The sequence below is a fragment of the Coregonus lavaretus genome (genome assembly GCF_964263955.1).
Source record: "Coregonus lavaretus genome assembly, contig: HAP1_SCAFFOLD_767, whole genome shotgun sequence".
NCBI lineage: Eukaryota > Metazoa > Chordata > Actinopteri > Salmoniformes > Salmonidae > Coregonus > Coregonus lavaretus.
The window spans coordinates 187989-248947 of NW_028162741.1; the positions used below are offsets into that span (position 1 = coordinate 187989).

A 60959-nucleotide genomic window follows, 5' to 3' on the forward strand; every position below is an offset into this window, starting at 1 on the left:
AACACACAATCAAGTCTACATGAAAATAGTTCAAAAGCAAAAAAAAAGTATGTTTTGGAATGGCCTAGTCAAAGTCCAGACCTAATCCCAATTGAGATGTGGCAGGACTTGAAACAAGCAGCTCATGCTTGAAAACCCACAAATGTCGCTGAATTAAAGCAGTTCTGCATTCAAGAGTGGGCCAAAATTCCTCCACAGCGATGTGAGAGTGTCACGACTTCCTCCGAGGCTGCCTCCCCTCCTTGTTCGGGCAGGCTTCGGCGTTCGTCGTCACCGACCTTCTAGCCACTGCCGCTCCATATCTCATCATTCCGTTTGTCTTGTCTTGTCAATTACACAGCTCAGCACTACTAGCAACCCAAAGCCATACTAAATGCTAGCCTATTTCTCATGTCAAATCTGTGTATCAGTGCTGCTCGCCTATGTTTTACAAATTCACTGTGATAAAAATGGCACGTAACCTAGCCCTGCCTAAACCAATGGTTACTGTGATAGAAATGGCACGTAACCTAGCCCTGCCTACACCAATGGTTACTGGGATAGAAATGGTATAGGCCTATTGCACAGCTTAGCCCAATGGTTTATGGGATATTATAGATGACAAACAGCCTGTAAGCCCAATGGTTTATGGGATATTATAGATGACATAGACAGTAAGTGTTAGTAATGACAAACAGCCTGTAAGCCCAATGTTTGCATCTGTCAGTAAGGGACTATTAAACCCCCTACTTAAAGGCTGGTCAGGGCTTAGTGCTGTTACATCAATCCTCTGAGAGCACAGCCCACCCAACACACAGCCAGCCAGCCAGCCAGCCACCCAACAGACAGCCAGCCAGCCAGCCACCCAACAGACAGCCAGCCAGCCAGCCACCCAACAGACAGCCAGCCAGCCAACACACAACCAGCCAGCCAGCCACCCAACAGACAGCCAGCCAGCCACCCACCCGCCAGCCAGCCAGCCAGCCACCCAACAGACAGCCAGCCAGCCACCCAACAGACAGCCAGCCAGCCACCCAACAGACAGCCAGCCAGCCACCCAACAGACAGCCAGCCAGCCAGCCACCCAACAGACAGCCAGCCAGCCAGCCAACCAACACACAACCAGCCAGCCAGCCACCCAACACACAGCCAGCCAGCCACCCAACACACAGCCAGCCAGCCACCCAACAGACAGCCAGCCTGACAAGAGTGTAAAAACAGCACACACACTAACATTCAGGAGAGATTCTGCCACCCACTGCCATTCAGGAGACATCCTGCCCATTTGTAGGCCTACTACATTACAAAATACTCTGTTCCCAGATTTAGCCTAGGCCTAATTGATGTTTCTGTTTTGCAATCCCTGAGTCAATGTAAGCCTAAGCCTATGAAATTGCAATGTTCTTTGTCTATTTCCAACCTCCCAGTATATATCCATTAGCATTGCTGAAGAAGACCGACAGAAATCTCATACATTACTTAGTCTTTCTCATAACCTACATTCTGCATCATCTTCTATTCTGGCTAGGCTACATTCTCATTTATCTACGGGTTCCCCTGTATGAAGTCTGGTTCTCCTATAACATGTCCTATCCCTGGACACTGACATCTGAACTTCTATCATTAGGGTTTTGCCTTTGCTTTGAAGCCCATCAGTGATGCGGCTGCTGCCTCTCTGCACAGTGAGAGAGGACCCCTGGGCTTTGGCAAGGCCTTGGTCTGCGTCCCAAATTGCACCCTATTCCCTATGTAGTGTACTACTTTGACCAGGGCCCAGGCCCAGGCCTGCTTCTGAAACTCTACTCTTCATATTGTGTGGTTCAAAGGCAGGACTTGTGTTGACTCTTGACTGACTGCTTTACGTATTTCTCTCACGTGTGACAGTGTTTTCCTTGCGTGGTCAACATCTTTTCCTTTTTAACGTTCCGATACAGGGACACCATGGTTAAAACGTGAACAAACACGGCATGGCAGACCGATTACATTTTTTCTCTCTCCAACAATTGTTTTACTATTTTCCATAAACCATGACCACTGAGTTTGTGTTCAACACTGACAATGTTTGTCAGGTTTAGCTTAGTTAGTGACGCACAGGATAGAATAACAGAGTATAACAGGGTAGAATCTAGAATGTTGACTGGATAGAATTTAGAATGCTGACTGGGTAGGATCTAGAATGCTGACTGGGTAGAATCTAGAATGCTGACTGGGTAGAATCTAGAATGCTGACTGGATAGAATCTAGAATGTTGACTGGATAGAATCTAGAATGTTGACTGGATAGAATCTAGAATGTTGACTGGATAGAATCTAGAATGTTGACTGGATAGAATTTAGAATGTTGACTGGATAGAATCTAGAATGTTGACTGGATTGAATCTAGAATGTTGACTGGATTGAATCTAGAATGTTGACTGGCTCCAGAAGAGGAATTGTGCAGTTTACTGAGTGAGTGAGGGTATGTAAACACCTCTCTAGTATGTGTGCCACTGAGGTTTCCAAATCACAGGAGTAGGTTTTGTCTATCTTCCTGTCAGAGTGTGACGGTATGATTTGACTTGACTGGTCTGTCCGGTCTGTGTGACCAATTAAATCTCTCATGAGGACATACATCATAAAATCCATCTAAATAGCCTAAAGTTAACTCATATCTGATGTCTCATCATTCCAGTATGCAAGAAAGCATGCAAGAATTTGGAGAAGTTTTTACACATCGATGAACTGAGGCTCCCTGATGTATCAGCACACTTTTCCACATCTGCTTGCCATACAGCTGTTTCCACAGCACAACAGCATACTTTTTTGCCACCTTCAAGACATTACATTTACATTTAAGTCATTTAGCTGACGCTCTTATCCAGAGCGACTTACAAATTGGTGCATTTTTACATAATATAAGATATATAGCTCTAAAAACACGTGTTAATAAATCACAGTGAATACAACATCTAAATCACTTTTCCACTATACTCACTTCAGCTCAATCTAAACAGTAGGATCAACTCTGTTTCCTCAGTCAAAAACCACATACATTTGGCTCAATCTTGAGGAAGTAGCTAATGTTGTATTCCGTTTGTACACCATCAAGCCTGCTGAAAATAACTGCATAGCTCTGCCAAGCAGAAGTGACGCATGGAATTCTCCCCGCTTAAATTATTATCTGACAGAGGATGATATTTAGCTTCATTTTAAGACGACCTGACCCACACATTACATTATTATAGTCCAATGCAAAAATCTATTTGTGACACTAAAATGTGCACTATATAACCATTCAGTCAATCCTTATGTCCCTGCATAGGGTCATAGTCGGTCATTGACCGCTTGCTTGCCTTCACAACATGTTGCGCCGCGCCAGAGAACCTGAGGTGCCACAGGTGGGCTTCTATAAACGGCTCCCATAATGTGATTCCATGCTCTGGAGCACGGATACGGAATATGAAGCTAACTATATTCATTATGTACACAGTTTTCCACCGCCTTGACAGCCTGACAGCAACCTTTGGCATATCATATGCATTCGCATGAAGGTATTAAAGAAGCTGACTAGCTACTATATCAATGACAAGGCAGCATTAAAGCCGGACACAGACGCTGGTACAACAAGCAAACGCTCCACACGGGCTGGTACTGTCTGTCTGGACAGGTATCCGGTCAATTCACTGCATGAATTCTGCTCAAATTCACATATGGGTGCCCCACTAAACTGATAGTGACAGCCTGGAATAAAACTCAGTTCGCCCTAGCTAGCCTGGCTACGGCTGGTTACACGACATTAGCTAGCTAACTCGTAGCTAAGAAGCCCTTATTAACTCATCACGAAATAACGGTTTAACTAGCATCATACTTACTCCGCTAGCAAATGCGATATCCCTCCTCGTCCAACTTCGGCAGGATTTCTTCAAAAACACACTGGCATTATAAAACGGTCAATATTTTTAATCGGCCGCTGATATCTCGAAATAGACAACAATATTTCTATCGTGCTGTCTTCATAGCGCCGACCCGGCTCTCTGTTCCGCCATTTTGGTTGTGATGGGAAATCCGTCGCTCACCGCATTTTAACACGCACAGAGGTTTGTTTGGCTGCTGTCGGGTCACACTATGCAATTTTGGAAAGCACCAAAATAACATTTCATTGTGTTATAGCCGTGTAACTACACTATATATAAACTAATAATTATCTTTTTACAAACTAAGTTATAATACTTTGATTGTAAAATTCGGACTTGCAAGCCTACACAAGTATTGGTTAAATACATAAAAATGCATAGGGTATATATAAAATGCCTATAATACAATTTATACATAATTTTAAGTATACCTTAATGTGGAGTGTTATTGAAAATGTTAATTCCCCAGACAAAAACAAAACATAAACGCAACATAAAACAATTTCATTTATGTTATTTAATAAAATGAAACAATTTCAAAGATTTTACTGAGTTACAGTTCATACATGGATTTCACATGACTGGGAATACAGATATGCATATGCTCTGTTGGTCACAGATAAAAGGTAGGGGTGGATCAGAAAACCAGTCAGTATCTGGTCTGACCACCATTTGCTCCATGCAGGGCGACACATCTCCTTCGCATAGAGTTGATCAGGCTGTTGATTGTGGCCTGTGGAATGTTGTCCCAATCCTCTTCAATGGCTGTGCGAAGTTGCTGGATATATTGGCGGAAACTGGAACACGCTGTCGTACACGTCGATCCAGAGCATCCCAAACATGCTCAATGGGTGACATGTCTGGTGAGTATGCAGGCCATGGAAGAACTGGAAGATTTTCAGCTTCCAGGAATTGTGTACAGATCCTTGCGACATGGGGCCGTGCATTATCATGATGAAACATGATGTGATGGCGGCGGATGAATGGCACGACAATGGGCCTCAGGATCTCGTCACAGGATCTCTGTGCATTACAATTGCCATCGTGTCCGTAACTTATGCCTGCCCATACCATAAGCCCACCTTGCAGCACTCTGTTCACAACGTTGACATCAGCAAACCGCTCTCACACGTCTGCCATTTGCCCGGTACAGTTGGGATTCAATCAGCGAAGAGCACATTTCTCCAGCATGCCAGTGGCCATCGAAGGTGAGCATTTGCCCACTGAAGTCAGTTATGACGCCAAATTGCAGTCAGGTCAAGACCCTGGTGAGGACAATGAGCACGCAGATCAGCTTCCCTGAGACGGTTTCTGACAGTTTGTGAAGAAATTATTTGGTTGTGCAAACCCACAGTTTCATCAGCTGTCCGGGTGGCTGGTCTCAGACGATCCCGCAGGTGAAGAAGCTGGATGTGGAGGTCCTGGGCTGGCGTGGTTACACGTGGTCTGCAGTTGGGAGGCCAGTGGGACGTACTGCCAAATTCTCTAAAACGACGTTGCGGAAGTGCCTTATGGTAGAGAAATTAACATTCAATTATCTGGCAACAGCTCTGGTGGACATTCCTGCAGTCAGTATTCCAATTGCACACACCCTCAAAACTTGAGGCAGCTGTGGGTGGCATTGTGTTGTGTGACAAAATTGCACATTTTAGAGTGGTCTTTATTGTCCCCAGCACAAGGTGCACCTGTGTAATGATCATGCTGTTTAATCAGCTTCTTGATATGCCACACCTGTCAGGTAGATGGATTATCTTGGCAAAGGAGAAATGCTCACTAACAGGGATGTATCTTTATTACCTTTTTAAAAACAAGCACATAGATTTTTTTTTGTGAAGAAGTATTTAACTTCATGTTTGAAAGAACGTCATTCGTAGTCTGTTAATCTGCTGTATTTTAAAGAAATTAAGTTCATGAAGTGAGCTAAACAATAGAGTGCACAACATTCGAGAGGAATAAGCTTTTTGTGCGTATGGAACATTTCTGGGATCTGTTATATCAGCTCATGAAACATGGGACCAATATTTTACATGTTGCGTTTATATTTTTGTTCTAGCTTAGCCCTAGATCCTCTCATAATTATAATTCCCCCGCTGAGGTTAGTATTAGAAAGGTAGCCTTATCAGGACTATTCTGCCACCTAGTGGCAAATCTCATCATTCTTAAAATCCAATATTTGCTTGTATCATGGGTTTTTTATGTGGAGGTATACACTGAGTGTACAAAACATTAGGAACACCGTCCTAATATTGAGTTGCACCCCCTTTTTTGCCCTCAGAATAGCCTCAGTTCGTCTGGCCATGGACTCTACAAGGTGTCGAAAGCGTTCCACAAGGATGCTGGCAGATGTTGACTCCAATGCTTCCCACAGTTGTGTCAAATTGGCTGGATGTTCTTTGGGTGGTGGACCATTCTTGATTCAAGTTGGCTGGATGTCCTTTGGGTGGTAGATCATTGATGATACACAAGGGAAACTGTTGAGCATAAAAAACCCAGCAGCGTTGCAGTTCTTGACACACTCAAACCGGTGCGCCTAGAACCTACTCCCATACCCTGTTTAAAGGCACTTAAATATTTTGTCTTGCTCATTCACCCTCTGAATGGCACGCACACAATCAATTTCTCAATTGTCTCAAGGCTTAAAAATGCTTATTTAACCTGTCTTCTCCCCTTCATCTACACTGATTGAAGTGGATTTTACAGTTCACATCAGTGAGGGTTCATAGCTTTCACCTGGATTTACCTGGTCAGTCATGGAAGGAGCAGGCGTTCCTAATGTTTTGTACACGTAGTGTATTTTGAAGGGCTTTCTGATGGCACCTCCCGTCAGAACATGCCTTCTCTGTGGATCTGCGCCGTATCTGGGACGTGTTAGCGAGAAAAAAAAAACATAGGTTCTACCGAGATTTGAACTCGGATCGCAGGATTCAGAGTCCTGAGTGCTAACCATTACACCATAGAACCCTGTGGTCTAAGAAGTTACATGTTATGTATTTAATAGAGTACCAATGCTCTGTAGCGGTTATTTTCTGTGGTGGAGTACTATTTCACTGGTGTCTTTTTATTTGAAGTGTCTGCAATCCATATCGCAGCAAGGAATATTGGCCTTTGGTTTGCTTTTTTGGGGGGGCTTGTTCCCCCTCCCTTAGCTAGTAAACGTCACAACAAAATCCCGGAAGTGTCAGTCTGAAAACAGACCCCGTCGCCGTTAGCTAGCTGAGTGTTTCAAAATCTATTTGCTAGATCGTCGCATTTTAAACAGCTTATACAAACGAAATACTCCTAATTATCTTTTAGAAAATGGGAACCAGAGACGATGAATACGATTATCTGTTTAAAGGTAACATTACAACATGATTCTCGCTATCGCTAACAAAGCTAGCTAAGGTTTGCTAGCCAGCTGTTTAGCTAGTGTCAATCCTTTTAATTTGTGTCTGTGAAGTATGATATAGCAGGCGTGTGAATAGCTCTGGATTGACACAGTATTTGTTTTATAAACGAAAAATACATATTGATAAATTATAAACACAAATTGTAAAGCAGTTGGATTGCAACGTTAGCTAGCCAAACGCCCAACGTTAGTACGTTCGCTAGTTAGCTAGCTAGCTAGCTAACGTTAGCTGCAGCTGTTTCTAAACAAAGCTGACTTTTGTATGATTAAGTGAGGTCGGGGTGTTTCCCGAGATAGCTAGATGGCTAGTTTAGCTAGCCAGCTGCTTAGCTTGGCTACATGCATCGAACATTGGTTATTATCTAGCTACATTCATCCGTAGATAAATAATGTGAAGTTATTATCATCCTTTCCTGGTTTTTTTTTCTGTGCTGTTTAGTCTAAATTTCACAGATGTCATGTGTTGTGGCTATCTGTTTTGTTGTTGTCTATTTCAAACTGATTGAACATAAAAAGCATAGACTAAGAATTAGCTACACACCACTGTTGATTTTTGACTGTGTCACTGCAAAAGTGAATGGTGGTGGTCAGATATTTTATGTGATGGAATCTTGTCTATGTAGCTACACGTGATGTAACTATGTCATATCCCCATGCAATTGCTACACGTTGACCTTTTGGCAGGGCCTGATTAATGCAGGGGCTTACAGGGGCTGAAGCCCTGGGGGCCAAACCCGTAGGCAGAGAAAAATGGAAGTGTGTGTGTAATCCGGCCCTGACCTTTGGGGTCAATAAAATATTTTATTGAATTGAATCTAATCCATCAGTGATTCCTTTCGTGTTCCAGTGGTTCTGATAGGAGACTCGGGTGTGGGCAAGAGCAACCTGCTCTCTCGTTTCACCCGGAATGAGTTTAACCTGGAGAGTAAGAGCACCATCGGAGTGGAGTTTGCCACCCGCAGTATCCAGGTGGATGGGAAAACTGTGAAGGCTCAGATCTGGGACACGGCAGGACAGGAGCGCTACCGGGCTATCACCTCAGCGTAAGTATGCTGTAGGGTAAAGTTGCCCCCAGATGCTGATCTGGGGTCAGTTTAGCATTTCCCCCACTAATGGTTATGACTGGGGAGGGGGAAGCTGATCCTAGATATGTACCAGGGTTTTTGCGCTGGACAAGTGACCGGGAAGATTTCAATTTATCGAACCTTTGAGAAATCTACCAGTCATCCATATGTAATATATTCCATTTAGCAGACGCCACTTACAGTCATATAATATGTAATATATTCCATTTAGCAGACACCACTTAGTCATGTAATAGATTCCATTTAGCAGACACCACTTAGTCATGTCATATTCCATTTAGCAGACACCACTTAGTCATGTAATATTCCATTTAGCAGACGCCACTTAGTCATGTAATATATTCCATTTAGCAGACACCACTTAGTCATGTAATATATTCCATTTAGCAGACACCACTTAGTCATGTAATATTCCATTTAACAGACACCACTTAGTCATGTAATATATTCCATTTAGCAGACACCACTTAGTCATCTAATATATTCCATTTAGCAGACACCACTTAGTCATGTAATATATTCAATTTAGCAGACACCACTTGGTCATGCACGCATTCATTTTACGTATGGGTGGTCCTGGGAATCGAACCCACGACCCTGGCCTTGCAAGCACCTGACCTACAAAGGGCCATATGGATTGGGTGCGTAACCCATTAGGCTTTCCACCAACGCAGCCAGCGCCATCAATAAACGAGGGATATTGGCCAAATGAGCCAATGTCCTTAAAAACAGCCTATAACTAATTACAAAAACACAATTCCTTGTGTTTTGATCTGTAGCATATGCAAAACTTTATAGCCTATTGTTTTATTGGTTTTTACTTTCCTAAAACAATAATTGTCCACCTCACTGTTCAATTGTCTGAGATTTGAGCACTAAATGCATCAGGGCATTGCATTAGGGCATTGCCACCACAATCTGATGCTGGCACTAAGACCGCACTCAACGAGCTGTATAGAGCCATATGCATATAGGGTGGCAGGTAGCTTAGTGGTTAAGAGCGTTGTGCCAGTAACCGAAAGGTCGCTGGTTCTAATCCCCGAGCCAACTAGGTGAAAAATCTGTCGATGTGCCCTTGAGCAAGGCACTTAACCCTAATTGCTCCTGTAAGTCGCTCTGGATAAGTGACTAAAATGACTAAAATGTAAATGCTAACAAGAAAATGCTCATCCAGAGGCGGCGCTCCTAGTGGCCGGTGATGTAAATGCAGGAAAACTTAAATCCATTTGACCTAATTTCTGCCGTCACCTGTGCAACTAGAGGGTAAAACCTCTACATTGCCTTCAGAAAGTATTCACACCCCTTTACTTTTTCCACATTTTGTTGTGTTACAGCCTGAATTTAAAATGGATTAAATTGAGATGATGTGTCACTGGCCTACACACAATACCCCATAATGTGGAATAATTGTTATGGCAAGCCTAAGTTCAGGAGTAAAAATTTGCTTAACAAGTCACATAAGTTGCATGGACTCAGTCTGTACAATAATAGAGTTTAACATGATTTTTGAATCACTACCTCATCTCAATACCCCACATATACAATTATCTGTAAGGTGGTTCAGCCAAAGACTCAGTACTAACATTACATTTACATTTGCATCATTTAGCAGACGCTGTTATCCAGAGCGACTTACAAATTGGTGCATTCAACTTATGATAGCAAGTGGGACAACCACTTTTTTTCTTCTTTTCTTTTATGGGGGGGTGGAGGAGGGGGGGGTAGAATGATTGCTTTATACTATCACAGGTATTCCTTAAAGAGGTGGGGTTTCAAGTGTCTCCGGAAGGTGGTCAGTGACTCCGCTGTCCTGGCGTCGTGGGGGAGCTTGTTCCACCATTGGGGTGCCAGAGCAGCAAATAGCTTTGACTGGGCTGAGAGGGAACTGTGCTTCTGTAGAGGTAGGGGAGCTAGCAGGCCAGAGGTGGATGAACGTAGTGCCCTCGTTTGGGTGTAGGGTCTGATCAGAGCCTGAAGGTAAGGAGGTGCCGTTCCCCTCACAGCTCCGTAGGCAAGCACCATGGTCTTGTAGTAGATGCGAGCCTCAACTGGAAGCCAGTGGAGTGTGCGGAGGAGCGGGGTGACATGAGAGAACTTGGGAAGGTCGAACACCAGACGGGCTGTGGCGTTCTGGATAAGTTGTAGGGGTTTAATGGCACAGGCAGGGAGCCCAGCCAACAGCGAGTTGCAGTAATCCAGACGGGAGATGACAAGTGCCTGGATTAGGACCTGTGCCACTTTCTGTGTGGATAGGGGTTCAGCCAAAGACTCAGTACTAACATGTCCTAGTGGATAGGGGTTCAGCCAAAGACTCAGTACTAACATGTCCTAGTGGATAGGAGGCCAGCCAAAGACTCAGTACTAACATGTCCTAGTGGATAGGAGGCCAGCCAAAGACTCAGTACTAACATGTCCTAGTGGATAGGAGGCCAGCCAAAGACTCAGTACTAACATATCCTAGTGGATAGGGGTTCAGCCAAAGACTCAGTACTAACATGTCCTAGTGGATAGGAGGCCAGCCAAAGACTCAGTACTAAGATGTCCTAGTGGATAGGAGGCCAGCCAAAGACTCAGTACTAACATGTCCTAGTGGATAGGAGGCCAGCCAAAGACTCAGTACTAACATGTCCTAGTGGATAGGGGTTCAGCCAAAGACTCAGTACTAACATGTCCTAGTGGATAGGAGGCCAGCCAAAGACTCAGTACTAAGATGTCCTAGTGGATAGGAGGCCAGCCAAAGACTCAGTACTAACATGTCCTAGTGGATAGGGGTTCAGCCACTGTGCTGTGTGCTGTTGCTTGCTCTTTGAGGGTCTAGACCTGGGTACTGTAAAGCTCTGAGGGTCTAGACCTGGGTACTGTAAAGCTCTGAGGGTCTAGACCTGGGTACTGTAAAGCTCTCTGAGGGTCTAGACCTGGGTACTGTAAAGCTCTGAGGGTCTAGACCTGGGTACTGTAAAGCTCTGAGGGTCTAGACCTGGGTACTGTAAAGCTCTGAGGGTCTAGACCTGGGTACTGTAAAGCTCTGAGGGTCTAGACCTGGGTACTGTAAAGCTCTGAGGGTCTAGACCTGGGTACTGTAAAGCTCTTTGAGGGTCTAGACCTGGGTACTGTAAAGCTCTGAGGGTCTAGACCTGGGTACTGTAAAGCTCTGAGGGTCTAGACCTGGGTACTGTAAAGCTCTGAGGGTCTAGACCTGGGTACTGTAAAGCTCTCTGAGGGTCTAGACCTGGGTACTGTAAAGCTCTGAGGGTCTAGACCTGGGTACTGTAAAGCTCTCTGAGGGTCTAGACCTGGGTACTGTAAAGCTCTGAGGGTCTAGACCTGGGTACTATAAAGCTCTGAGAGTCTAGACCTGGGGACTGTAAAGCTCTCTGAGGGTCTAGACCTGGGTACTGTAAAGCTCTGAGGGTCTAGACCTGGGTACTGTAAAGCTCTGAGGGTCTAGACCTGGGTACTGTAAAGCTCTTTGAGGGTCTAGACCTGGGTACTGTAAAGCTCTCTGAGGGTCTAGACCTGGGTACTGTAAAGCTCTGAGGGTCTAGACCTGGGTACTGTAAAGCTCTCTGAGGGTCTATACCTGGGTACTGTAAAGCTCTGAGGGTCTAGACCTGGGTACTGTAAAGCTCTGAGGGTCTAGACCTGGGTACTGTAAAGCTCTGAGGGTCTAGACCTGGGTACTATAAAGCTCTGAGAGTCTAGACCTGGGGACTGTAAAGCTCTCTGAGGGTCTAGACCTGGGTACTGTAAAGCTCTGAGGGTCTAGACCTGGGTACTGTAAAGCTCTGAGGGTCTAGACCTGGGTACTGTAAAGCTCTTTGAGGGTCTAGACCTGGGTACTGTAAAGCTCTGAGGGTCTAGACCTGGGTACTGTAAAGCTCTGAGGGTCTAGACCTGGGTACTGTAAAGCTCTGAGGGTCTAGACCTGGGTACTGTAAAGCTCTCTGAGGGTCTAGACCTGGGTACTGTAAAGCTCTGAGGGTCTAGACCTGGGTACTGTAAAGCTCTCTGAGGGTCTAGACCTGGGTACTGTAAAGCTCTGAGGGTCTAGACCTGGGTACTGTAAAGCTCTGAGGGTCTAGACCTGGGTACTGTAAAGCTCTGAGGGTCTAGACCTGGGTACTGTAAAGCTCTGAGTGTCTAGACCTGGGGACTGTAAAGCTCTCTGAGGGTCTAGACCTGGGTACTGTAAAGCTCTGAGGGTCTAGACATGGGTACTGTAAAGCTCTGAGGGTCTAGACCTGGGTACTGTAAAGCTCTTTGAGGGTCTAGACCTGGGTACTGTAAAGCTCTGAGGGTCTAGACCTGGGTACTGTAAAGCTCTGAGGGTCTAGACCTGGGTACTGTAAAGCTCTGAGGGTCTAGACCTGGGTACTGTAAAGCTCTGAGGGTCTAGACCTGGGTACTGTAAAGCTCTGAGGGTCTAGACCTGGGTACTGTAAAGCTCTGAGGGTCTAGACCTGGGTACTGTAAAGCTCTGAGAGTCTAGACCTGGGGACTGTAAAGCTCTCTGAGGGTCTAGACCTGGGTACTGTAAAGCTCTGAGGGTCTAGACCTGGGTACTGTAAAGCTCTGAGGGTCTAGACCTGGGTACTGTAAAGCTCTTTGAGGGTCTAGACCTGGGTACTGTAAAGCTCTGAGGGTCTAGACCTGGGTACTGTAAAGCTCTGAGGGTCTAGACCTGGGTACTGTAAAGCTCTGAGGGTCTAGACCTGGGTACTGTAAAGCTCTCTGAGGGTCTAGACCTGGGTACTGTAAAGCTCTGAGGGTCTAGACCTGGGTACTGTAAAGCTCTCTGAGGGTCTAGACCTGGGTACTGTAAAGCTCTGAGGGTCTAGACCTGGGTACTGTAAAGCTCTGAGGGTCTAGACCTGGGTACTGTAAAGCTCTGAGGGTCTAGACCTGGGTACTATAAAGCTCTGAGGGTCTAGACCTGGGGACTGTAAAGCTCTCTGAGGGTCTAGACCTGGGTACTGTAAAGCTCTGAGGGTCTAGACCTGGGTACTGTAAAGCTCTGAGGGTCTAGACCTGGGTACTATAAAGCTCTGAGAGTCTAGACCTGGGGACTGTAAAGCTCTCTGAGGGTCTAGACCTGGGTACTGTAAAGCTCTGAGGGTCTAGACCTGGGTACTGTAAAGCTCTGAGGGTCTAGACCTGGGTACTGTAAAGCTCTCTGAGGGTCTAGACCTGGGTACTGTAAAGCTCTGAGGGTCTAGACCTGGGTACTGTAAAGCTCTGAGGGTCTAGACCTGGGTACTGTAAAGCTCTGAGGGTCTAGACCTGGGTACTGTAAAGCTCTTTGAGGGTCTAGACCTGGGTACTGTAAAGCTCTTTGAGGGTCTAGACCTGGGTACTGTAAAGCTCTTTGAGGGTCTAGACCTGGGTACTGTAAAGCTCTGAGGGTCTAGACCTGGGTACTGTAAAGCTCTGAGGGTCTAGACCTGGGTACTGTAAAGCTCTGAGGGTCTAGACCTGGGTACTATAAAGCTCTGAGAGTCTAGACCTGGGGACTGTAAAGCTCTGAGGGTCTAGACCTGGGTACTGTAAAGCTCTGAGGGTCTAGACCTGGGTACTGTAAAGCTCTCTGAGGGTCTAGACCTGGGTACTGTAAAGCTCTGAGGGTCTAGACCTGGGTACTGTAAAGCTCTGAGGGTCTAGACCTGGGTACTGTAAAGCTCTGAGGGTCTAGACCTGGGTACTGTAAAGCTCTGAGGGTCTAGACCTGGGTACTGTAAAGCTCTCTGAGGGTCTAGACCTGGGTACGCTAAAGCTCTGAGGGTATAGACCTGGGTACTGTAAAGCTCTCTGAGGGTCTAGACCTGGGTACTGTAAAGCTCTGAGGGTCTAGACCTGGGTACTGTAAAGCTCTGAGGGTCTAGATCTGGGTACGCTAAAGCTCTGAGGGTCTAGACCTGGGTACTGTAAAGCTCTGAGGGTCTAGACCTGGGTACTGTAAAGCTCTTTGAGGGTCTAGACCTGGGTACTGTAAAGCTCTTTGAGGGTCTAGACCTGGGTACTGTAAAGCCCTTTGAGGGTCTAGACCTGGGTACTGTAAAGCTCTGAGGGTCTAGACCTGGGTACTGTAAAGCTCTGAGGGTCTAGACCTGGGTACTGTAAAGCTCTGAGGGTCTAGACCTGGGTACTATAAAGCTCTGAGAGTCTAGACCTGGGGACTGTAAAGCTCTGAGGGTCTAGACCTGGGTACTGTAAAGCTCTGAGGGTCTAGACCTGGGTACTGTAAAGCTCTCTGAGGGTCTAGACCTGGGTACTGTAAAGCTCTGAGGGTCTAGACCTGGGTACTGTAAAGCTCTGAGGGTCTAGACCTGGGTACTGTAAAGCTCTGAGGGTCTAGACCTGGGTACTGTAAAGCTCTGAGGGTCTAGACCTGGGTACTGTAAAGCTCTCTGAGGGTCTAGACCTGGGTACGCTAAAGCTCTGAGGGTATAGACCTGGGTACTGTAAAGCTCTCTGAGGGTCTAGACCTGGGTACTGTAAAGCTCTGAGGGTCTAGACCTGGGTACTGTAAAGCTCTGAGGGTCTAGATCTGGGTACGCTAAAGCTCTGAGGGTCTAGACCTGGGTACTGTAAAGCTCTCTGAGGGTCTAGACCTGGGTACTGTAAAGCTCTGAGGGTCTAGACCTGGGTACTGTAAAGCTCTGAGGGTCTAGACCTGGGTACTGTAAAGCTCTGAGGGTCTAGACCTGGGTACTGTAAAGCTCTGAGGGTCTAGACCTGGGTACTGTAAAGCTCTCTGAGGGTCTAGACCTGGGTACTGTAAAGCTCTGAGGGTCTAGACCTGGGTACTGTAAAGCTCTTTGTGCACTGTTGTTAAAGGGCTATATAGGTACGCTGACTTTTATGGATCAAATTGACCATGCCTCTTTGTCCCCTGTTGATGATGTCATGGTGCAGGTACTACCGAGGAGCGGTGGGGGCCCTGCTGGTCTATGACATCGCCAAGCACCTGACCTATGAAAATGTGGAGCGGTGGTTGAAGGAGCTGAGAGACCATGCAGACACCAACATCGTCATCATGCTAGTGGGCAACAAGAGTGACCTGCGCCACCTCAGGGCAGTGCCCACCGACGAGGCACGAGCATTTGCAGGTTAGAGATGCTGCGCCATTCTGAAGGAGTGTCAGGCACAGAAGAAGCTGTATACATTTCTGTTTTATACTTTCCTTAATTTATGATGCTGCTGACTCACAAAAATGTATGTTTAATAGCACTTTTTATGCTTGCATTCATTCCTGTGGAATGTTCCATAACTGGTACAGTCTCTAATATTCCGTAACTGGTACAGCCTGGTACAGTCTGTAATGTTCCATAACTGGTACAGCCTGGTACAGTCTCTAATATTCCGTAACTGGTACAGCCTGGTACAGTCTGTAATGTTCCATAACTGGTACAGCCTGGTACAGTCTCTAATATTCCGTAACTGGTACAGCCTGGTACAGTCTGTAATGTTCCATAACTGGTACAGTCTCTAAGTTATTTTCTTACGTTGTTTTTTTTCCCCTCAGAGAAAAACGGTTTGTCTTTCCTTGAGACGTCAGCCCTGGATTCCACCAATGTTGAAACTGCTTTCCAGACCATTCTGACAGGTGTGTGTGTGTGAATGTCATTTTTTTAATGTCACATCTGTTGATTTGATCTGCTATCTTGGCAAGACAGACTGGATATGACCTAATCTTCTCTCTCCCTCCTTCCCTCTCTCTCTCTCTCTCTCTCCCTCCCTCTCTTCTCTTTCTTCCTCCCTCTCCCTCCCCTCCCCTCTCTTCCTCTCTCCCTCTCCTCCCCTCTCTTCCCCCCTCTCTTCCTCCCTCTCTCCTCCATCAGAAATCTATCGTATTGTCTCTCAGAAGCAGATGTCAGAACGTCAGGAGAGCGACATGTCTCCTAGCAACAATGTGGTCAACATCCAGGTGCAGCCCACTGAGAACAAACCAAAGATGCAGTGCTGTCAGAACATCTAGCCCTGCCCACGTTACCACCGTACCACTACACCTCTACCCCCTCATATACCCTGTACCCCCACCTCTACCCCCTCATATACCCTTTACCCCCACCTCTACCCCCTCATATACCCTTTACCCCCACCTCTACCCCCTCATATACCCTTTACCCCCACCTCTACCCCCTCATATACCCTGTACCCCCACCTCTACCCCCTCATATACCCTTTACCCCCACCTCTACCCCCTCATATACCCTTTACCCCCACCTCTATCCCCTCATATACCCTGTACACCCACCTTGTTTTAGCTTGCCTGGTGCCCCGTTTGGGTGGAGATTTCACTTTAGAACCAATGAAATGGTCTCTCAAATGTGCACATTTTAGGTGAGGTAAACTGGCTGCACCCACTAACTTACTCAGTTTCATAGGAGTAGTCCCCTCCTCCATTCTCCCCCCCCCCCTCCCCTCCATTCCCTCCTCTCCCCCTCTCCCTCCCTCCTCCTCTCCCCCTCTCCCTCCCTCCTCCTCTCCCTTACTGATCATGATCTGAGAAGCCTAGTCAGTGTCTGTAGTAGTGTGTTCCCCAGCTGAGCCTTTTTCAGACAGGAAGGCATTTCTATCTATCACTTAGATGTAATACTGTTGATGCGCTGACATGTCTTACACAGAAATGTCTTAATATATGATTGTGATTTTTTTTTTTCATTTTCTTCAATTTATGACTTCTTCCATTTTGTGTGTTCCTTGATTTTTACCCATCTTTTTTTTAAACGTTTTTTTTTTTTTTTCCAAATATTGTATCATATTTACTACTAATGTGTATGTATTTAAAGCACACTGAGAATGCTCTGATGTGTCTCTGTCTACGACCCCCCTCCCACCAGTTAGCCTAGCTCCCTCCCCCTCTCTCTAGTACAACGTAATGGGAGGTTTTCAACCACGTGGATGTATTAAGCAGTGTACTAGATAGAACGTGTGCTCCCTGGTCCCTTGTTATACGTGGAGTTGGACGATTTATCTGATTGCTGTAAATAGCTAAGTAAAGACTTGTGCATTAGATCTGTTTGCTGATGGCTTCAAACCATGCCATGGACAGACAGGGGGGCAGGCATCAAACTACCCGACATGTAGAGGAACAACAGCTTTGTAAAATACTTTAACCGTGATCCCAAATGGAACCTTATTCCCTACAGTATATAGTGCACTACTTTTTGTACCAGGGCCCATAGGGAATATGGTCAAATGTAGTGCACTATGTAAGGAATAGAGTACCATTTGGAACACAGATTGTTTGTCACTTTGTTTACAGTCAGTCTGTGGCAGGTCAGCTTTGCATGTTATGATGATGACATCACTTCATGTTTTTATCTTGGTTTAAAAGATGACTGAGTTATCATAACTCTCTGACTGAATTTATGACTGAGTTATCATAACTCTCTGACTGAATTTATGACTGAGTTATCATAACTCTCTGACTGAATTTATGACTGAGTTATCATAACTCTCTGACTGAATTTATGACTGAGTTATCATAACTCTCTGACTGAATTTATGACTGAGTTATCATAACTCTCTGACTGAATTTATGACTGAGTTATCATAACTCTCTGACTGAATTTATGACTGAGTTATCATAACTCTCTGACTGAGTTATCATAACTCTCTGACTGAGTTATCATAACTCTCTGACTGAGTTATCATAACTCTGACTGAATTTATGACTGAGTTATCATAACTCTCTGACTGAATTTATGACTGAGTTATCATAACTCTCTGACTGAATTTATGACTGAGTTATCATAACTCTCTGACTGAATTTATGACTGAGTTATCATAACTCTCTGACTGAATTTATGACTGAGTTATCATAACTCTCTGACTGAATTTATGACTGAGTTATCATAACTCTGACTGAATTTATGACTGAGTTATCATAACTCTCTGAATGTGGAACACTGCCATTGCCCAGAGCATTCATTAGGCTAGACGGTGACCGTGGTAAAATAATATAGAAGTTTGTCCATTTAACATTTCTGAACTCTCTTGGATACATTGAGAGTACATAGTTAGAGATGTCTTTCAAAATATAGTTTGAGATTTCTGTAGCAGGGAGAAAGTGACTAGCGTTATAGTCAGTCAGGGTTTGGGGTCAATTCCATTTCAATTCCAGTCAACTCAGAAAGTAAACCTCATCCCAATTGCACATGTTCCTAATTGAAAAGCGTTAAGAGAGAATAGGTATTTCTGTTTTACTTTGTGAATTGACTGGAATTGAAATAGCATTAGTCAGTCAAATTACAAATGAGGTTCCTATTTTCAACATGATCAAACGACAGAATAATGATCTGTAGTGTTCTGGCCCACCGACTAACCAACACGTTCTAGGTATTTCTCTTCAAGTAATAACTTCTCTTGAATATGCATGTATAACATCTAGTGTAAATGTGATGCTATAGTATATTCTATGCAGCGACAGTCAGACACCAGAGAATATTAGTCGAAATAATTTTATTTGACGAAATATCAAACTGTGAAAAAGATATGTCATGAAATGAATTGCTGACAGACACTATTCAATAGGAATCCTTGTATTGCTGGTCTAGTTATAATGAGATGTGTTCATAATCAGAATGTCTATCAGTTTGCACTCATGTCGAGAAGCATCTGTTAGTAAAACATTGTCTTTTAAATCCATAGATTGGATCTTTGTCCCCATTGGCACCCTATTCCCTATTAGTTCACTACTTTTGACCAGGGCTCATAGGGCTTTTGTGAAAAGTAGTGCACTATATAGGGAATAGGGTGCCAAATCCATATACTGGGTCACGTTATTTAGGTTAGCTGCTCTTCACTCTCAGTGCCTCCCTCTACCACTCATTATAATCCAATAACTCTACCAACCACCGCTACACCCATAGAACGTACCCACTGGCCAGTTAACCACCGCTACGCCCGTCTACCATAGAACGTACCCACTGGCCAATTAACCACCGCTACGCCCATCTACCATAGAACGTACCCACTGGCCAATTAACCACCGCTACGCCCATCTACCATAGCACGTACCCACTGGCCAATTAACCACCGCTACACCCATAGAACGTACCCACTGGCCAATTAACCACCGCTACGCCCATCTACCATAAAACGTACCCACTGGCCAGTTAACCACCGCTACGCCCGTCTACCATAGAACGTACCCACTGGCCAATTAACCACCGCTACGCCCATCTACCATAAAACGTACCCACTGGCCAATTAACCACCGCTACGGCCATCTACCATAGAACGTACCCACTGGCCAATTAACCACCGCTACGCCCATCTACCATAGAACGTACCCACTGGCCAATTAACCACCGCTACGCCCATCTACCATAGAACGTACCCACTGGCCAATTAACCACCGCTACGCCCATCTACCATAGAACGTACCCACTGGCCAATTAACCACCGCTACGCCCATCTACCATAGAACGTACCTACTTACCGGCCAACCACCCTCTATATAGCTCCAGCTATCACCAGACAGACCTGGGTCAAATACTTCTAAATACTTGAGCTGATTCGGGTTTGCCTTGTACAATGGGACCAACAGAATAGTCCCAAAAGTGCAAACCAACCAAGACTAAATCATGCGCACCTCAAAATACTTTGAAATACTTAAAAAAAAAAAAAAAAAACTTTTCTCAAAATATGAAGTATTTAAAAGTATTTTAGACACAGAGATGTACTTTTCCCAGGTCTGGTCTGGCTCTTATCACGTTGTCCAGTGTTGTCACAGTCCGTCACATTAAAGCCTGTACACACCAAGCTGCCTCTTACTTCAACACAATGCATGGCTTACTACTTCATTTAATATAGTCCCAACCAAAATGATTACTATGCCTTACGTATGTAGCTACGTCGTCATTATCAGTAGTAGTATATGTCTGTTCTGCTGAGGTCTGCTTGTTCCATATTAACCCCTTCGTGTATATCCTCTGTCTCTATGAGATACACCACCTGCTTTAGGCAGAGGAACAGTGATGTGTGTAAATGTTGAGGCTAACAAAGGCTAGAACCGTTAGATGTCAGGGTTGGGGTCCATTCCATTTCGGTCCAGTCAATCCAGGAAGTAAACAGAAATGTATTTCCTGGATTTATTGACTGCATTAAAAATGGAATTGAAACCCAACCATGGGAGGTGTAATGTAACCCGACAATCCCCACGTGGATGCTGCAGCTAGATGCCATGCTTAACAAGTCCATAATATTACTATAGCCTGGTCCCAGATCTGCCTCTTATGGAGTAATATTACTATAGCCTGGTCCCAGATCTGCCTCTTATGGAGTAATATTACTAAAGCCTGGTCCCAGATCTGCCTCTTATGGAGTAATATTACTAAAGCCTGGTCCCAGATCTGCCTCTTATGGAGTAATATTACTAAAGCCTGGTCCCAGATCTGCCTCTTATGGAGTAATATTACTAAAGCCTGGTCCCAGATCTGCCTCTTATGGAGTAATATTACTAAAGCCTGGTCCCAGATCTGCCTCTTATGGAGTAATATTACTATAGCCTGGTCCCAGATCTGCCTCTTATGGAGTAATATTACTATAGCCTGGTCCCAGATCTGTTTTTGTTTTTGCCTACTCCATTGTCAAGCCAAACCCTGTTTTGCATGACAGTTCCATATGGAGTTGTGAAGAGTGTAGAAACAGACTGGCTCCCAGGCTAATATTACTACCAGCAGAAATATAACTAAAATCACATTTCTGAATTCAAATGACGTTCCTGGTGGCCCTAATGTCCCTACATAGCCTCTCTCCTCTATATGGGTGGGATGTTTACCTACAAAACCGATGCCCGTGCCAGGGTTGGGGTCAATTCCAGTCAATTCAGGAAGTTCGTTGAAATTCCATCTCCGATTCCAATTCTCTTTCGATGCTTTTCAATGAGAACATTTTGTGAATTGTGTTTTATTTTCTGAATTGAAATGGAATTGACGCCAACCCTGGCGAGCGCATCCGAGAGGCAGGAAACTGACAGGGTTGGCTTACAATCATAGGATTATTGACAACATCTAAACTCTATTTAGTCTCCAAATGTTTATTGAAAACATAAAATCGATTTGCATCATTGTTGTAACATTGTCAGACAACCCGTCTATAGTTCCTCTGATCTATCACCCGATCTAGGATGGAGGTTCCTGCTAAATCAAATTACTAACATTTCAAGAGTTAACCCGGTTAAGTGCTGCGCTCACCATTTTTTGAAACAACTGTGAAATGTAGCTAAATCAGTTGGGATTCCAGGCTAATTCAGTGTGTTCTGTTGAACTCCTAGGCTGTAGCTGTATCTGATGGTGGTATTGTAACAATGGAAATATAGCGTTTAAGCTCAGTGTTTGTGTGTGTGTGTGTGTTTGTGTGTGTGTGTGTGTGTGTGTGTGTAGAAGCAAAGGTAGGTAGGTAGGTAGCTATGGAGTGTGCGAGTCTGTCCCACAGTACCAATGGCGTTATCTAACAGACGGTACTGTCAGCCTGTCAACACACAACTAGGGCACCATATTCCCTATATATAGTGCACTACTTTTGACCAGGATCCATAGGGATCTGGTCAAAAGTAGTGCACTAGATAGGGTATAGGATACCATTTCGGACTATCAGTCTACGGAAGTGTTGAGAAGTTATTGTTTTTGTCCTTGTTTGAAAAATTAGCTCAAGCCTTCTCATATACCTCCATTGTTTTACTGTAGTTTTTTTTATTTTTATGAACTGTGTTTTTGGTTCATGATTGTTTTTGAACTATAATGAAATGCTGTCACTATAACTGATTGTAATTCCATTGTAAAACGTCTGAAAGTCAAACTATGTAATTTCAATGCATTTGGAGGATTATGTGTGGGGGGTGGGGGGGTTAGGGGGGACAGACGGTTTTCTGTTTTGTACAGATTGATAAATTGTACAATTGTGTTTATATCTTAAGTTATCAATTCATCTTAATAAAGCGCACCAGTCATAAACCTTTCAACTCTCTTAGTTGGTATTTGCATAGAAATACAGAAGAACATTTAATTTGGGAACAATTATCTGACCTTTAATTTGGTAACAATTATCTGACATTTAATTATCTGACAGCATTTTCTGACAAGGAATACATGGTGAGCAGAAGGGTTGGGGTCAATTCCATTTAAATTCGAGATTATTCAGGAAGCGCACTGAAAACCCAACTATCTTCAATGCTTTTCAATGAGGAAAATTTGGAATTGGAAAAATAGCTGCGAGCAGCAATGAACGGGGTTCACAGGATGACAGAAAGAACACAAGATCAGTTGGATAACAAAGCAAGCGGTCTATCATGTAGGAACTATCTTCCTTTATGTGCAATCAGTGAAATCATTACCCTGTTTATCGCTCAATACCACAAGGATGACACAATTGAAGTTTAGTCTAGTCTAGTGCTGTAGGTTATTTTGAATGCAGCAGGTAATCATTCTTAAAGCCATTACTACATGTATTGAGTTTATATATATATATATATATATATATATATATATATATATATATATATATATATATATATATGACATCTATAGTGCCACCAACTGGTCTGGTGAAGTCATCTAAGGTTGCAGTGACTTTATATTCACACAGCTTCTAAGGACATACACATAAGGTTTACATACATTTACATTTACATTTACGTCATTTAGCAGACGCTCTTATCCAGAGCGACTTACAAATTGGTGCATTCACCCTATACATACCAAATATCATGGCCCCATGTCCATTGGTCCAATTATTATACAGTGAGGGAAATAAGTATTTGATCCCCTGCTGATTTTGTACGTTTGCCCACTGACAAAGAAATGATCAGTCTATAATTCTAATGGTAGGTTTATTTGAACAGTGAGAGACAGAATAACAACAACAAAAATCCAGAAAAACGCATGTCAAAAATGATATAAATTGATTTGCATTTTAATGAGGGAAATAAGTATTTGACCCCCTCTCAATCAGAAAGATTTATGCCTCCCAGGTGTCTTTTATACAGGTAACGAGCTGAGATTAGGAGCACACTCTTAAAGGGAGTGCTCCTAATCTCAGCTTGTTACCTGTATAAAAGACACCTGTCCACAGAAGCAATCAATCAATCAGATTCCAAACTCTCCACCATGGCCAAGACCAAAGAGCTCTCCAAGGATGTCAGGGACAAGATTGTAGACCTACACAAGGCTGGAATGGGCTACAAGACCATCGCCAAGCAGCTTGGTGAGAAGGTGACAACAGTTGGTGCGATTATTCGCAAATGGAAGAAACACAAAAGAACTGTCAATCTCCCTCGGCCTGGGGCTCCATGCAAGATCTCACCTCATAGAGTTGCAATGATCATGAGAACGGTGAGAAATCAGCCCAGAACTACACGGGAGGATCTGGTCAATGATCTCAAGGCAGCTGGGACCATAGTCACCAAGAAAACAATTGGTAACACTACGCCGTGAAGGACTGAAGTCCTGCAGCGCCCGCAAGGTCCCCCTGCTCAAAAAAGCACATATACATGCCCGTTTGAAGTTTGCCAATGAACATCTGAATGATTCAGAGGAGAACTGGGTGAAAGTGTTGTGGTCAGATGAGACCAAAATCGAGCTCTTTGGCATCAACTCAACTCGCCGTGTTTGGAGGAGGAGGAATGCTGCCTATGACCCCAAGAACACCATCCTCACCATCAAACATGGAGGTGGAAACATTATGCTTTGGGGGTGTTTTCCTGCTAAGGGGACAGGACAACTTCACCGCATCAAAGGGACGATGGACGGGGCCATGTACCGTCAGATCTTGGGTGAGAACCTCCTTCCCTCAGCCAGGGCATTGAAAATGGGTAGTGGATGGGTATTCCAGCATGACAATAACCCAAAACACACGGCCAAGGCAACAAAGGAGTGGCTCAAGAAGAAGCACATTAAGGTCCTGGAGTGGCCTAACCAGTCTCCAGACCTTAATCCCATAGAAAATCTGTGGAGGGAGCTGAAGGTTTGAGTTGCCAAACGTCAGCCTCGAAACCTTAATGACTTGGAGAAGATCTGCAAAGAGGAGTGGGACAAAATCCCTCCTGAGATGTGTGCAAACCTGGTGGCCAACTACAAGAAACGTCTGACCTCTGTGATTGCCAACAAGGGTTTTGCCACCAAGTACTAAGTCATGTTTTGCAGAGGGGTCAAATACTTATTTCCCTCATTAAAATGCAAATCAATTTATAACTTTTTTGACATGCGTTTTTTCTGGATTTTTTTGTTGTTATTCTGTCTCTCACTGTTCCAATAAACCTACCATTAAAATTATAGACTGATCATGTCTTTGTCAGTGGGCAAACGTACAAAATCAGCAGGGGATCAAATACTTTTTTCCCTCACTGTACATACAAAGTTTTAACATTTACATCATTTAGCAGACGCTCTCATCCAGAGCGACTTAGACATTTGTGCATCTCTAGGTTAAACGGGGCGACGCATATGAGGGTTTAAGTGAGACTGCTTATAACAGTGCCACCTATAGGCCAGTCGGTGCCATTCTTTTTGACCAAGTTACTCATGGGCTCTAGTGTCTGTGTGCCAAATTAGAAGGAAAAAAAAGTTGCCGATCTATGCTTGAGTTATTTGGACATGTCAAGACAAAAGAATACAGAGAAGAACAATAGGTTTCACAGCCAACCCCTATTTTGGTTGACCCCAACCCTGGTGAGCAGTAAGTCACGGTAGAGACAACATTTTTATCCAGAGCAACTAGGGTTATGTGCCCTGCTCAACATTTTTCACCTAACCGGCTCGGGATTCGAACCAGCCACCTTTCGGTTACTGGTCCAACAATCTTAACTGCTATGCTACCTGCCTCCCCCAGACAAGACAACACTCCCCCCTAGCCCTGAGCTATGGCATCTTTATTGAAGTTAACACTTTAACAGAGAAACAGTCAAGCAGCTTTGGATACTACTAGGTTACAACAGACTATGGGAATTCTAGACTGTATCCCAAATGGCACCCTTGTCCTTCTATAGTGCACCACTTTTGACCAGGGCTCTGGTTGCACTATAAAGGGAATAGGGTGCAAGTTGGGACGTACCCGTCTCCTTATGAGGAGAAATATCAACTAACAAATCCATGAGGAAAAAAAAAAAACGAGTCATTACTGTCTGTGTATGATTGTCCTGTTGCTCATGTTGGGCCCGATTCAGACTTGAGATAAGTAGACTTAACATGGACACGTTGACTTATCTCAAGACTGAATCGGGCCTGTTATGAACATGTCATGTTATTGCTATTGGCTGAGGTGGCGAAATATCCATGTAGAGATAGAGATCAATGTAATAGTTCTGTCGTTATCATGTTGGATTGTGTACAGGGTGTGAGTATGTATCTAGTTATTACAGGGTTATTATAACTTAAAACGGTGATGTGCATCGTTCACAAATATTAACCGGTTTCTCTACAATGGTTCTACATTTGGAAATGGAATGTCATAATTTCCAGTATATTTTCCACGTACCATCATTTTGGCAGCATCAATACTTCTAAACAGTTCTCTTTTCCTTAATGTCATTGCATATTCTTGTAAAGACAGTTCAACTAGGATTCATTCCCATGTTCAAAGAGGGCAGTGGGTAAATATGGGTAAAGTCTATGAAATAACAGTTAGTTTGTACCAAATGGTTCAACAATGACATTAGGCAATTCTCTGTAAACTACTATACTTAGAGTCATCATTTGGCATGCACATTTACTAGCTTTACACAACATAAAGTCACTACCACTACCGTCACTACCACTCCTTAACTTTATACACAATAAATACAAAAAGATAACTTTTCCGAGAGAAAATATGGACCCGTTAAGGATCTTAAAAATGTAAACATGAAAATAAGCAAAGATGTGTAAAAATACCACACATATACACGTACAGTGAGTTGTAGAAGTTAAGCGTAGTTTTTTTTTTTTTTTTTTTTTTTTTTTTTTTTACAGTATATAACCATGGGTCGTGTTCATTAGTGCACACCGTAGCAAAACGTTTTTGCAACGGAAAAACGGAAAGGTAGTCCCTCCCTGTTTCAACCCGTTGTCTTCTTTCAAAGACTTTGGTGCCTAATTTAATACAATCCTGGTTTGTCTAGGAACTCTCGTTGTCTCCTCTCCTTCATCTGCAGTTATATGAGTGGTAGCTGTGTTGCTGGCCGATATCAATATACAATAGAATAGTGAATCCAATCCCAGTCAGTCCCCATTCAGGTCCCATAATGACTGTCTCTTATTCCTTCTCCAGTCCACTGCCTGATAGATAGGCAGATCTAATGCCCTTTTGGTGATGCTCCAAGCTGGTCTCATCTGAGACAGTTGTTGGTTTGTCCTCCTCTATGGGCAGCCTGGTTGCTTCCTGGTGGTTTGTCCTCCTTTATGGGCAGCCTGGTTGCTTCCTGGTGGTTTGTCCTCCTCTATGGGGCAGCCTGGTTGCGTCCTGGTGGTTTGTCCTCTTCTACGGGCAGCCTGGTTGCTTCCTGGTGGTTTGTCCTCCTCTATGGGCAGCCTGGTTGCTTCCTGGTGGTTTGTCCTCCTCTATGGGCAGCCTGGTTGCTTCCTGGTGGTTTGTCCTCCTTTATGGGCAGTCTGGTTGCTTCTCTGGTCACCCAGTCATGGAATACCAGCATGGAATCCCAGCATGGAATAGAATCATTGAGCCAGAAATGACTATATAGATGTCCATGATCTTTTGTGTTCATGACTCCACTGGTCTGTTTCATAGGGTGTGTGTGTGTGTGTGTGTGTGTGTGTGTGTGTGTGTGTGTGTGTGTGTGTGTGTGTGTGTGTGTCCTCCACTGAGCCAGAGTGTAAACAGAGAGGGTGCCACACCTCTCCAGTAGTTATTAGACTCCCCATTGTCTTCCTCAGACAGTTCAAACGGCTGTAATATATTACAGTATGCATTATCCAGTATCACACAGCAGTGAGTCCACACAGAGGTTCTGTTGGTATATCTTCTAGTATGTCCACAACACTGATGTTGCACTGCTACTTTGTCTCTATAGTCACAATACAGTCTTTATCCGCAACCCCAGGTGGAGCAGCCCATGACCCATAAGTAAGTCATAGGTCAAAGGTCGTGGCCCAGCGTTAGGGAGTGGTCAGTCTATAGCAGGGAGCTGGTGGGGCTGCCGGGCAGGGGTGGGCTGTGGTGGCTGTGGCCCTGGTTGTGTGTGGGGCTGTAGCTCTGGCTGTGTCTCAGGGGCAGCAGGTCGTAGTGGCTGGGGATGTGGCTGTTCCTGGGGAGGTCGTAAGGGTTCTGAGGGTACGTGGGAACCACCACACCTTTAGAATCCTGGAGAACGCTCACCATGGGTTCTAAAGGGAGGATGGAGAGATAGGGGAATGGAGGGAAAGAGATAGGGGAATGGAGAGATAGAGATAGGGGAATGGAGAGATAGAGATAGGGGAATGGAGAGATAGAGATAGGGGAATGGAGAGATAGAGATAGGGGAATGGAGAGATAGAGATAGGGGAATGGAGGGATAGAGATAGAGGAATGGAGGGATAGAGATAGGGGAATGGAGAGATAGAGATAGGGGAATGGAGGGATAGAGATAGGGGAACGGAGGGATAGAGATAGGGGAACGGAGGGATAGAGATAGGGGAACGGGGGGATAGAGATAGGGGAATGGAGAGATAGAGATAGGGGAATGGAGAGATAGAGATAGGGGAATGGAGAGATAGAGATAGGGGAATGGAGAGATAGAGATAGGGGAATGGAGAGATAGAGATAGGGGAATGGAGGGATAGAGATAGAGGAATGGAGGGATAGAGATAGGGGAATGGAGAGATAGAGATAGGGGAATGGAGGGATAGAGATAGGGGAACGGAGGGATAGAGATAGGGGAACGGAGGGATAGAGATAGGGGAACGGGGGGATAGAGATAGGGGAATGGAGAGATAGAGATAGGGGAATGGAGAGATAGAGATAGGGGAATGGAGAGATAGAGATAGGGGAATGGAGAGATAGAGATAGGGGAATGGAGGGATAGTGATAGGGGAATGGAGAGATAGAGATAGGGGAATGGAGAGATAGAGATAGGGGAATGGAGAGATAGAGATAGGGGAATGGAGAGATAGAGATAGGGGAATGGAGGGATAGAGATAGGGGAATGGAGGGATAGAGATAGGGGAACGGAGGGATAGAGAGGTTTTAACTTTTCTGACAAATCCAAAAGTGATCATTCAAACACTTCATACAAGTGCCCTCCACAATAACCCCCTCAGACAGAGAGACAGAGACAGAGACAACAGACAGAGACAACAGACCGAGACAACAGACAGATAGCCAGTCAGTTAAACAAGAAAAACAAATTCATCTTCCTCATGATCTCAACTCGTCCAGAGCTAAGGGGACGTCGATGACCCTACATCCCCCTATAACTCACCCACGTCATAGACGTTCTTACTGGCGGTGTGTGTGGCGGTGGTGACTACAGCAGAGGAGCAGTAGGACGTCTCCCGGTGGGCAGGACTCTTCATCTCTACATAGCTGCTCTCTGAGTGTTTACAGGCCACGGCCAGTGGGTCATTAATGGTGGAGTAGGGGTTCTCGCTGTTCAGAGAGCAGGTGCTGGACAGCGAACCCTTCATGTAGTCTGACAAAGGAGAAAGAACAAACAGAGAAGCAGGAAGAAAGAACACTTACAAAGGGGTTTGTTATTCTGTTATCTGTTAGTTAAGGATTCTGACATCAGCGATGACACTGTCAGCCTTTCAATGCATTCATCATATCAACATTGGGAGACGAATACAACATCACATTACCATTCTAGCCCAGGAGGTAAGACAAGTAAAAACTATTATCCACTGACAACCTGTGTAAAATACATATTTGAAAACCCACAGAGTACAGGATAAATGACACAGGACACATCATTCACAGTATTAGTAGCATTTCACTGTATAAAGCATTTCAATACAAAATAAGTGGGTTTACTTATGAGGTTGTGTGTTAATTAGAGACTGGAGGAGAGGAGGAGAGAGGAGAGGAGGAGAGAGGAGAGAGGAGAGGAGGAGAGGAGGAGAGGAGAGAGGAGGAGAGGAGAGAGGAGGAGAGGAGGAGAGAGGAGAGGAGGAGAGGAGGAGAGAGGAGAGGAGGAGAAGAGGAGAGAGGAGAGGAGGAGAGGAGGAGAGGAGGAGAGAGGAGAGGAGGAGAAGAGGAGAGAGGCATGTGTTAGTTAGAGACTTGAAGAGAGGAGGAGAGAGGAGTGTGTTAGTTAGAGACTAGAGGAGAGGAGGAGAGAGGAGAGAGGAGAGGAGGAGAGAGGAGAGAGGAGAGGAGGAGAGAGGAGAGGAGGAGAGGAGGAGAGGAGGAGAGGAGGAGAAGAGGAGAGGAGGAGAAGAGGAGAGAGGCATGTGTTAGTTAGAGACTTGAAGAGAGGAGGAGAGAGGAGAGGAGGAGAGGAGGAGAGAGGAGAGGAGGAGAGGAGGAGAGGAGGAGAGGAGGAGAAGAGGAGAGAGGCATGTGTTAGTTAGAGACTTGAAGAGAGGAGGAGAGAGGAGAGGAGGAGAGGAGGAGAGAGGAGAGGAGGAGAAGAGGAGAGAGGAGAGGAGGAGAGGAGGAGAGGAGGAGAGAGGAGAGGAGGAGAGAGGAGAGGAGGAGAGGAGGAGAGGAGGAGAGAGGAGAGGAGGAGAAGAGGAGAGGAGGAGAGAGGAGAGGAGGAGTGTGTTAGTTAGAGACTAGAGGAGAGGAGGAGAGAGGAGAGAGGAGAGGAGGAGAGAGGAGAGGAGGAGAGGAGGAGAGGAGGAGAGAGGAGTGTGTTAGTTAGAGACTAGAGGAGAGGAGGAGGAGGAGGAGAGAGGAGAGTGTGTTAGTTAGAGACTAGAGGAGAGGAGGAGAGAGGAGAGAGGAGAGGAGGAGAGAGGAGAGGAGGAGAGGAGGAGAGGAGGAGAGAGGAGTGTGTTAGTTAGAGACTAGAGGAGAGAGGAGGAGAGAGGAGTGTGTTAGTTAGAGACTTGAAGAGAGGAGGAGAGAGGAGTGTGTTAGTTAGAGACTTGAAGAGAGGAGGAGAGAGGAGTGTGTTAGTTAGAGACTGGAGGAGAGAGGAGAGGAGGAGAGGAGGAGAGGAGGAGAGGAGGAGAGGAGGAGAGGAGAGAGGAGGAGAGGAGGAGAGAGGAGAGGAGGAGAGGAGGAGAGAGGAGAGGAGGAGAGGAGGAGAGGAGAGAGGAGGAGAGGAGGAGAGAGGAGAGGAGGAGAGAGGAGAGGAGGAGAGGAGGAGAGGAGAGAGGAGGAGAGGAGGAGAGAGGAGAGGAGGAGAGGAGGAGAGGAGAGAGGAGGAGAGGAGGAGAGAGGAGAGGAGGAGAGGAGGAGAGAGGAGTGTGTTAGTTAGAGACTTGAAGAGAGGAGGAGAGAGGAGTGTGTTAGTTAGAGACTGGAGGAGAGAGGAGAGGAGGAGAGGAGGAGAGGAGGAGAGGAGGAGAGGAGAGAGGAGGAGAGGAGGAGAGAGGAGAGGAGGAGAGGAGGAGAGAGGAGTGTGTTAGTTAGAGACTAGAGGAGAGGAGGAGAGAGGAGAGAGGAGAGGAGGAGAGAGGAGAGGAGGAGAGGAGGAGAGGAGGAGAGAGGAGTGTGTTAGTTAGAGACTAGAGGAGAGGAGGAGGAGGAGGAGAGAGGAGAGGAGGAGGAGAGAGGAGAGTGTGTTAGTTAGAGACTAGAGGAGAGGAGGAGAGAGGAGAGAGGAGAGGAGGAGAGAGGAGAGGAGGAGAGGAGGAGAGGAGGAGAGAGGAGTGTGTGAAACCATCAGGAGGAAGGAACACATACAGAGGAGGAGGAGATCAAAAGCGTGCCCTGTGGAGAGAGAGACACACAGAGGTCAAAACACACAGAGGTTTATGCACACACATCAGCTCATTCACATCGGTTTATATACAAACCAGAGTATGTGAGCGGAGAGGAGCGGTCGGAAATCCCGCTCAATCAAAATATATTTTATATTTGAGATTCTTTAAAGTAGCCACCCTTTGCCTTGATGTCAGCTTTGCACACTCTTGGAATTCTCTCAACCAGCTTCATGAGGTAGTCACCTGGAATGCATTTCAATTAACAGGTGTGCCTTCTTAAGAGTTAATTTGTGGAATTTATTTCCTTCTTAATGCGTTTGAGCCAATCAGTTGTGTTGTGACAAGGTAGGGAGGGTATATAGAAGATATCCCTATTTGGTAAAAGACCAAGTCCATATTATGGCAAGAACAGCTCAAATAAGCAAAGAGAAACGACAGTCCATCATTACTTTAAGACATGAAGGTCAGTCAATCTGGAACATTTCAAAAACGTTGAACGTTTCTTCAAGTGCAGTCGCAAAAACCATCAAGCGCTATGATGAAACTGGCACCTCAGATTGCAGCCCAAATAAATGCTTCACAGAGTTCAAGTAACAGACACATCTCAACATCAACTGTTCAGAGGAGACTGCGTGAATCAGGCCTTCATGGTCGAATTATTGCAATGAAACCACTACTAAAGGACACCAATAAGAAGAAGAGACTTGCTTGGGCCAAGAAACACGAGCAATGGACATTAGACCGGTGGAAATCTGTCCTTTGGTCTGATGAGTCCAAATTTGAGATTGTTGGTTCCAACCGCCGTGTCTTTGTGAGACACAGAGTAGGTGAATGGATGATCTTCGCATGTGTGGTTCCCACCGTGAAGCATGGAGGAAGAGGTGTGATGGTGTGGGGGTGCTTTGCTGGTGACACTGTCTGTGATTTGTTTAGAATTCAAGGCACACATAACCAGCATGGCTACCACAGCATTCTGCAGTGATACGCCATCCCATCTGGTTTGCACTTAGTGGGACTATCATTTGTTTTTCAACAGGACAATGACCCAAAACACACCTCCTGGCTGTGTAAGGGCTATTTGACAAAGGAGAGTGATGGTGCTGCATCAGATGACCAAATCACCTGACCTCAACCCAATTGAGATGGTTTGGGATGAGTTGGACTGCAGAGTGAAGGAAAAGCAGCCAACAAGTGCTCAGCATATGTGGGAACTCCTTCAAGACTGTTGGAAAAGCATTCCTCATGAAGCTGGTTGAGAAAATGCCAAGAGTGTGCAAAGCTGTCCTCAAATCAATGACAGCCTATTGTATAGACAATAGAACGAAAATGAACGAAACTTTTAAGACATCTGATTTCTTGTTTATAAATACTTTGCTACAATGACACACTTAGTTATCTACCGCACTCCCTCTCTTGCTCTTGGTCCTCATCTTTGTAAGTGATTCAGCACCTGTGTGTTTTATCAGTTTCTTTATGACAATATTTAGTGAACTCCATGACAGTAGCTAAAGCAAGGGGCTATAGCAGCGCACAAGTAGACTACAAATGCATGCTGGGCCGGGCACGCCCAGCGCTACTGGAGCGGTACTGGAGTGAAATTGGAGCGGGCGAGAACGCCGACGCTCCAGCCTTTGGGAAACTCGCTCCGCGCTCCAGTCAAACTGGGCACGCTCCGCTCCTCGCGCCACTCCAGCTCTGCTCCGCTGACATACTCTGACACAAACATACGCACAGCACACATGCACTTACACACTTCAGTGCAAGAAAGTATTTGGGTAACACAGACAACAACTATGTTATATGGGTCGGTCCTCTTCATAAGGACCTTGTTATAATGGACATAGTTGAGTCTCATACTCTACCTCTGTAATACTGCTCATGGTAGGAGCTGTAGCGCCTGTCTACACAGTACACACCTACAGAGGTGTTAAAGGGACAGGTTAAGAGCCTGTCTACACAGTACACACCTACAGAGATGTTAAAGGGACAGATTAAGAGCCTGTCTACACAGTACACACCTACAGAGATGTTAAAGGGACAGGTTAAGAGCCTGTCTACACAGTACACACCTACAGAGATGTTAAAGGGACAGATTAAGAGCCTGTCTACACAGTACACATCTACAGAGATGTTAAAGGGACAGATTAAGAGCCTGTCTACACAGTACACATCTACAGAGATGTTAAAGGGACAGATTAAGAGCCTGTCTACACAGTACACATCTACAGAGATGTTAAAGGGACAGATTAATCAGACTGTGTTTAGAGGAAACTTGTATATGGCCATTATATAGCAGGTGTTCCTAATGTTTAGTCCACTCAGTGTATATGGCCATCTATACAGCAGGTGTTCCTAATGTTTTGTCCACTCAGTGTATATGGCCATCTATACAGCAGGTGTTCCTAATGTTTTGTACAGTCAGTGTATATGGCCAGCTATACAGCAGGTGTTCCTAATGTTTTGTACAGTCAGTGTATATGGCCATCTATACAGCAGGTGTTCCTAATGTTTTGTCCACTCAGTGTATATGGCCATCTATACAGTAGGTGTTCCTAATGTTTTGTACAGTCAGTGTATATGGCCATCTATACAGCAGGTGTTCCTAATGTTTTGTCCACTCAGTGTATATGGCCAGCTATACAGCAGGTGTTCCTAATGTTTTGTACAGTCAGTGTATATGGCCATCTATACAGCAGGTGTTCCTAATGTTTTGTCCACTCAGTGTATATGGCCATCTATACAGCAGGTGTTCCTAATGTTTTGTACAGTCAGTGTATATGGCCATCTATACAGCAGGTATTCCTAATGTTTTGTACAGTCAGTGTATATGGCCATCTATACAGCAGGTGTTCCTAATGTTTTGTCCACTCAGTGTATATGGCCAGCTATACAGCAGGTGTTCCTAATGTTTTGTACAGTCAGTGTATATGGCCATCTATACAGCAGGTGTTCCTAATGTTTTGTCCACTCAGTGTATATGGCCAGCTATACAGCAGGTGTTCCTAATGTTTTGTACAGTCAGTGTATATGGCCATCTATACAGCAGGTGTTCCTAATGTTTTGTACAGTCAGTGTATATGGCCATCTATACAGCAGGTGTTCCTAATGTTTTGTACAGTCAGTGTATATGGCCATCTATACAGCAGGTGTTCCTAATGTTTTGTACAGTCAGTGTATATGGCCATCTATACAGCAGGTGTTCCTAACGTTTTGTTAAACAATCCCAAATTCTACTTGTATTTACAATGGGTTTATAAGGAAGTCATCAGACATACCCAGTTCATTGAGGTTATAGTAGGTCGTCCACTCAGGAGCACTATTCCTGTTCAACCTCTTGTCCTTCACCTGGGAAGGAAACACAGACAGGCAGACAGACAGACTGTGGACCCCAGGAAGAGTAGCTGCTGCAAGTGGAACAGCTAATGGAGATCTTAATAAAGAGTAGCTGCTGCATGTGGAACAGCTAATGGAGATCTTAATAAAGAGTAGCTGCTGCATGTGAAACAGCTAATGGAGATCTTAATAAACTAAACTAATTCCATTTCCAGTTATTCTCCAGAGAAAAAGCACACAAAGAACAGACAAATAAAAGACCCATGTTTTTTGGAGAATGTACAGGTAACTGCCAAAATAAAGGAAACACTTGAGTAAATGAGGGATATCAAGTATATTGAAAGCAGGTGCTTCCACACAGGTGTGTTTCCTGAGCTAGTTAAGCAATTAACATAGCAAAAGTAGCTTTTTGCTACCCATGGCTATACCCCCATAGGATGACAAGGCCCCCATCCACAGGGCACGAGTGGTCACTGAATGGTTTGATGAGCGTGAAAACGATGTAAACCGTATGCCATGGCCGTCTCAGTCACCAGATCTCAACCCAATTCAACACTTCTGGGAGATTCTGGAGCGGCGCCTGAGACAGAGATTTCCACCACCATCAACAAAACACCAAACGATGGAATTTCTCGCGGAAGAACGGTGTCGCATCCCACCAATAGAGTTCCAGACACTTGTAGAATATATTCCAAGGTGCACTGAAGCCGTTCTGCCTCGTGGTGACCCAACGCCCTATTAAGACGCTCTATGTCGGGGTTTCCTTTATTTTGGCAGTTACATGCATGTACTCTTAGCATAAATCAAGTTAAGGTTCGTTGCCACCCACCTTGGCCCTCCTTGTCTTCTCGTCAGGCTTGGCATAGTGGCCAGCGTAGGTGCATGGTCCCATAGTGTGGTAGGAGGGGTTAGTGAAACAACGACTGGCGTTGCTGTTGCTAGGAGATGAGCATGGTCCCATAGTGTGGTAGGAGGGGTTAGTGAAACAACGACTGGCGTTGCTGTTGCTAGGAGATGAGCATGGTCCCATAGTGTGGTAGGAGGGGTTAGTGAAACAACGACTGGCGTTGCTGTTGCTAGGAGATGAGCATGGTCCCATAGTGTGGTAGGAGGGGTTAGTGAAACAACGACTGGCGTTGCTGTTGCTAGGAGATGAGCATGGTCCCATAGTGTGGTAGGAGGGGTTAGTGAAACAACGACTGGCGTTGCTGTTGGTAGGAGATGAGCATGGTCCCATAGTGTGGTAGGAGGGGTTAGTGAAACAACGACTGGCGTTGCTGTTGCTAGGAGATGAGCATGGTCCCATAGTGTGGTAGGAGGGGTTAGTGAAACAACGACTGGCGTTGCTGTTGCTAGGAGATGAATCTAGACAGGAGAGCAAGACTGAACCCTGAAGCCCTGCTCACCACGGAAACACCAGATAACAGCACAGGACTCTAGATACACACACACACACACACACACTCACATGTGCGAGCACGCAAGCAAACGCAAAAAACACACAGCTCCATCGGGATATTTTCAATACATGGCTGGGGAAAAAAAAGAGGTTTCATCAGGTAGCTAAGTTTGCTGAGAACACGAACAGCAAGAGAGAGGAGGATCTAGATGAAAAGAGAGTTCAGTTATATCACCCCCGAATTTAAAGAGACAGTGCTGTGGAGGGGGGGTACAGTGCTGTGGAGGGGGGGTACAGTGCTGTGGAGGGGGGGTACAGTGCTGTGGAGGGGGGGTACAGTGCTGTGGAGGGGGGGTACAGTGCTGTGGAGGGGGGGTTCAGTGCTGTGGAGGGGGGGTACAGTGCTGTGGAGGGACAGTGCTGCAGAGAGGGTCCAGTACTGTGGATAAAGACTTAACAACACCATAGTAAACATTTGTAAACCCCTGACTGACGGCGCGTCTCACCAGAGAGGGAATAGCCCTGGCTGCTGATCCTCAGGGCGGGGCTGTAGGACACACTGGCCATGTGCTGCCCTCCTTTCTCTCTCTGCTGATGCCGGCGCCACCACACCACCACCCCCAACATGGTCACGATGAAGAGGAGGAGGAAGATGATGCCCATGACAGCGCCCGCCGACTGGCGCTCTGATGCCAAGGCTGGGCTGATCTTAGTGTAGGGGTTCAGCTCGTCCATCATCAGGGCAGCTGGAAAAGAGACATATTTATATGAAACGCAAAAACGTCAACACTACCACAGCATCGCCATTAATACACAGATAAACACCAGACCCGGATGGAATACATGCTGTGATATGATCACACATTCTCAAAAAACATGAGGTGTGCAGGATAAAGCTTGCCGAATAAAATGGAACAAATAGAATAGTCCCAAAAGTGTAAACTCTGTCCACCTTGCACATCGGTCAGCAATCACAAACACACACACACACACACAGACACATTGACACACACACAGACACACAGACACAGACACACAGACACACAGACACAGACACACAGACACAGACACACACACACAGACACACAGACACAGACACACACAGACACACAGAGTTACCGTGGTCACAGCGGATGCCCTTGTAGCCGATGCTGCAGTAGCATGTCCCAGTCACATAGTCACAGGTGGCGTTGTTCAGACACTCACACAGCTGCTGACAGCCGTAGCCAAACGTCCCAGGAGGACACTCTGAGAGGGAGCGGAAGAGTTAGTAGACAATATACACACACACACACGCGCACACACTACACACACACACACACACACACACACACACACACAGTCAGTCACGCGCGGTGCACACACACAAACACATACACGCGCGCGCGCATGCATATATACACACACACACACACACACACACACACACACACACACACACACACACACACACACACACACACACACACACACACACGGTTATTGTTGGGATGGACTCACTGAGTTCACAGCTGTGTCCGATGAATCCGGTCCGACAGGAGCACTGACCAGTGATGTGGTCACAGTCCGCTCCGTTCTGACAGCGACACACCTCGGAGCAGGATGGACCAAAGAACCCTGAACTGCAACCTGAAGGAAAGAGACACACACGTCACACACACACACCTCCGTACACACACACACACATGTAATGACACTGATCTACCACTAGGTGGTGTATGTCTGTAGTTCATGTCATTACACTGATCTACCACTAGGTGGTGTATGTCTGTAGTTCATGTCATTACACTGCTCTGCCACTAGGTGGTGTATGTCTGTAATTCATGTCATGACACTGATCTGCCACTAGGTGGTGGTGTAGGTCTACGTTGACTCACGCTGTGTACAGTAGAGTCCGCTCCACCCTGCGCTGCAGCTACACTGTCCGTCTGTAGCGCTGCACTGAGCCCCGTTGTGACAGTTACAGGTATGGATGCAGTCTGGACCCCACGCACCCTGAGGACACACTGTGGACAACACACACTGTTAGACTTTTATACACACAGTCAGACTCTACAACAAACACACACACACTCTACCTCTCATGTCTAATAACACACCAACTAACAACCTCGTGCTGTATGTCTCTCATGACCATAGCCCATCTTTGACTGAATATTAATGATTACAGTTCTTCAAAAGAGTGGACTGGATAAGTAGCACTGCATCCATCTATCCTCTATCTATCCTTAAATAACCCATGTCTCCATCTCTAAGGCAGGAATACAGTCAGTACTACAGTAGATCAGAGGACAGTCAGGAATACAGTCAGTACTACAGTAGATCAGAGGACAGTCAGTACTACAGTAGATCAGAGGACAGTCAGGAATACAGTGAGTACTACTGTAGGTCAGAGGACAGTCAGGAATACAGTGAGTACTACTGTAGATCAGAGGACAGTCAGGAATACAGTCAGTACTACAGTAGATCAGAGGACAGTCAGGAATACAGTCAGTACTACAGTAGATCAGAGGACAGTCAGTACTACAGTAGATCAGAGGACAGTCAGGAATACAGTGAGTACTACTGTAGGTCAGAGGACAGTCAGGAATACAGTGAGTACTACTGTAGATCAGAGGACAGTCAGGAATACAGTGAGTACTACAGTAGAACAGAGGACAGTCAGGAATACAGTGAGTACTACAGTAGAACAGAGGACAGTCAGGAATACAGTGAGTACTACAGTAGATCAGAGGACAGTCAGGAATACAGTCAGTACTACAGTAGATCAGAGCACAGTCAGTCTGGATTGATGTCCTGGCTCTGGTGTATACAGAATGGATTGTTATCATATTTACTTTTTTATCTACATCAGAGAGAGAGAGAGAGAGAGAGAGAGAGAGAGAGAGAGAGAGAGAGAGAGAGAGAGAGAGAGAGAGAGAGAGAGAGACAGAGAGAGAGAGACCGAGAGACAGAGAGAGAGAGAGATGAGAGAGAGAGAGGAGAGAGAGAGATGAGGAGAAGAGAGAGAGAGACAGAGAGAGAGAGAGACAGAGAGAGAGAGAGAGAGACAGAGAGAGAGAGAGAGAGAGAGAGAGAGAGAGAGAGAGAGACAGAGAGAGAGAGAGAGAGAGAGAGAGAGAGAGAGAGAGAGACAGAGAGAGAGACAGAGAAGAGAGAGAGAGAGAGAGAGAGAGAGAGAGAGAGAGAGACAGAGAGAGAGAGAGAGAGAGAGAGAGAGAGAGAGAGAGAGAGAGAGAGAGACAGAGAAGAGAGAGAGAGAGAGAGAGAGAGACCGAGAGACAGAGAGAGAGAGAGAGAGAGACAGAGAGAGAGAGAGAGAGGAGAGAGAGAGAGAGAGAGAGAGACAGAGAGAGAGAGAGATAGAGAGAGAGAGAGAGAGACCGAGAGACAGAGAGAGAGAGAGAGAGAGAGAGAGAGAGACAGAGAGAGAGAGAGAGAGAGACAGAGAGAGAGAGAGTAGTAGTTTCTTGGTCAGGGAGCTCCTACCCTTAGAGCAGTCCTCTCCGATCCATCCTGGGTAGCACTGACAGGAGCCATCGATGGGGTTACAGGTCCCGTTGTTGGTACACATACACACCTCAGCACAGCCCTTCCCATACCTGCCACTGGGACACACTGACACACACACAGTGCATTCAGAATGTATTCAAACCATATATAACTATCAATACCGTACCAGTCAAAAGTTTGGATACACCTACTCATTCAAGGGATTTTCTTTATTATTACTATTTTTTACATTGTAGAATAATAGTGAAGACATCAAAACTATGAAATAACACATATGGAATCATGTAGTAACCAAAAAAGTGTTAAACAAATCTAAATATATTTTATATTTGAGATTCTTCAAAGTAGCCACCCTTTGCCTTGATGACAGCTTTGCTCACGCTTGGCATTCTCTCAACCAGCTTCATGAGGAATGCTTTTCCAACAGTCTTGAAGGAGTTCCCACATATGCTGAGCACTTGTTGGCTGCTTTTCCTTCACTCTGCGGTCCAACTCATCCCAAACCATCTCAATTGGGTTGAGGTCGGGGGATTGTGGAGGCCAGGTCATCTGATGCAGCACTCCATCACTCTCCATCTTGGTCAAATAGCCCTTACACAGCCTGGAGGTGTGTTGGGTCATTCTCCTGTTGAAAAACAAATGATAGTCCCACTAACTGCAAACCAGCTGGGATGGCGTATCGCTGCAGAATGCTGTGGTAGCCATGCTGGTTAAGTGTGCCTTGAATTCCAAATAAATCACTGACAGTATCACCAGCAAAGCACCCCACACCATCACACCTCCTCCTCCATTCTTCACGGTGAGAACCACACATGTGGAGATCATCCGTTCACCTACTCTGCGTCTCACAAAGACACAGCGGTTGGAACCAAAAATAGGGCTATCTTCTGTATACCACCCCTACCTTGTCACAACACAACTGATTGACTCAAACAAATTAAGAAATAAAGAAATTCCACAAATTAACTTTTAACAAGGCACACCTGTTAATTGAAATGCATTCCAGGTGACTACTTCATGAAGCTGGTTGAAAGAATGCCAAGAGTGTGCAAAGCTGTGGTCCTCTGTAGCTCAGCTGGTAGAGCACGGCGCTTGTAACGCCAAGGTAGTGGGTTCGATCCCCGGGACCACCCATACACAAAAATGTATGCACGCACGACTGTAAGTCGCTTTGGATAAAAGCGTCTGCTAAATGGCATATTATATTATTATATTTATTATATTATATCAAGGCAAAGGGTGGCTATTTGAAAAATCTCAAATATAAAATATATTCAGATTTTTTTAGCACTTTTTGGGTTACTACATGATTCCATATGTGTTATTTCATAGTTTTGATGTCTTCACTATTATTCTACAATGTAGAAAAGAGTAAAAAATAAAGAAAAACCCTTGAATGAGTAGGTGTTCTAAAACTTTTGACTGGTACTGTATATATAACAACTATACATATACAGTGCTTCCAGAAAGTATTCAGACTTCTTCCACATTTTGTCACGTTACAGCTTTATTCTAAAATGGATTATATAAAACATTGTCCTCATCAATCTACACACAATACCCCATAATGACAAAGCGAAAACAGATTTTAGACATTTTTTGCAAATGTATTAAAAATAAAAAACAGAAATACCTTATTTACATAAGTATTCAGACCCTTTACTCAGTACTTTGTTGAAGCACCTTTGGCAGCGATTACAGCCTCGAGAATTATTGGTTATGACGCTACAAGCTTGGCACACCTGTATTTGGGGAGTTTCTCCCATTCCTCTCTGCAGATCCTGTCAAGCTCTGTCAGGTTGGATGGGGAGCGTCGCTGCACAGCTATTTTCAGGTCTCTCCAGAGATGTTAGATCGGGCTCAAGTCCGGGCTCTGGCTGGGCCACTCAAGGACATTCAGAGACTTGTCCCCAAGCAACTCCTGCATTGTCTTGGCTGTGTGTTTAGGGTCGTTGTCCTGTTGGAAGGTGAACCTTCGCCCCAGTCTGAGGTCCTGAGCGCACTGTAGCAGGTTTTCATCAAGGATTTCTCTGTACTTTGCTCTGTTCATATTTCCCTCGATCCTAACTAGTCTCCCAGTCCCTGCCGCTGAAAAACATCCCCCCAGCATGATGCTGCCACTACCATGCTTCACCGTAGGGATGGTGCCAGGTTTCTTCCAGATGTGACGCTTGGCATTCAATATTGGTTTCATCAGACCAGAGAATCTTGTTTCTCATGGTCTGAGAGTCTTTAGGTGCCTTTTGGCAAACTCCAAGCTGGTTGTCATGTGCCTTTTACTGAGGAGTGGCTTCTGTCTGGCCACTCTACCATAAAGGCCTGATTGGTGGAGTGCTGCAGAGATGGTTGTCCTTCTGGAAGGTTTTCCCATCTCCACAGAGGAACTCTGGAGCTTTGTCAGAGTGACCATTGGGTTATTGGTCACCTCTCTGACCAAGGCCCTTCTTCCCCGATTGCTCAGTTTGGCTCTAGGAAGAGTCTTGGTGGTTCCAAACTTCTTCCATTTAAGAATGATGGAGGCCACTGTGTTCTTGGAGACCTTCAATGCTGCAGACATTTTTTGGTACCCTTCCCCAGATCTGTGCCTCGACACAATCCTGTCTCGGAGCTCTACGGACAATTCCTTTGACCTCATGGCTTGGTTTTTGCTCTGACATGCACTGTCAACTGTGGGACCTTATATAGACAGGTGTGTGCCTTTCCAAATCATGTCCAATCAATTGAATTGACCACAGGTAGACTCCAATCAAGTTGTAGAAACATCTCAAGGATGAATAATCCAAGATGGCGAAGTAGTGCAGTTCTGTTTTTGTCGTGTGTCTGTAAATAGCCTGTAAATACCCTGTTTTATTTATTATTATTATTTATTTTTTTTCGTACATATTTCCCTATCAGACTTTTCATCCTTCTACAAAATATACTTTCCTGCAACCCGCCTCACTCAATGTGGAACGGATTCTATTATTGACTTACCTTCTATATAGAATCTCCAGTTGAAACTAGCTAGCCAGCTAGCCAGCTAACTAGCTACTTGCTATTAGCCACAGTTAGCGGTATTTCACCCAGAACATTGGATTTTTTTTATGCGGGATTAATTTAATCACTGGATATTAATCACCGGATATTCGGCCAGTCTGCACAGCGCGTTATCGACCCAGAACATATCAGTTTTTCTGCCGGAATCACTGAATCACTGGACCTTTAACTCCGGATTCATCGCTACCAGCTAGCTTCAACTAAATGGACGCTGTGGTCTGGCTAATCATCCTGAGCTAGGCCCATCTCCCGGCTATCTACCTCTCTGTCAACCAAACGGGACCACCTAGTGTTGACACGGAGCCCCGCCGATCCTACACGACTGGTCTGCCGACGAAATCGTCTGATGTGGTTACGACGACGTCGACCACGAAGATTCCATCTGCTAGCCCCGGCCCGCTAGCACACGCTAGCCGTGGCCTCTTACCTGCTAGTGCTTTAGCAGCCTACGAACTATCCTATTGCTGTTCACCGGACCTTATGATAACTCAGCTATACAGCTGATGTCTGCTGGACTGTTCCTTTTTACGGTACTACATCCTGTTTATGTTTAGCCTCAGCCCAAACATGGTTAGCTTATTGTTGTTTCGGTTATTTCTAATTGTACTATTTCACTGTAGATCCCCCAGCCCAGCTAAACATGCCTTAGATAGCTCCTTTGTCCCACCCCCCATACACGCAGAGACCGACTCAATTGATGCCTCTAGTGATACTATCTCTTTCATTGTTACCCAACGCTTAGGTTTACCCCCACTTTACTCATATCCTTCCATATCCTTGTCTGTACATAATGCCCTGAATCTTTTCTACAACACCCGGAAATCTGCCCCCTTTATTCTATGTACCCAACGCACTAGAAGACCAGTTCTTAAAGCCTTTAGCCGTATCATTATTCTACTCCTCCTCTGTTCCTCTGGTGATGTAGAGGCTAACCCAGGCCCTGCAGCCCTCAGTATCACTCCTACTCCCCAGGCGCTATCATTTGCTGACTTCTGTAATCGCAAAAGTCTTGGTTTCTTGCACGTAAACATCAGAAGTCTACTTCCTAAGTTTGAGTTATTCACTGCGTTAGCACACTCCGCCAACCCTGATGTTCTAGCAGTGTCTGAATCCTGGCTCAGGAAGGCCACCAAAAATTCTGAAATTTCCATCCCCAACTATAACATTTTCCGTCTAGATAGAACTGCCAAAGGGGGTGGAGTTGCAATCTACTGTAGAGATAGCCTGCAGAGCTCTATCATACTATCCAGGTCTGTGCCCAAACAGTTTGAGCTTCTACTTCTAAAAATCCACCTTTCCAGAAATAAGTCTCTCACTGTTGCCGCTTGCTACAGACCCCCCTCAGCCCCCAGATGTGCCCTGGACACCATATGTGAATTGATTGCCCCCCATTTATCCTCAGAGTTCGTACTGCTTGGTGACCTAAATTGGGATATGCTTAATACCCCGGCCATCCTACAATCCAAACTAGATGCCCTCAACCTCACGCAAATTATCAACGAACCTACCAGGTACAACCCTAAATCCGTAAACATGGGTACCCTCATAGATATCATCCTGACTAACATACCCTCTAAATACACCTCAGCTGTCTTCAACCAGGATCTCAGCGATCACTGCCTTATTGCCTGCGTCCGTAATGGGTCCGCGGTCAAACGACCACCCCTCATCACTGTCAAACGCTCCCTAAAACACTTTAGCGAGCAGGCCTTCCTAATTGACCTGGCCCAGGTATCCTGGATGGATATAGATCTCATTCCGTCAGTAGAGGATGCCTGGTTGTTCCTTAAAAGTAATTTCCTCTCAATCTTAAATAAACATGCCCCATTCAAAAAATACAGAACTAAGAACCGATATAGCCCCTGGTTCTCCTCAGACTTGACTGCCCTTGACCAGCACAAAAACATCCTGTGGCGTACTGCATTAGCATCAAATAGCCCCCGCGATATGCAACTTTTCAGGGAAGTTAGGAACCAATATACACAAGCAGTCAGGAAAGCAAAGGCAAACTTTTTCAAACAGAAATTTGCATCCTGTAGCACTAACTCCAAAAAGTTTTGGGACACTGTAAAGTCCATGGAGAATAAGAGCACTTCCTCCCAGTTGCCCACTGCACTGAGGCTAGGAAACACTATCACCACCGATAAATCTACAATCATCGAGAATTTCAACAAGCATTTTGCTACAGCTGGCCAGGCTTTCCATCTGGCTACCACTACCCCGGCCACCAACTCTGCACCCTCCGCTGAAACTTGCCCATGCCCCCCCCCCGCTTCTCCTTCACACAAATTCAGACAGCTGACGTTTTGAAAGAGCTGCAAAATCTGGACCCCTACAAATCAGCTGGGCTAGACAATCTGGACCCTTTCTTTCTAAAACTAGCCGCCGAAATTGTCGCAACCCCTATTACTAGTCTGTTCAACCTCTCTTTCACAACGTCTGAGATCCCCAGAGATTGGAAAGCTGCCGCGGTCATCCCCCTCTTCAAAGGGGGTGACACTCTAGATCCAAACTGCTACAGACCTATATCCATCCTGCCCTGCCTTTCGAAAGTATTTGAAAGCCAAGTTAACAAACAGATCACTGACCATTTCGAATACCACCGTACCTTCTCCGCTATGCAATCCGGTTTCCGAGCTGGTCATGGGTGCACTTCAGCCACGCTCAAGGTCCTAAACGATATTATAACCGCGATTGATAATAGACAGTACTGTGCAGCCGTCTTCATCGACCTGGCCAAGGCTTTCGACTCTGTCAACCACCGCATTCTTATTGGCAGACTAAATAGCCTTGGTTTCTCAAATGACTGCCTCGCCTGGTTCACCAACTACTTCTCAGATAGAGTTCAGTGTGTCAAATCGGAGGGCCTGTTGTCTGGACCTATGGCAGTCTCTATGGGGGTGCCACAGGGTTCAATTCTTGGGCCGACACTTTTCTCCGTGTATTTAAAATGACGTCGCTCTTGCTGCTGGTGACTCTCAGATCCACCTCTATGCAGACGACACCATTTTGTATACATCTGGCCCTTCATTGGACACTGTGTTAACAAACCTCCAAACGAGCTTCAATGCCATACAACACTCCTTCAGTAGCCTCCAACTGCTCTTAAACACTAGTAAAACTAAATGCATGCTTTTCAATGGAACGCTGCTGGCACCCGCCCACCCGACTAGAATCACCACTCTTGACGGGTCTGATGTGGACAACTACAAATACCTAGGTGTCTGGTTAGACTGTAAACTCTCCTTCCAGACTCACATAAAGAATCTCCAATCCAAAGTTAAATCTAGAATCGGCTTCCTATTTCGCAACAAAGCCTCCTTCACTCATGCTGCCAAACATGCCCTCGTAAAACTGACTATCCTACCGATCCTTGACTTCGGCGATGTCATTTACAAAATAGCCTCCAACACTCTACTCAGCAAATTGGATGTAGTCTATCACAGTGCCATCCGTTTTGTCTCCAAAGCCCCATACGCTACCCACCACTGTGACCTGTACGCTCTTGTTGGCTGGTCCTCACTACATGTTCGTCGTCAAACCCACTGGCTCCAGGCCATCTATAAATCACTGCTAGGCAAATCCCCGCCTTATCTTAGCTCATTGGTCACCATAGCAGCACCCACCCGTAGTCTGCGCTCCAGCAGGTATATCTCACTGGTCATTCCCAAAGCCAACACCTCCTTTGGCCGCCATTCCTTCCAGTTCTCTGCTGCCAATGACTGGAACGAATTGCAAAAATCTCTGAAGCTGGAGACTCTTATCTCCCTCACTAACTTTAAGCATCAGTTGTCAGAGCACCTTACCGATCACTGCACCTGTACACAGCCCATCTGAAATTAGCCCACCCAACTACCTCATCCCTATATTGTTATTTATTTTGCTCTTTTGCACCCCAGTATCTCTATTTGCACATAATCTCTTGCACATCTAGCATTCCAGTGTTAATACTATTGTAATTATTTTGCACTATAGCCTATTTATTGCCTTACCTCCATAACTTGCTACATTTGCACACACTGTATATATATTTTCTGTTGTATTTTTTACTTTATGTTTTTTACCCCATATGTAACTCTGTGTTGTTTTTATCGCACTGCTTTGCTTTATCTTGGCCAGGTCGCAGTTGTAAATGAGAACTTGTTCTCAACTGGCTTACCTGGTTAAATAAAGGTTAAATAAAAAAATAAAATAAATGATCAATGGAAACATGATGTACCTGAGCTCAATTTCGAGTCTCATAGCAAAGGGTCTGAATACTTATGTAAATAAGGTATTTCCGGTTTTATTGTTTATACATTTGCAAAAATGTCTAAAAACCAGTTTTTGCTTTGTCATTATGGGGTATTGTGTGTAGATTGATGAGGGGGAAAAAATATTGAATCCATTTTAGAATAAGGCTGTAACGTAACAAAATGTGGAAAAAGTCAAGGGGTCTGAATACTTTCCGAATGCACTGTACATACACACACATTCACACACACACACACACACACACACACGTTAAATATGAAGGAGGGATACACAGAGATGTATGCACACACACACACACACACACACACACACACACGTCATGGAGACTAACCGACAAACAGTACTATGACTCACAGTATCGAAGCACATCATACTGAAACATCCTCTACAGAATGTAGCCTACAACATGTACCAAAACCATTTCTCATCTATTTTGAACATATGGAAATAACTATATATATCCAATCCATTATCTACCTTACATCAGAGAAGATGCAGTTCTGTGTGGCATCAACAACACCAAGGTCGTGGATGTGGGTTCAATTCCCACAGGGACCCACACACACACACATAAAGGTTAAATAAACATCCAGGTAAAATGCATCCACTGACTGTACTCTACGTTTCTGTTGATAGAGGCGTCTGCTAAGTGCTATATAAATAAAAAGAACAGGAAGGAGGAGGTCATGCGGGCGTTTTAAAGGGTTCATTTCTAATCCACGGCCTCTAAAGAAGACGATCTAGTCTGCATCCCAAATGGCACCCTATTCCCTCTATAGTGCACTACTGTCGACCAGAGCCCTGTGGACCCTGGGACTCAGCCAGTGATTTATTGAGCTTCTCCAATGATCCGTCTGTCCAGCCTGTAGATGCGGTGCAGAATGGTTAATGTAGGATAGGGTAGGGTCAGCATTAACACTGCAGCTTGACTGTGCATTTTTAATGACAATGAATATTTCACCTGCCCCCCCCCCCCCCCACCACTGTCCTCTCTTTAATTTAAGATTCCATTTGGAACCTACGGAACCTTGGAACAGAACCTTGGGCAGGCTATTCTTTCACCAGGAATGAACAGTGTTTTAACCTGCCAGGGAAGGGAGGGGGGACCGCCACACAAGGATAGGGACTCTGTTAGAACAAACTGATAAATGAATCCGAATGTTGAAAGAAAAGTTTCTTTTGGCAGAGAAAAGAGGAGGAGGAGGAGGAGGAGGAAGAGGAGGAAGAGGAGGAGGAGGAAGAGGCAGAGGAAGAGGAGGAGGAGGATTAGGTCAGAGGAGGAGGAAGAGGAGGAAGAGGAGGATTAGGTCAGAGGAGGAGGAAGAGGAGGAGGAAGAGGATGAGGAAGAGGAGGGGGAAGAGGAGGATTAGGTCAGAGGAGGAGGAAGAGGAAGAGGAGGAGGAGGTGGAGGAGGAGGAGGGAGGATTAGGTCAGAGGAGGAGGAAGAGGAGGAGGAGGGGGAGGATTAGGTCAGAGGAGGAGGAGGAGGAGGAGGAGGAGGAAGAGAGGGAAGTCTAACTGCCATCAAGGATATTTGGAGTTTTCATTTCTCTCTCTTCTTACTCTTGTCTAATTCTATTTCAGGGTTTTGCTGCTGTCTTCCTCTGAAGTGCTCTTTCAAGCCCCTCAAACATGATCTTGCATCTGCATGTGAGCATTAGATTTAAACCCACAATTAATCTCAAACTTTCATACTTCAACAGGAAGATTAAAACGTCTCAGAAGGTCTTGTATTGGACGAGAGACCACTGACGTAGACCTAAAAAGCCAAACATTTTCAGAGGCAACTGCCGAGTGACTGAACTAGCCCTTAATTAAGGTCTTGACAAACGAGCACCATTTATAAAAGCCCTGTTTTAACATATTAGTCCTTATATTTATGAGACAGGGCTGGGAAGGGTTATGACATAGCCCCTCTAGTAATTTAATAGGATCTCTATGGCTGGGAAGGGCATGAAAGTGAATTCTATATCTGCCCATTGCCTCTTTCTAATTCATTTCTAATTTCATTATTAGGAAAATTAATATGTATTTTAAATCTGGATGAGACTTTATATAGAGTGGTGAGGAGGAGGAGTCTACCATGGTGAGGAGGAGGAGTCTACCGTGGTGAGGAGGAGGAGTCTACCGTGGTGAGGAGGAGAAGTCTACCGTGGTGAGAAGGAGGAGTCTACCGTGGTGAGAAGGAGGAGTTTACCATGGTGAGGAGGAGGAGTCTACCATGGTGAGGAGGAGGAGTCTACGTGGTGAGAAGGAGGAGTCTACGTGGTGAGGAGGAGGAGTCTACTGTGGTGAGGAGGAGGAGCCTACCGTGGTGAGGAGGAGGAGTCTACCGTGGTGAGGAGGAGGAGTCTACCGTGGTGAGGAGGAGGAGTCTACCGTGGTGAGGAGGAGGAGTCTTTTCACCGCCAGCTCCTGATATCAGGGCATAAAAACTACAATCTGAATTAGCTTAGTGGGCCCGAGCTGGCTAAACTAGCTGGCTAAACTAGCTGGCTAAACTAGCTAGCTAGCTGAACTATGCTAGTTTTTGTCCTCATTGCCAAACTTCACAAATACTGCCCCCTCAACTTCAAAAGTTAAAAACTACAATCACGTAACTAAGACATTTGCTGGAAACAAAAACTAAAAAATTATGTATTGTTTCATTGTTTTGTTGAATAGTCATGACTGGTTTGAGATATCTGTCGCACGAGACGTATGTGGCAGGGTCTACAGACAATCACGGACTACAAAAGGAAAACCAGCCACGTCGCCGACACCGACGTCTCGCTTCCAGACAAGCTAAACACCTTCTTCGCCCGCTTTGAGGATAACACAGTGCCACCGACGCGGCCCACTACCAAGGACTGTGGCCTCTCCTTCTCTGTGGCCGACGTGAGTAAGTCATTTAAGCATGTTAACCCCTGCAAGGCTGCCGGCCCAGACGGCATCCCTAGCCGCGTCCTCAGCGCATGCGCAGACCAGCTGGCTGGTGTGTTTATGGACATATTCAATATCTCCCTTTCCCAGTCTGCTGTTCCCACATGCTTCAAGATGGCCACCATTGTTCCTGTACCCAAGAAAGCAAAGGTAACTGAACTAAATGACTATCGCCCTGTAGCACTCACCTCTGTCATCATGAAGTGCTTTGAGAGACTAGTCAAGGATCATATCACCTCTGCCTTACCTGTCACCCTAGACCCACTTCAATTTACTTACCGTCCCAATACATCCACAGACGATGCAATCGCCATCACACTGCACACTGCCCTATCCCATCTGGACAAGAGGAATACCTATGTAAGAATGCTATTCATTGACTATAGCTCAGCGTTCAACACCATAGGTAGGAAACAACATCTCCACTTCGCTGATCCTCAATACTGGGGCCCCACAAGGGTGCGTGCTCAGCCCCCCCCCTGTACTCCCTGTTCACCCATGACTGCGTGGCCAAGCACACCTCCAACTCCATCATCAAGTTTGCAGATGACACAACAGTAGTAGGCTTGATTACCAACAATGACGAGACAGCCTACAGGGAGGAGGTGAGGGCTCTGGGAGTGTGGTGCCAGGAAAATAACCTCTCACTCAACGTCAACAAAACAAAGGAGATGATCGTGGACTTCAGGAAACAGCAGAGGGTGCACCCCCCTATCCACATCGACGGGACCGCAGTGGAGAAGGTGGAAAGCTTCAAGTTCCTTGGCGTACACATCACTGACAAACTGAAATGGTCCACCCACGCAGACAGTGTGGTGAAGAAGGTGCAACAGAGCCTCTTCAACCTCAGGAGGCTGAATACATTTGTCTTGGCACCTAAAACCCTCACAAACTTTTACAGATGCACAATTGAGAGCATCCTGTCGGGCTGTATCATCGCCTGGTATGGCAACTGCACCGCCCGCAACTGCAGGGCTCTCCAGAGGGTGGTGCGGTCTGCCGAACGCATTACCGGGGGCAAACTACCTGCCCTCCAAGACACCTACAGCACCCGATGTCAGAGGAAGGCCAAAAAGATCATCAAGGACATCAACCACCCGAGCCACTGCCTGTTCACCCCGCTATCATCCAGAAGGTGAGGTCAGTACAGGTGCATCAAAGCTGGGACCGAGAGAATGAAAAACAGCTTCTATATCAAGGCCATCAGACTGTTAAATAGCCATCACTAGCACATTAGAGACTGCTGCTGCCTATTGAAATCACTGGCCACTTTAAGAAATGGAACACTAGTCACTTTAATAATGTTTACATATCTTGCATATCTCATATGTATATACTGTATTCTATAATATTCTACTGTATCTTAGTCCATGCCGCTCTGTCATTGCTTGTCCATATATGTATATATTCTTAAATTCCATTCCTTACTTAGATTAATGTGTATTGGGTATATGTTGTGAAATTGTTAGATATAACTTGTTAGATATTACTGCACTGTCGGAGCTAGAAGCACAAGCATTTCGCTACACCCGCAATAACATCTGCTATAACACGTGTATGTGACAAATAACATTTGATTTGATTTGATTTGTAAGACGACGGCGGCGGCGAAGGACATCATTGCTACTTAACGCGGGTCCAAGTTCAGTTTTGAGATTCACCGGCGCCATTGGCGTAGGGTTAGCTGGACGTTTCTGACTGGTCGGTGCCATTGGCGTAGGGTTAGCTGGACGTTTCTGACTGGTCGGTGCCATTGGCGTAGGGTTAGCTAGACGTTTCTGACTGGTCTTAGGAACTGTGACAACGGGTAGCCACTCCCCCCTTGGCTCCATGGGAAATGTAGTGATTTTGCCAACACAGCCAGATACGTACACAGTCTTGTACCCTTAACCTTTTTTTAAACTGACCATCGTATTTGTTGTTAATATAATGACTAATCCAGGAGTCACGAGTTATCTGACATGAGAAAACTTTAGAAAATAGCAACTGTACAGATCGCAGATGACTACAATGAATGGCTAAATGACTTCGGGACACAAAGGGTCCTCAGAGCTCCTCCTCCTCACCACTCTATAGGCTTTGTAGCACCGTGGACCAGGCAGGGGAGAGGAACGGTCATAACAGATCTATGTTATGACATATCTATGTCTCAACAGATCTATGTCAGAACAGATCTATGTCAGAACAGATCTATGTCCTATTAACAGATTTATGTCATTTAAACAAATCTATGTCCTAATAGATCTATATCCTAATAGATCTATGTCATATTAACATATCTATGTCCTAATAGATCTATATCCTAATAGATCTATGTCATATTAACATATCTATGTCCTAATAGATCTATGTCCCAACAGATGGTTCCGTGATTAAGCAACACACTCCAGATGAATAACCTTGGCTGAGACTTGAAGATGTGCATCAGCTCCTTGTCTTGTGACGTGGAGGAGACCCAGCTTCAGGTTTATGACTGAATGTAGTTCAGAATGTAACACTGTGTAAATAAGTAATGCTGTGTTGATATATCTATTGAACGTACAAAAAGGACAAATTAATGTTGTAGGTAGGACAAATGAGTTGGCTAAAGTACAAACTTTCTGGCGTCCAGGCTAGTGGAAAGTGGTTTGAGGCTGAGTGAAAACAGAGAGAACAGAGACTTATGTCCTATCTCCAAATAGTCATATCAGGTCTAGAGACAGAGAGCAGAGACTTATGTCCTATCTCCAAATAGTCATATCAGGTCTAGAGACAGAGAGCAGAGACTTATGTCCTATCTCCAAATAGTCATATCAGGTCTAGAGACAGAGAGCAGAGACTTATGTCCTATCTCCAAATAGTCATATCAGGTCTAGAGACAGAGAGCAGAGACTTATGTCCTATCTCCAAATAGTCATATCAGGTCTAGAGACAGAGAACAGAGACGTATGTCCTATCTCCAAATAGTCATATCAGGTCTAGAGACAGAGAACAGAGACGTATGTCCTATCTCCCAATAGTCATATCAGGTCTAGAGACAGAGAACAGAGAATGATGTCCTATCTCCCAATAGTCATATCAGGTCTAGAGACAGAGAACAGAGACTCTAAGGGGTTTGAGCAGAAAGAACAGCGACTGGTGGAAAGTGGTTTGAAGCAGAGCGAGCAGAGAGAGCAGAGAGAGTAGAGAGAGTAGAGAAACTTACCTTGGTTACACAGAGAGCCACAGAATCCTGACAGACACTCACAGTGCCCTGCGATGTGGTGACAGGGACCATCGCTGTGGATACACTGAGGACAGGACTGACTGCAGCGCTGGCCATAGAACCCTGGAGAACAGACTGAAAACCCAGGGGACAGGGTGAGTGGGTGTGTGTGTAGGTGTGTGTTGTGTGTGTGTGTGGGGGGGTGTATGTGTGTACTTAATTTCTGAGACAACCACGGATACAAAGCTAAGACACTACCAGAACTACCGGACACTTCCGGACACTACCGGACACTTCAGGACACTACCGGACACTTCCGGACACTTCCGGACACTACCGGACACTACCGGACACTACCAGAACTACCGGACACTTCCGGACACTACCGGACACTTCCGGACACTACCGGACACTTCCGGACACTACACACCAAAGATAACATTAAACACTCAAACTCTCATGGCATTTCCTATTTCCAATTTCTCCTCTCCTCTCCTCTCCTCTCCTCTCCTCTCCTCTCCTCTCCTCTCCTCTCCTCTCCTCTCCTCTCCTCTCCTCTCCTCTCCTCTCCTCTCCTCTCCTCTCCTCTCCTCTCCGTTCCTCTCCTTTCCTCTCCTCTCCCCTCCCCTCCTCTCCCCTCCCCTCCCGTCCTCTCCTCTCCTCTCCTCTCCTCTCCTCTCCTCTCCTCTCCTCTCCTCTCCTCTCCTCTCCTCTCCTCTCCTCTCCTCTCCTCTCCTCTCCTCTCCTCTCCTCTCCTCTCCTCTCCTCTCCTCTCCCCTCTCCTCCTCTCCTCTCCGTTCCTCTTTCAGGTTCACATGAGGTAAAGTCTGAAGCCAGGGAAGAAAAACCCTTTGACAACCCACTCTGCTCTCTATTGTAATCCTCTGTACTGAAGGAACAGAACACTTAGTTAGCTTAGCTTTGTCCTCCTTCACTGAGGCTGCCAGCATCCCAAATGGCACTATAGTGCACTATATAGGGCCCATTGGGTATAGTGCACTATATAGGGCCCATTGGGTATTGTGCACTATATAGGGAATAGGGTGCCATTGGGGAAGCAGCCTGTGCCACTCAGGCCATATGTCTTCCTTAAGCTCTTAATTAGTTTGCATTGATGTTTCTCTAAGTGGTGAGAGGAGGGGTTTACAGGTCAGACTGATGTTTCCTTCCTGCTCTGTCTCAGTGTAATGAGAGGAGGGGTTTACAGGTCAGACTGATGTTTCCTTCCTGCTCTGTCTCAGTGTAATGAGAGGAGGGGTTTACAGGTCAGACTGATGTTTCCTTCCTGCTCTGTCTCAGTGTAATGAGAGGAGGGGTTTACAGGTCAGACAAATGTACGTAGGCTCACACACACAGACATTTACGTAGGCTCACACACACAGACATTTACGTAGGCTCACACACACAGACATTTACGTAGGCTCACATACACAGACATTTATGTAGGCTCACACACAGACAGACATTTACGTAGGCTCACACACACATAAGTATATGTAGGAACACATATGCAAATACACACATGTCAGAGAGGCCATTTCACTTCACTAGCTGCTGATTATCGTGTGTGTGTGTGAGAGAGAGGGTGAGTGAGTGACTGAGTGACTGAGTAAGAGTGTTAGTGTGTGTGTGTGTGTGTGTGTGTGTGTGTGTGTGTGTGTGTGTGCAGGCGTATGTGCGTGTGGGTTGTTGTTCTCTTACTGCGTCTGCAGGAGGTGCCTCTGTATCCGGGAGCACACACACACGTTCCGTCCTCTGGTGAGCAGGAGCCTCCGTTCTCACAGGTACAGGAGTAGGAGCAGTCTGGGCCCCATCGGCCCTCCACACACACACCGTCACAGTGCACACCTGGAGGGGCCAGGAAACACAGGGATACCGCTCAGTAACTAATCTGGGGCCTCCACACCTGGAGGGGCCAGGAAACACAGGGATACCGCTCAGTAACTAATCTGTGGCCTCCACACCTGGAGGGGCCAGAAAATACAGGGATACCGCTCAGTAACTAATCTGTGGCCTCCACACCTGGAGGGGCCAGGAAATACAGGGATACCACTCAGTAACTAATCTGTGGCCTCCACACCTGGAGGGGCCAGGAAATACAGGGATACCGCTCAGTAACTAATCTGTGGCCTCCACACCTGGAGGGGCCAGGAAATACAGGGATACCGCTCAGTAACTAATCTGTGGCCTCCACACCTGGAGGGGCCAGGAAATACAGGGATACCGCTCAGTAACTAATCTGTGGCCTCCACACCTGGAGGGGCCAGGAAATACAGGGATACCGCTCAGTAACTAATCTGTGGCCTCCACACCTGGAGGGGCCAGGAAATACAGGGATACCGCTCAGTAACTAATCTGTGGCCTCCACGGCTGTGAAAAGAGATTACCCAGCAACTAACTCTATACACTATCGTTTCTAAAGGATTTGTGAATGGAAGAGAGAGAAAGAGTGAAAGAAAGAGAGATAGATAGCTTTTCCTCCTTCCTCTTCCCTCTTCCCTCTGAGTTGGGAGAACGGTAGAGTCCGAGGGAGAGATGGAGAGTTGGGAGAAAGGTAGGGTCCCAGGGAGAGATGGAGAGTTGGGAGAACGGTAGAGTCCCAGGGAGAGATGGAGAGTTTGGAGAAAGGTAGAGTCCCAGGGAGAGATGGAGAGTTGGGAGAAAGGTAGGGTCCCAGGGAGAGATGGAGAGTTGGGAGAACGGTAGAGTCCCAGGGAGAGATGGAGAGTTGGGAGAACGGTAGAGTCCCAGGGAGAGATGGAGAGTTGGGAGAACGGTAGAGTCCCAGGGAGAGATGGAGAGTTGGGAGAACGGTAGAGTCCCAGGGAGAGATGGAGAGTTGGGAGAACGGTAGAGTCCCAGGGAGAGATGGCGTGTGTGTGTGTGTGTGTGTGTGTGTGTGTGTGTGTGTGTGTGTTGAGGGAAAGTAGTCCGTCTCAGCAGGACTGGGTTGATGAACTGAGTACTCACTGGGGATTCAACTAGAAGAGAGTCCATAGGTCTAACACACACACACACTCCTGAAACTCCCAGAAGTCCACACTCTTTCAAGCTGTCCCCTCTGTTCCACACTCATTAGAAGTTGCTCTGACAGAACAGAGAGAGAATATGTGAGTGGGCTTCAGCCATTATAACGTCATTAATAAAACAGATCTGTCCATAACCTGCTGGGTCTATGAAGACCAGATTCATCTAGTCTGGAACTCCTACGTACTGCAGAGATGAGGTGGAGAGATGGAGGGATGGAGGGAGAGATGGAGGGATGGGTAGAGAGATGGAGGGATGGGTAGAGAGATGGAGGGATGGGTAGAGAGATGGAGGGATGGGTAGAGAGATGGAGGGATGGGTAGAGAGATGGAGGGATGGGTAGAGAGATGGAGGGATGGGTAGAGAGATGGAGGGATGGGTAGAGAGATGGAGGGATGGAGGGAGAGATGGAGGGATGGAGGGAGAGATGGAGGGATGGGTAGAGAGATGGAGGGATGGGTAGAGAGATGGAGGGATGGAGGGAGAGATGGAGGGATGGGTAGAGAGATGGAGGGATGGGTAGAGAGATGGAGGGATGGGTAGAGAGATGGAGGGATGGGTAGAGAGATGGAGGGATGGGTAGAGAGATGGAGGGATGGGTAGAGAGATGGAGGGATGGGTAGAGAGATGGAGGGATGGGTAGAGAGATGGAGGGATAGAGGGAGAGATGGAGGGATAGAGGGAGAGATGGAGGGATAGAGACCATCCATAATAACATAATAACAGTACTCAGATAGACCATCCATAATGACAGTACTCAGATAGACCATCCATAATGACAGTACTCAGACAGACCATCCATAATAACAGTACTCAGATAGACCATCCATAATGACAGTACTCAGACTGACCATCCATAATGACAGTACTCAGACAGACCATCCATAATAACAGTACTCAGATAGACCATCCATAATGATAGTACTCAGATAGACCATCCATAATGACAGTACTCAGACAGACCATCCATAATAACATAATAACAGTACTCAGACAGACCATCCATAATAACAGTATTCAGACAGACCATCCATAATAACATAATAACAGTACTCAGACAGACCATCCATAATAACAGTACTCAGATAGACCATCCATAATGACAGTACTCAGATAGACCATCCATAATAACAGTATTCAGATAGACCATCCATAATGACAGTACTCAGATAGACCATCCATAATAACATAATAACAGTACTCAGACAGACCATCCATAATGACAGTACTCAGACAGACCATCCATAATAACATAATAACAGTACTCAGACAGACCATCCATAATAACATAATAACAGTACTCAGACATACCATCCATAATAACAGTACTCAGACAGACCATCCATAATAACATAATAACAGTACTCAGATAGACCATCCATAATAACAGTACTCAGACAGACCATCCATAATAACAGTACTCAGATAGACCATCCATAATAACAGTACTCAGACAGACCATCCATAATGACAGTACTCAGACAGACCATCCATAATAACATAATAACAGTACTCAGACATACCATCCATAATAACAGTACTCAGATAGACCATCCATAATAACAGTACTCAGACATACCATCCATAATAACAGTACTCAGACAGACCATCCATAATAACATAATAACAGTACTCAGACATACCATCCATAATAACAGTACTCAGATAGACCATCCATAATAACAGTACTCAGACAGACCATCCATAATAACAGTACTCAGACAGACCATCCATAATAACAGTACTCAGACAGACCATCCATAATAACAGTACTCAGACAGACCATCCATAATAACAGTACTCAGATAGACTATCCATAATAACAGTACTCAGACAGACCATCCATAATAACATAATAACAGTACTCAGATAGACCATCCATAATAACAGTACTCAGATAGACTATCCATAATAACAGTACTCAGACAGACCATCCATAATAACATAATAACAGTACTCAGATAGACCATCCATAATAACAGTACTCAGATAGACTATCCATAATGACCACACTCAGAGAGCTCTTTCACAGAACAGGCAGTGATATTCTGCTGAATCTCATACAATATATTTTTGTTTATGCTGTCTGCCATTGGAAAACCTTGAAGGCTTCTCACTGCGGGAAAAACAACAAAAAACATGTTCATGTTAATTCATTTAAAATGTCACACCTAAGCACAGTGCATTTCACCAAAGGGGGGTAGTCTTTAACTTTTAAACAGCTTTGCTATCCAATGCAAAAACTTTCCATTCCAAAAATTCCCCTTTCTTCCTCCACAATGTTATCCTCCTATACCCATCTAGCCCTACCGGGTGTCTCTTCAGGCATTGTCTTTGGACAGCCCATCACTCAGGACCCCAGTGTGTCAATTACATCCAGAGTAGAGAAGAGAACCATCCTGTCAGTTGTATTCCAGGCATGAATCAGCCCTGTGGTCACAGCTTCACCTCAGTCTGTCATTATACTGCAGCCATTCCCCGTTGTGATTCTAAACGCCCAGAGATGACCCTATCCTGACCCTTCCTCTGACATCCACCCTTGTCCCTGTCCCCCCATACAGCAGTCCTAATGGTAGCCAGAGAGGGACAGGGAGAGCAAACACACACACACACACCAGTGTGGAGCAGGGACCCTCTGACGTACCATGCAGTCCTATAGCACACGGCACTGTGCAGGACAGGGAGCTTCTATCTCCACCTCTCCTCTCCACCTCTCTACCTCCTCTCTCCACCTCCTCTCCTCTGTTCTCTTCTCCTCCCCTCTCCTCTGTTCTCTTCTCCTCTCCTCTCAACCTCTCTACCTCCTCTCTCCACCTCCTCTCCTCTGTTCTCTTCTCCTCCCCTCTCCTCTGTTCTCTTCTCCTCTCCTCTCCACCTCTCTACCTCCTCTCTCCACCTCCTCTCCTCTGTTCTCTTCTCCTCCCCTCTCCTCTGTTCTCTTCTCCTCTCCTCTCAACCTCTCTACCTCCTCTCTCCACCTCCTCTCATCTGTTCTCTTCTCCTCCCCTCTCCTCTGTTCTCTTCTCCTCTTCTCTCCACCTCTCTCCTCTCCTCTCTCTCCACCTCTCTACCTCCTCTCTCCACCTCCTCTCCTCTATTCTCTTCTCCTCCCCTCTCCTCTGTTCTCTTCTCCTCTTCTCTCCACCTCTCTCCTCTCCTCTCTCTCCACCTCTCTACCTCCTCTCTCCACCTCCTCTCCTCTGTTCTCTTCTCCTCCCCTCTCCACCTATTTCCTCTCGTCTACTCTCCTCTCTCCTCTCCTCTCTCTCTCCTCATCTCCTCTCTCTCCTCTCCACCTCTCATCTCCTCTCCTCTCCACCTCCTCTCCACTCTTATCCACCTCTCTTCTCCCTCATCCATTAGTCATTCAGCAGATAATCATCTTTCTCATGATCCTAAACCTCCTTCACCCTCAAACGCTGTGACTTTGACATCAGAGCGACCAGCCTCATCAGACCGTCCGGGATTCTCATTCATTACTGTGACTCTGACTGAAACCCTGCAGAGTCTCATGATGATGTAATGGACAGACTGACGGCAATCTATTATTATTGTTATTATTATTATTATTATTATTATTATTATTATTATTATTATTATTATTATTATTATTATTATTATTATTATGTAATGTAAGGGACTGGAGGTATGTGTATGTACATTGTTAATGAAATTACTAAAACATTACTAATAGGTGTGTGTGGTGAATTGGGAAAATTACATTTACATTTTAGTCATTTAGCAGACGCTCTTATCCAGAGCGACTTACAGTTAGTGAGTGCATACATTTTTTTTCATACTGGTCCCCCGTGGGAATCGAACCTGAGTGGCGCAGTGGTCTAAGGCACTGCATCGCAGTGCTAACTGTGCCACTAGATCCTGGTTCGAATCCAGGCTCTGTCGCAGCCGGCCGCGACCGGGAGACTCATGGGCGGCGCACAATTGGCCCAGCGTCGTCCAGGGTAGGGGAGGGAATGGCCGGCAGGGATGTAGCTCAGTTGATAGAGCATGGCATTTGCAACGCCAGGGTTGTGGGTTCGATTCCCACGGGGGGCCAGTATAAAAAAATATGTATTCACTAACTGTAAGTCGCTCTGGATAAGAGCGTCTGCTAAATGACTAAAATGTAAATGTAAAATGAACCCACAACCCTGGCGTTGCAAACGCCATGCTCTACCAACTGAGCTACATCCCTGCCGGCCATTCCCTCCCCTACCCTGGACGACGCTGGGCCAATTGTGCGCCGCCCCATGGGTCTCCCGGTCGCGGCCGGCTACGACAGAGCCTGGATTCGAACCAGAATCTCTAGTGGCACAGCTAGCACTGCGATGCAGTGCCTTAGACCACTGCGCCACTCGGGAGGCCAAAACCAAAAATGGTTGAAGCCGTGCAGCTGGAGGTTGTGTGGTGGATCCTGTAAATAATCAACAATGTAGCTCTCGCAACTCATTTTTCACCCATCACATGGTGAAATATTTAGGCTCTATGTGGAAGTCCACAAGACGACCAAAGGACATGAAACTGAGACTACAGCCAATGCTAAGCTACAGGACTGTTTTGCTAGCAAAGACTGGAACATGTTCTGGGATTCTTCAGATAGCATTGAGGAGTACACCACATCAGTCACTGGCTTTCATCAATAAGTGCATCGATGACGTCGTCCCCACAGTGACCGTACGTACATACCCCAACCAGAAGCCATGGATTACAGGCAACATCCGCACTGAGCTAAAGGGTAGAGCTGCCGCTTTCAAGGAGCGGGACTCTAACCCGGACACTTATAAGAAATCCCGCTATGCCCTCCGACGAACCATCAAACAGGCAAAGAGTCAGTACAGGACTAAGATTGAATCATACTACACCGGCTCTGACGCTCGTCGGATGTGGCAGGGCTTGAAAACTATTACAGACTACAAAGGGAAGCACAGCCGCAAGCTGCCCAGTGACACAAGACTTCCAGACGAGCTAAACCACTTCTATGCTCACTTCGAGGCAAGCAACACTGAAGCATGCATGAGAGCACCAGCTGATCCGGATGACTATGTGATCACGCTCTCCGTAGCCAATGTGAGTAAGACTTTTAAGCAGGTCAACATTCACAAGGCCGCAGGGCCAGACGGATTACCAGGATGTGTACTCCGAGCATGCTCTAACCAACT

The 60959-nt window shown here is 45.7% G+C and overlaps 3 protein-coding genes across 3 annotated transcripts in view; 1 reads left to right on the forward strand and 2 right to left on the reverse strand.

Moving 5' to 3' along the window:
• The window catches only part of LOC311118938 (C-myc promoter-binding protein-like), a 129498-nt gene extending 125506 nt beyond the window's left edge, over positions 1-3992 (reverse strand). Inside the window, exon 1 of the mRNA XM_084193688.1 lies at positions 3830-3992. The gene's annotated coding sequence lies outside the window, so the exon portion shown is untranslated. The remainder of the gene's footprint in view (positions 1-3829) is intronic.
• Positions 3993-7051: 3059 nt separating this feature from the next.
• LOC311118939 (ras-related protein Rab-11A) lies at positions 7052-17147 on the forward strand. Its single transcript, XM_084193689.1, has 5 exons — positions 7052-7208; positions 8107-8302; positions 15257-15450; positions 15867-15947; positions 16183-17147. The coding sequence occupies exons 1-5, from the start codon at positions 7169-7171 to the stop codon at positions 16317-16319; spliced, it is 648 nt and encodes a 215-aa protein (XP_084049815.1). The 5' UTR covers positions 7052-7168; the 3' UTR covers positions 16320-17147.
• A 10307-nt stretch (positions 17148-27454) lies between these two features.
• Positions 27455-59277, reverse strand: LOC311118936 (uncharacterized protein; the record flags this gene model as incomplete). Its single annotated transcript, XM_084193686.1, has 10 exons — positions 27455-27666; positions 28740-28949; positions 36370-36609; positions 36983-37111; positions 37364-37492; positions 37741-37869; positions 39353-39481; positions 52774-52908; positions 54475-54621; positions 59211-59277. The coding sequence occupies 10 exons, from the start codon at positions 59275-59277 to the stop codon at positions 27455-27457; spliced, it is 1527 nt and encodes a 508-aa protein (XP_084049812.1).
• Positions 59278-60959: the final 1682 nt, after the last annotated feature.

Bases quoted from the DNA above. Each gene is read 5' to 3' on its own strand.
- LOC311118939 (XM_084193689.1), top strand. From the start codon at position 7,169: ATGGGAACCAGAGACGATGAATACGATTATCTGTTTAAAG. The intron at 7,209-8,106 runs GTAACATTACAA...TTCGTGTTCCAG, and splicing joins ATACGATTATCTGTTTAAAG to TGGTTCTGATAGGAGACTCG. The intron at 15,451-15,866 runs GTTAGAGATGCT...TTTTCCCCTCAG, and splicing joins CGAGGCACGAGCATTTGCAG to AGAAAAACGGTTTGTCTTTC.